Genomic DNA, 60,948 nt, shown 5'->3' on the forward strand with positions numbered 1-60,948 from the left:
TCGGGGGGGGGGGGGGCTCAAGCCCCCCGATCCCCCCCCCTTGGGTGCACCACTGACCCCCCCCCCCCCCCCCCCCCCCCCCCCATTTTAAAAGAATCCCGATGGCCTGGAGCTTTTAAAGGTTTCGATTCTTGGCCTTGCAATTATTATAGTACACTGGAAAAACAAGCCCTCGAAGGCCAAGGGTGCAATTCGATTTATTTGACTTGTTCAGACTCGTCAGTCAGGATCGCCATCTCAATCCACTTTAATACCGATTTTGTTATTCATCACTCTAACGTGAAATTTGATTTCAAGTCAAACGACAAGAAACCGGAATGCTTCAATTACGGTAATAGTGCATGTTTATTAAAAGTGAAATAAAAAATGGGCATGAGGCATAGAGTTCAGATTATCTGCTCTGACCAAATTCTCCGAGTAACCCTGGCCCTTTTCGAATCAAGTTGAAGACTCTGAATATTTCTTTCTATCCAATTTATTTCAATGGCAAGCCTTTGAGACTTTTACTGTCGTCAGTCGAATCTTCGACTTAATTCAATTCAATTCAAGTTCGATTATTTTATTCATCACTCAAGAGGTGGAATTAATTTCATTTCTTTTTTAAAGGAACGTGGTACTGTGTCAATAGTAGAACCAATGTTACGGGGGTGAGTAATGAGAAGACGGGATCTCGTCACCTTATTTCATTCGTTTGTTCATTCGTTCTTGGCTACTTCATTCGTCTTGTTTATTTGTTCCTTCTTTTATTGATATGTTTATCCGTTTAGTTGTTGGTTTTTTTGGTATGACTATATTGGATTTAGGGATTTTATTTTTCTTGACTGGCTATCGCATAAGTCGTTTGGTTATGCCCGAATCGTGTTCGCACTGTGTTACCAATGTCGGACCATAACTAGCCCGTAAGTAGTATACAAGGATAGGACCTCGCTATCAACGTGCAATTGTTGAATGATTAATTTTCTGTAATAACATTGGAGAATGAAATGTTATCCCACCACGACAAAATGGCAGCCCGACATGATCAAGTCTTTAAAAATACTAACGGGAACCCTGAACCTAACCCCCCAAAACCCCAAGACTAAAACCATTCTTTTGCAGAAGTTTCTTAAGAAAGCACAACCTTTGGAAGTTAAATGTATTTCTCTCGGTGAACCACGGTGACATTTACAACGCAAATATACGCCGGCTCAATCACATGGGCTCAATTTATTGCTTAGCCCCGTACAAAAAGGGGGCGTATCAGACCGCGCGTTGCCATGGAAATATTCACCGATACCTAGTCTCCTGCTGAACTCCGTCTCTATGTCCTGCTTCCGAATCCGCTTCATATGTATCGAGTACACCGACTGCGCATTCCTACTGCCTTCTCAAAAAAGTATTCCGATTGAAGCCATCGCACAGTTTTATGAAGTTCGTTAGCGAAGGCATTTGGTGAGCCCACACACGAATCCTGATTGTTGTGTCCGTGCGGTGGTTGTCGAAGCATTGCTTGCCTCGGAGACGAACTGTTCCGCAAAGTTTTACCAACGTTACCGCTGTCATGGAGGCGACTACAGTTGGAAATCAGGAGTCTGCGGGCAGCACGGGCGAGACGGCGAATTTCTATGTGTACATCGTATTGAGTACACTGGGGCTAATTGGTAACGCCTTCGTTTGTCTGGTGATGCTGCGATATCGCAAGGTTTTCAACTCCTCAACCAACAAGCTCATCCTCCATCAATCCTTTGTGGATTTCTTGGCGTCGTTTGTATTTATTCTCAACCGATTTCTGAGGGTAACGACACCGATTCCCGCTAATGCGATTGGTGCGCTCTACTGCAAGCTCTGGTGGTCTGAATGGCCACTATGGGCGCTGTATGTCACCTCTACCTACAACTTGGTGGCCATATCCATGGAGCGATACTTCGCAACATGTCATTCGATTGCTCATCGTAACATGTTGACATCCAAGCGTCTCAAACTCATCATGGTGGCTGCTTGGCTGTGTGGCTGGATACCAGAGGCTCATCTTGTACCCATCTCCTACCAGCTCGATGATTCCTGTGAAGGATTCTGGCCAAGCCGTATCATACAAGCCATCGGTGGAGTTTCCATCGCTATCTGGGAATTCGTCATCCCGCTTTCCATCATGATCTTTGCTTACACCAGAATCATCATGGAGCTTCACAAGCGCTCCAAAAACAGAGTCGGCAACAACAGCAACAACAACGATGCCCAGAACATGCTGTCCAAAGCCAACAAGAACGTCACCAAGACTCTGTTCGTGGTCGCCATCTTCTTTGCCATTTGCTGGGCGCCGACTGATGTCAACTACATCTTGTACCACAGCGGACTGAACGAGAACTCACTAGACAGCGTTTTCTACCAAGTTGCGGGCGCGATTGTCCTGATTAACATGTGCATCAATCCTATCATCTACTGCTTCACCTATGATCGCTTTCAGAAGCAAGCTTGGAAGATGGTGTCTGATGTCTGCAAGCGGCCTCAGAATCGGGTGGATATCATTGAGTAATCAGCGACGATGCGAGGTAAACAAGAAACTTTCAAGTAGCCATAATATTGGTTGGTCATTCTCGGGCACATTTTAAATTATGATTACTGTGGTAATGATAAAGTACAGGGTCTCGGAATTGTTGCAGTCATTCCACTAATATTAAAAATACTAACACTCTCTTTTTGCAGAAAGTATATCTATAGATCCTGAAGGTTTAGTAGATACTCTACACAATGGTCTTTATCCCATCTCATTTGGACACCCCAGTCTAGAGATACATCTCATTAAATGAAATGACTTAATTGGGCCACTTGGTATTTAATAAAGGACATTCACTTAAGAGGGTGAAGAAAGTGGCCCACACAGATTTTGACAGTCCGCACAAGCTTTGCAAAAGGTTAATTCATTAATCACACAGAACAAACATCCAGTCGAGAGTAACGAAACATGGTAATTTTTTTTAACAAAACCGATTTAGTTTCCTCCGAAAAACATGTTGTTTGAGTGGTTCATTTTGATGTTTCGATCTAAATCGAACGAAGTTTCAAGTTTCATTGAAAGGTGCGAAAAAATAACCGTTTAGCTGCCCTAAAGGCTAATGAAATCCAAGGCAAATAACGAGTAATTTTGCCACTTTAAATAAGTTATGAAGAACGAAACTAAAATTTACACTCGAAATAACCTCATATGCACTCCCAATTGTTGGACTTAAAATGTCCACGAAAATATGGGCAGGGGAGAATTGTGTAGTCAAATTACTGAAGTACAATGTAGTACTTCCGATCAGTTGTCCGGGAACTGAGAAGAAGGTGGTGGCTTAAAAAGCTATGTAACTGTTGCATTGAACAGTCTCATGCAATTTCATTTCCTCTCAGCATTATAGTTTGCCCGATTTTTGGCTTAATTTCCTAAATCAGAAATTTTCAACAATTTCATTTATTAACAAGAATCCATCAGCGCAAGAATTTGTAGGGCAAGGATGCAATATTACATTGGTTTCATCTATTGGTACAAAAAATCAGTCGTGCAATTCTGCCATATAGGAACATCATTGTGAAGCCATGCGTATAGTGTGCATTTTACCGGGTCTTAATGTGCCGTGCTGGTAGAACATTGAGGTTCCTGGCTGATGGCCCCTATCTCACGCGGATCTGGGGTTTGCTTGACAGACAAGCAATGCTGGCCCTGATGGAGTGATGCATTACGCACGAACAGTCCATACGGAACAGCCAAATATAGATGGCGCTATGCCCACTCATGAACGCCATAACATGACCGAAGAGATGAAATAATTGACAAGCCTACAATACGCGCCGGCGGCCTTGTCTAAAAGTTAGTGCAAGTCATGCGCTGAGAACGTCACGTTTTTTCTAAACCGCCACTTATTCCACGACTTGTGCGTTCATATGGGCTCCGTCATTGATCTCCATTAGAACGACTCAAATGGAGATCATTGATCTCCATTTGTAAAGCCCGGTTCATACTTCATGCGAATGCGAAGCGAATTTCACGTCTTGAAACATTCGCTGCGAACTTTGCCGGGGTTGGAATGTGTTCAACTTTTTTTACGAATTCGCAGCGCGAATACTATAGGCCTATGTAATAGACCATGGTCTATGATTATGTGAGCAGATTCGCTGATTAATTAGGCAAGACAACCGCCTCGGATAAGTAAGTTGTTCTACTTTGCGCGCGAACCCGTCCAAGGCCGCCCTCCATTGATCTTTATTAGGAAGACTAATGGAGATCAATGGGGCTCTCAAAAGTGGTAACAATAAATTACGCGCTCACTTTTGTTGGCGCACGCAGCCCATTCGCTGAGGCCGTCCAAAGCACGTCACCTATGACGTTAGCCAACTCTCGACTTTATTAATTACAGGGAAAACATTTCTGATCTATGTTTTTAATTTCGTAACGACGTATGAGACAGACCATATACATGTATATTTAAAAAATAAAATAACTAGATTGGAAACCCATGCATAATGACAGCATGAAGTGGCTACGCATGAATCCGCATGATGTAATAGAATACCCGCTGCGTCATTGTCTGCGCACATGCCCCCCCCCCCCCCCCCTCATCAAGTCCCCTCTCTCACTTTCACCGATGAGGGGGTACTTGCGCACGGAACATCTTTCCTGAATAAACCGGGGTACTTTATCCATATTCCCATCATCGAAGATGAACAAGAACAAGTCAAGTAGTCATATCTGATATTTTGGCAAAACATTTAACAACAAAAAGTCACTTTGTTGGCGTTGCCTTGCCTCCACCATATTACATCAGTGTTTTTTTTAGCGGCTTCTTTGTTTATTCTGCGCCGAGGCCAAATCGACTTGTTTTAACTATAGGGACAATTTGAATGTAGATGATTATTTTGTTCGAGACTTGCGCCTTGCAACCTGCCACGTCCCTAGCCACCACACGGAGCGTATATACATGTACTCCATCTAATATACTGAAGCGTAACTTCTGACGTCACTTTCACTGATGAAATTACCGAGCTCTGCAAACATTTATGTATAAAAGAAGGTTCGACAGTAAAACTCTAAAGGAAGTATAGGGGTAAGCTATGAGGCAATTGAATTTGTAAAAGGGGCCCTGAGGCTTGTACATTTTGAAGGCAAACAACGGCATAACTATCGTGTCGATCTTGTAATATGTGAGTTTGATTTGGGCCACTTCGCACAGACGAGGTTTGGAGGTTCAACTGATTGGGCCGATCGACGGTTAACTGAGCGAAGGTAAATTCTCAACCGGCCATGGAGGCATCTACCATTGAAAATCAAGGCCCCGAGATGACAGCCGAAGATTCCGGCAGAAAATCTTATTTCTATGTGTACATCGTATTGAGTACACTGGGGCTAATTGGCAATGCCTTCGTCTGCCTGGTGATGCTGCGATATCGCAAAGTTTTCAAGTCCTCAACCAACAAGCTCATCCTCCATCAATCCTTTGTGGATTTCTTGGCGTCGTTCGTGTTTATTCTTCGTCGCCTACTTGTGGTATCATCGGCAGTACCTGACAATGCAATCGGTCTGATGTACTGCAAGCTCTGGTGGTCCGAGTGGCCTCAATACAGCATGTTCGTTACCTCTACCTACAACCTGGCTGCAATATCCATGGAGCGATACTTTGCGACTTGTCACTCCGTCAGCCATCGTAACATGTTCTCTTCTTATCGTCTCAAGTTCGTCATGGCTGCTGCTTGGTTGTGTGGTTGGGTGCCTGAGGCTCACCTTGTACCCATCTCACCAAATCAACGACGCCTGTGCTGCGTTATGGCCTAATCCTACAATTCAGGCCGTCGGAGGAGTCTTCATTTTCCTCTGGGAACTTTTCATTCCGCTCTCCATCATGATCTTTGCTTACATCAGAATCATCTTGGAGCTCCACAAGCGCTCCAAAGCCAGGGAGGGCGACAATAGCCAGGTTGCTCAGAGCATGCTGTCTAAAGCCAACAAGAACGTCACCAAAACCCTACTGGTTGTCACCATCTTTTTCACAGTCTGCTGGGTGCCAGCCGACGTCAACTACATCTCGTACAATCTCGGATTAAATGACAACTCTTTTGACAGCATTTGGTATCAGGCCGCAGGCTCCATAGTCCTTGTCAACATGTGCATCAATCCGTTTATTTACTGTTTCACTTACGATCGCTTTCAGAAGCAAGCTAGGAAGATGGTATGTGGTAGGTGTAGGCCTCGTAATAACCAGGTTGATACCTCGTACGATGCAACAACGCGTACCGCAACGATACAGACAATACATGTAGACGAATAACATGCACGGCATGGGTGCACGATAGAGAGGAAACAGGTACGTGCATTTAGAAGGATTGGAACGGGTACATTCGTCAGTGAAAGAAATCTGTAAATAATAATCTCAAGTAATAAGCTATACCAACATTATTGTTGCACCTCCTTACAAACGACTAGTACATACTTAGTTTTAGCCATTGTGCGTGTCTAATTCCCCATAAAGATGGTGTACTATTAGTGTACTATCGAAATCCCACATATAATTTGGTTGTTCACCATCATTTGTTTTTTTACCGATACGCATTGACATATACCTATGTATTACAATGAACCATATTCCTAGTCCATAAATTAATGAAAACGTCCAAAGGAAAACAGACAAAAATCGCCAACAGCCTTTCAGAAAAAAGACTTGATTTGCTCCCCAAACACAAAAACTTACAGAAAAAAAACAATGCTTCAGACTTGACTCAAATTATTGAAATTTTATTTGTATGTGAATCCAAGCTCCTAATCTCTGGCTCTCAGCTGAAGAGCTTCAAAGCATTTAGCATTTCATGGACGGATGTACAAATGGCTTCTTTTAGTAAAACATGCGTAACATCTGATTACATGGATCAATTTCAATAATTCTCTTTCTCACATGAGTGGAAGAAAATGCTAAATTATATGCTTCATTGATGTATCAAATTTAATTGTTTTTTTAAGGGAAACCAAATAATGACTCACCTTGTGTTTGGACGTGGACTTAAATTAAATCATCAGTGATACCTATTGTTTTACGTCTTTTCTAGAAGTCACAATGAACAAACGAACTTGACAGGTAATGTTAACTTCATGAGGATTTTTTTATCAAATGGTCTGAACTATAGACGGTCTTGCGTCATGTCAAACACTTTTAGTTGATTGCAGAATACACATAGAAAATAAAACGATTTTATAAGTCTACAAAAAACATAGAAATATGACTACCAAGTGAAGTATATAAATGTATTGATATTGATTTAAATCAGCATTATTTAAAACCTTGATATAATTGTGAGATGTGGTAGTCTAGGCCTACGTTATGCAATTAATCATACTTTCAGTGTCTATCACAACGTCGGTCCTAAAAGTAGACAATCTGATGGACACTTGTTTCCCGCCATGCCTGTACACCGATTCACTCTTTTCAACCATTTGTTGGCTGCAAAAGAATACTGCTGAGTTTAAGAATTTCTATCTTCTAAAAGCAAAACACTCACCGAATTTGAAAAATGAGATCACAAAATTCGTGTTGCCATGTATTAAAATGCCCTGCCATTCACTTCAGCCTGCGCTACTCGCGAAAATGCATTAATTTTAATTTATTAGTAAAAACAAATTGTATATCCCATTTCTACAAGGAACCGACTGTGTTCCAAGTTTAGAATAGGCCTAATTCACCCAAACAGTCTACTTTGCATGAACTGCCATCTCCCGTCAAAATTGATCACGCGAGGGCGGTGTTTGGAAAATCGGCTGAGTAGCTTAGCCTGAGTGGCAGTCAATTGTCGTCCATTTAAGTCTTGAACAGAGACTACTTGAACGCCTATACAGTGTACGTGGGACAAACAAAGAAGACGTCGTAGAAGAAAACGTCAGTTCTGAACGTTTTCAATGCGATGGCTGAAACTATCCTCCAATCACATTTTACAACGGAATTAGTCACCGACGTGATGTAGGCTTTACACTCGACATCCGCACGGGACCTTACAATACCAGAGGTAAGGAAATTATCTGACAATAAAAAGTAATGTGCAATTTAATAAATAAAACAAGACTGCTATAATTGAAGGAAAATATGACTGCATCACGCTATACATGCCTTGCATCCTGTCCGCACATAAGATTGAAGCTATACGTGGTACGCACCAGGCTTATTTATCTTGTCAGTCTGAACCTTGTCGATGTCGAAGCAACTTCTTTATCTACAATGGAGGCATCTACAGTTGAAAATCAAAGCACTGATATATCAGTTGACGATTCCGGCAGAAAATCCGATTTCTACGTGTACATCGTATTGAGTGTACTGGGGCTAATTGGTAACGCCTTCGTCTGTCTGGTGATGCTGCGATATCGCAAAGTTTTCAACTCCTCAACCAACAAGCTCATCCTCCATCAATCCTTTGTGGATTTCTTGGCGTCGTTCGTGTTTATTCTTCGTCGCCTACTTGTGGTATCATCGGCAGTACCCGACAATGCAATCGGTCTGATCTACTGCAAGCTCTGGTGGTCTGAGTGGCCTCAATACGGCATGTTCGTTACCTCTACCTACAACCTGGCGGCAATATCCATGGAGCGATACTTTGCGACTTGTCACTCCGTCAGACATCGTAACATGTTCTCTTCTTATCGTCTCAAGTTCGTCATGGCTGCTGCTTGGTTGTGTGGTTGGTTGACTGAGGCTCACCTTGTACCCATCTCGCATCAAATCAACGACGCCTGTGCTGTGTTATGGTCTACTCCTACAATTCAGGCCGTCGGAGGAGTCTTCATTTTCCTCTGGGAACTTGTTATTCCGCTCTCCATAATGATCTTTGCTTACATCAGAATCATCTTGGAGCTTCACAAGCGCTCCAAAGCCAGGGAGGGCGACAATAACCAGGTTGCTCAGAGCATGCTGTCTAAAGCCAACAAGAACGTCACCAAGACCCTACTGGTTGTCACCATCTTTTTCGCAGTCTGCTGGATACCAACTGACGTCAACTACATCTTGTTCAATCTGGGACTAAATGACAACTCTTTTGACAGCATTTGGTATCAGGCCACAGGCTCCATAGTCCTTGTCAACGTGTGCATCAATCCGTTTATTTACTGTTTCACTTACGACCGCTTTCAGAAGCAAGCTAGGAAGATGGTATGTGGTAGGTGTAGGCCTCGTAATAACCAGGTTGATACCTCGTACGATGCAACAACGCGTACCGCAACGATACAGACAATACATGTAGACGAATAACATGCACGACATGGGTGCACGATAGAGTGGAAACAGGTACGTGCATTTAGAAGGATTCTCAAGTAATAAGTTATACCAACATTATTGTTGCACCGCCTTACAAACGACTAGTACATACTTAGTTTTAGCCATTGTGCGTGTCTAATAATTCCCCATAAAGATGGTGTTTATTGTGATGGAAAGCCCACATTATTTGGCTGTTCACCATCATTTGTTTTTTTTACCGATACTCATTGACAATTACCTTTTAATTACAATGAACCATATTCCTAGTCCATAAATGAATGAAAACGTCCAAAGGAAAACAGACAAAATCGCCAACAGCCTCTCGGAAAAAAACCTTAATTTGCTCCCCAAACACAAAAACTTACAGAAAAAAAACCAATGCTTCAGACTTGACTCAAATTATTGAAATGTTATTTGTATGTGAATCCAAGCTCCTAATCTCTGGCTCTCAGCTGAAGAGCTTCAAAGCATTTAGCATTCCATGGACAGATGTACAAATGACTTCTTTTAGTAAAACATGCGGAACATCTGATAACATGGATCAATTTCAATCATTCTCTTTCTCACATGAGTGGAAGAAAATGCTAAATTATATGCTTCATTGATGTATCAAATTTAATTGTTTTTTAAGGAAAACAAAATAATGACTCACCCTGTGTTTGGACGTGGGCTTAAATTGAATCATCAGTGATACCTATTGTTTTACGTCTTTTCTATAAGTCACAATGAACAAACGAACTTTGACAGGAAATGTTAACTTCATGAGGAATTCTTTTTTCAAATGGTCTGAACTATAGACGGTCTTGCGTCATGTCAAACACTTTTCAGTTGAAAGCAGAATTCACATAGAAAATAAAGCGATTTTATAAGTCTACAGAAAACATAAAAATATGACTACCACGCGAAGTATATAAATGTATTGATATTGATTTAAATCAGCATTATTTAAAACCTTGATATAATTATGAGATGTGGTTATCTAGGCCTACGTTATGCAATTAATTATGCTTTCAGGGTCTATCACAACATCGGTCCTAAAAGTAAACAATCTGATGGACACTTGTTTCCCGCCATACCTGTTCACCGATTCACTCTTTTCAACCATTATTTTGTTGGCTGCAAAAGAATACTGCTGAGTCTAAGAATTTCTATCTTCTAAAAGCAAAACACTCACCAAATTTGAAAAATGAGATCATTCATTTCAGCCTGCGCTACGCGCGTAAATGCATGAATTATAATTTTTTAATAAAATCAAATTGTATATCCCATTTCTACAAGGAACCGAATGTGTTTTAAGTTTAGAATAGGCCTAATTCACCCAAACAGTCTACTTTGCATGAACTGCCATCTCCCGTCAAAATTGATCACGCGAGGGCAGTGTTTGGAAAATCGGCTGAGTAGCTTAACCTGAGTGGCAGTCAATTATCGTTCATTTACGTCTTGAACCAAGACTACTTGAACGCCTACAGTGTACGTGGGACAAACAAAGAAGACGTCGTAGAAGAAAACGTCAGTTCTGAACGTTTTCAATGCGATGGCTGAAAGTATCCTCCAATCACATTTTACAACGGAAGTCACCGACGTGATGTAGGCTTTACACTCGACATCCGCACACGACCTTACAATACCAGAGGTAAGGAAAATATCTGACAATAAAAAGTAATGTGCAATTTAATAAATAAAACAAGACTGCTATAATTGAAGGAAAATATGACTGCATCACGCTATACATGCCTTGCATCCTGTCCGCACATATTAAGATTGAAGCTATACGTGGTACACACCAGGCTTATTTATCTTGTCAGTCTGAAACTTGTCGATGTCGAAGCGACTTCTTTATCTACAATGGAGGCATCTACAGTTGAATATCAAAGCACTGATGTATCAGTTGACGATTCCGGCAGAAAAACCGATTTCTATGTGTACATGGTATTGAGTGTACTGGGGCTAATTGGTAATGCCTTCGTCTGTCTAGTGATGCTGCGATATCGCAAAGTTTTCAAGTCCTCTACCAACAAGCTCATCCTCCATCAATCCTTTGTGGATTTCTTGGCGTCGTTCGTGTTTATTCTTCGTCGCCTACTTTTGGTATCATCGGCAGTACCTGACAATACGATCGGTCTGATCTACTGCAAGCTCTGGTGGTCCGAGTGGCCTCAATACGGCATGTTCGTTACCTCTACCTACAACCTGGCGGCAATATCCATGGAGCGATACTTTGCGACTTGTCACTCCGTCAGCCATCGTAACATGTTCTCTTCTTATCGTCTCAAGTTCGTCATGGCTGCTGCTTGGTTGTGTGGTTGGGTGCCTGAGGCTCACATGGTACCCATCTCGCATCAAATCAACGACGCCTGTGATGTGTTATGGTCTACTCCTACAATTCAGGCCGTCGGAGGAGTCTTCATTTTCCTCTGGGAACTTGTTATTCCGCTCTCCATCATGATCTTTGCTTACATCAGAATCATCTTGGAGCTTCACAAGCGCTCCAAAGCCAGGGAGGGCGACAATAACCAGGTTGCTCAGAGCATGCTGTCTAAAGCCAACAAGAACGTCACCAAGACCCTACTGGTTGTCACCATCTTTTTCACAGTCTGCTGGGTGCCAGCCGACGTCAACTACATCTTGTTCAATCTGGGACTAAATGACAACTCTTTTGACAGCATTTGGTATCAGGCCGCAGGCTCCATAGTCGTTGTCAACATGTGCATCAATCCGTTTATTTACTGTTTCACTTACGATCGCTTTCAGAGGCAAGCTAGGAAGATGGTATGTGGTAGGTGTAGGCCTCGTAATAACCAGGTTGATACCTCGTACGATGCAACAACGCGTACCGCAACGATACAGACAATACATGTAGACGAATAACATGCACGGCATGGGTGCACGATAGAGAAGAAACAGGTACGTGCATTTAAATGGTTGGAACGGACACATTCGTCAATGCGAGATAAATCTGTAAATAGGCTAATAATCTCAAGTTATAAGTTATATCAACATTATTGTTGCACCACCGTACAAACGGCTATAGCTATATGCATGATGTCATACTTAGTTTTAGCCATGGCACCAGATCGAAAATATAAATGCAGCGAAGATGATTTTTAAAAGATGAATTTATTAAATTAGAAAAATACTGCTTAATGAGTTGTGTACGGTATTCAACCAATTAGTATAGTAAAATCTGTCACCAACCAATGTGGCCCATCAGGCCGGCCTTTATCTCCGGTTTCAGTGGCAGAAACGACTGAGAATATTCCCCCTAGCTTACCCCAAGCTAATGCCGGTACCCATTTATACTCCTGGGCGGAGAGAGGCAAGTTGGTGTAAAGTAGCTTGGCAAAGGACACAACATTACGGCAAGCAGCTGGACGACCCCTCCCCTGTTTAACCATAATAGTAAAAATAAAACCAAATTGTTCGTATTATAAATCTCAGCCCTTTGGAATTATACTGCTCATTTAAGTCTGCGAGACAAAATGTTTAAATATTGTCTTAGTTTTCTGGTCTTAGTTTTCATCATTTATTCAGAGGTTTCACAGATTTATCGATGTGTTAATTTTGATGACAATAATTATTACAAAACACTAGATTAGCCAACAATTGCAGGTAACTCGAATTAGGCACAAATTATTTGAATTTGATGGGAATGGGAATCGACATTGAAGGACTCTTTTCGACGACTAAATGCCAATACAAGTGATCATACTTTGTTCAAATGGAATTTAATGGGCTGGTATTAAAATTAACGATGTTTTTGTTTTTGAAATTTTTCTGGGCAAAAATCCTTTATTTCACATACTTATATTTGAACAAGATGAGAAATCTTTCATCTAGGCCTATAACACAAAAGTTTCCCGTGTGTTCAAAAAAAATAGAAAAAAAACTATATTTTCAATCGTCCGTGCCCATCCCTGCCTTTGTGATTGGTCGATCTAATTTGATTCGCTATGCATGCGGCATGACAAAATGGCACGCAGATCGATTTTCTATTCGGCGAAAACGTTCTCATTGTGTTTGACAAAAAGCTACACAAGAAACACAAATTAAATAAACCTGGCTCAAACGAAATCCAAACAAGTCAAAAGGACCTTGGATTTTTTTTAATCACTGTTTCTACAATTGGTCGGAAGGAAACACAGAAATTTGTACGGCACAGTCCAAATTATACCAAAATAAATAGTAATAAAAAAAGACGCTAACTTGGAAAAATGGAACAAAGCAACCTGCGTCATTCAACTGTATTTCAATAATTCACCCAAAGGTACGATTGTTATTGTAATTGTTCGCCATTGTCCTTGAAAATTGGAATCGCGTCTTCGACTCTGAGAAGGTAAAAAAAAACACCCGGATGTTTCAGGTTTAAATTCTTCTATGCTGGAGTGACGTCAGTGACTTCAGACCCTGCACTTTACTTTTTGGAAAACTCGCCATCGTTTTGTGTATCCAAGCGAAGTCCACTAATAATATAATTTTAAATATGGTCCCTGAAAACATTCTGTTGTCATTGCTTTGTGTTATCTTGAGGAAAAGGGCCAAAAGATAACAAAAACAAGCATCCTAGGGACGGAGCACCCGCAAATATATTTCTTCCATTTCCACGACTGTACTTGAACAAACACTGGTTGGAGCGATTTTCTTTATTTTGTCCTTTTGACGGTTGTGTTCTGTGCAAGAAAAACAGAGGCTAGCTTTCTTCGACAAAACAATAGTTGCTCAGACGCAACTCAAGGACAACATCAACACTCGACGACTTTTCCCTATACACAAGACATTGTTACCATAATTATTGCATATTTTTTTTATATTACATCTTACTAAAAATCACTTTGAACAAATGAAATAAGCTGTTCCCTTCGATTGAGTACTCATGTGGAATGTTTCTAAAGATCGGAGCTTTACAGTGTCGAGCAAAATAAAGTCATGCTTTCTTTGTGGTTTACATGCCTACTTTCTATTAATCTTCAAGTTTAATTCCCACCATCTTATTTGCAATAATTGTGCATTCAAATCATCACACTTCATTTTTTTTTCTAACTTAATTTATGCCAATTTCAACTTTTATCCGACCTGCCGTGTACAGTCCGTTGGGTGAGGTGCCGGTATGTGTGTCTATTGGGGGTCCAGGCTATAGGCCACAACCTCGTGCCACTCGCTACCGTACGTCGTACCGAGAGTAAGATGCGAAACAATTTACTACAACAATTTACTTAATTAATTGTTTTCTTTACAACGAGTCGGAAAACAAAGAACACAGCAACAAATTTGAAAATAATTAAATTCGCCAATTGGTGAAATCAAATCACCATCTTGCTTATGGCCGCCTCGACAAAACTAAATGAACGTACCGATCATTTGAATCTGATGGAACTGCCAACTGACATTGAATGACTCTTTTCGACAAGAGATAATCCTAGTTTGCCGAGGCAAGACGTCATACTTTGTTCCAACTTAATTAATGAACCGGTATTGTATTTGAAGGACTTTTGGGTTGATTTTTTTTCCGAAAAACACCGTTATTTCACATATATTCGAACAATTTAACCCTATGAAAATGATAGCAATACGTCGACAACGCCACGGTAATAAAAATAATATAATAATGTCAAGACAAAAAAAAAGATGGACTATCAAAATGTGTAAGCCCCTCGAGACTACCTTACCGTACGAGAACGTACGAGATCAAAAATCTTTCATCTATAACACAAAAAAAGCGACGAGTGACCACCGATAAAAATGGCTGAAAACAGCTGAAAAAATGGTGTAAAAAATGTTGAACTTTAGAAATCTCCTATACTTTTGTACACAGCAAACAAGGAAAAAACTGAAATCCCTAAAAAAAGGTGAAATCAGATTTAAATCTGATATTTCACACCCCTGCATAACACACAAAAAAATATATCCCGTGTTTGTCCCAGAAAATATTCTAAAATTTAATAGTTTTCTGCACGCCTCCGTTTCAATCGTCCATGCGCACCCTCGGTTTCTTGACTTGCAATAATTGTCAATTTTATACAGTTCGTTATGCACGGCGGCATGACAAACACGTCACGCGTGTCTATTCATTTCAGAGAAAACCTGTCAATGTATTGTTTGACAATTTCAAATAAACATAATACCTGGTTCAACAGAAATCCAAACAACTCACTTTCACCTTAGAAACATTTTAACACTTTTTCTATAATTTGTCGGCAGGAAAGTGAACACTTTCTATCCAAATTCGACCTCAGGCGCAGTCAAAATTATGTAGAATTTTAAAGCATCTTTTGCGTTGGACCTTTAGTAAACTGCGGAAACCAAGACCGCATTCGAACCCCAAAACAAGACGCAAACTTGCAAAAAAATGAAACAAAGCAACCTGCATCATTCAACTGTATTTTAATAATTCATCCTTGACATAATGATCACATCCATCCTCATGTATATGATTATTTGTACATTTATTTGTACATTTCTTTTTCTTGTCTGTGCGTGTCTAATTTCTCATTAAGATTGACCGTTAATATACAAAAGATCATTTTACTGTAATTTCCTTTATATTCTTTTTGCACACAGATATAGCTTGATGTACTAATTAGCCTAGTAAGCTAATTAGTGAGCCTTACACTGGCCTCCCTTTCAACCACGCAGATTTTGTTTTGGATAAACATTTGGCAAAACAAGGATTTAATTGTCTTAGGCTCATGTATTAAAACTCTGTTTTCAACAAGATTACCTCAAGAATGCATTTATACCACTTGAATAAATTAAAACGTAGAAGCACCAATATTCAATCCCATGCCTTCCATAGAACTGCATGCACCGCATTAATTAAAACCGATCACTCAAAAGTATTTAAGTCAAAAGTAAAGTCAAATAACTTCACACACAATCCATAAAAATGGGCCTGATTTTTTGCCATTTTTTAATTTACATGCAGTCATTATCACCTCACGAACCAAAAAAACCCACCCTAAAATTATCTAGCCACTGCAGATTTTAATTTCAACAGGAATGGAACTTTATGCTCATTCTTTGAAAGGAAAACATATAAATATTAAACTGCGCACTCAAAGTGACTGGAGCGGAACCTACATTTGCGATTTCCGGTGTCATATGAAATGTTGACTCCCATGAAATATGGTCTCGTTTACCTCATATGGACTCTAACCCTCATGTGTAATATCTCTGTCCTAATTATATTCACCAAGGCATGTGCAATACAATCAATGAATTGGTATTTCATAAGTCCAAATTTCATACAACACCGAAAGATTGTTGTACCTTACGGTGGATAATTTGCCAAAACAATGAATTAGATTTAGTGTCTGTGAACCCGACAAGCGTTCCTTCCATTATTGCGTAGTGACCGGTGAAAGCAAAGGCATTAAAACGCAGTATGTATACCGAATGGTTCTAAAACATAGGGAAATGAAAGACCAAAAACTCTGAGGCGCTTTCTTACGATGCCACGCTCTTTTCTTCACAACATGCGAAATTCCGTCAAAACGTTGACTCGATCTAATTTACAGCAGTAAAAATCTTAATATACTGACGATTCTATTAACAAACTTTTCCAAAACAAAAACCTTTTTCAGCCTACCTTTATCTTTAAGTGAATTTTCAATGTTATATTTCACTGCAATTTATGTATAACAATAACGACAAGCTTGTAAATCGCCCTTGTAAAATTATAGGGTACATTGTTGTTATGCACTCACGTTAAATTTGCCGATCTTGTTTTTCTCAATTGGTGGAAAAGAAATACAGATTGAAATAAAGATGAACATTTAGACCTGGTTAAATAAACATTCCAATGGAGCATACATTTATTCCTGGAGTGTTGGGTTTTGGTGTACATTTAAGTCAGTCTGGTAATTGTAATATAGCTTTAACAATTAACTTTAATTGTACAATGTATTTAGCTTTAATTTATGAATGTTACTCAAATTTTATCTGGACGTAATGAATGTTTAAGTGCTTTTTCCCCTGTTAATTATTCCTTCTTAATTATTTTTAATGTTTGTATATCTCATGTTTTTGAAGATGGCCAATTGAAAATCATCCTAGAGGTGACAATGTGACATCGCTACCATCAGTAAATAAAGTTAATATTATGATCTGTATACATGTAGTTGTGAAAAAAGACCGACACTTAAAATGTTAGAGTACAAATGTAAGTCCAGTATTGTACGTTATTTCAAACTCTGCGAACAATTTAAAGGTGTAGGACTGTTCAGCCTAGTTGAACTGTGAATGTCTACTGAGGTTCTCTCCGTACAAAACAAAAAAAATCAGAAGTGCCTGTCCAAAAAGTAGCAAAAAGACAAAATCTTCATTTCTTTTTCACAAAACAGGCCTGCCATTTTATTCAAACTATCCAGTAGCAAAATGTACAATAACCATTGCACCTACATTTCAAATTGAAGAAAGATTCGAGCTATCAATCACCCATACTTATACTTGGAAATTGTTATATATCTAACTTAAAAAGCCCAATGCAAAAAACAAACATCTTCAAGGGTTGGTAAAAACTTTGTAGCAAACCCACACTTTAATGTCTGTTGAAGTATTAACTAGGTTTTTTCCCCTTCAAACAGCCCTTCTAAGCCTACACCATCTTACCATGTAAACCTTGCATTCTTAATTAAAACCACACCAAATGCCTCATCCTGGGTACAAACTTTGTCCCACAAATTTCTAAGGTAACATCAACAGAATGTGTAGTGAATGGTTAAATGAAATACCCAGTCACATGGTGTTTTTTGTAAATAAGTGGCTATCACTTCAAACAAAAATGTGACTGCTTAATTTTTATCGTCTAGTATTTAAAATATTGTATTAGTTTATATACACCACATGAAGTGGAAGCCTGACTGTTTTCTCTCTTTTCTGTAGTGAAGCCTCCTATCTTTGTAAAGATGTTGTGATGATGGTTTTCAAGTAATTTAGTTCATAATTTATACAGATAACAATATGATAAATTACTAACACAAAAAATGAGTAGCCGAGTGCTCCACAGTAGAACTAGACATGTATAATCTATACGTTTAATTGCATTGGTACTCATATTCAGATCTTGTTTATTGTTGTACTGTGATTTTCACTTAGACAGTGACACAATTTCGATATTTTGCAAGGTTTGCATAAATAATTTCTTTTCACATCCTACCGTAAATGTATATATGCACTGGATTTATCGTTGGAGTTATCCAATACAAAACATACCAATAGGCGGATATGAAACTAGCTGCTGTAGTGGTGACCTTGTGGTCACATGACTTCATGGTCACATGACTTCACAGTCACATGACTTTATGGTCACATGATTTACATGTGTACAGGGTGGTCGTGCAGGCAGCTGATGAGATCAGTGGCGGGCAGACCTTTGTAGCAGATGTTGTAGATGGCTGTGAACAATGGGTAACTGTGAGAAAAGAAAGCAAGGGGATCAGGTGTGAATAAAATCTCAACCAAAAGAGGGGAAGCCATTATTTTCACACATTTTTGAACTTTGATGGACTCCGCCACCAGTAGATGGTACCTGGTAAACACTAAAAAAAACTGGGTGGGGGAAGACACAATGCATTCGTGCACTCTCATGTGGTGTGGAGTACGTACATTTAATTTTACTCTACATGTGTACAAGTGTAGAGTATTCACATGAGCGTCAAGCATCATCGATGATGCTTGCACTGGTGCCCCCCCCTCAACTCTCTCTTTGTAACCATTGAGGGGGTACTTTATCACATTTATTTGAATACCTTGTGAATTGACTTGAGAATGGAGGACTGATTGATCTATGACTTGAGAGGATTTGTAAGGACTTGTGATGGACTCAACTACATCACTGATATTTGCACAAAATCATTCTCAGAGTAAAAATTCATGTCTTTGTTCATCTTACTTGGCCGTCAAATTTTTGCTGGTCAGCATGATATTGATCTCCTCAGCAGTTTGAGGTCCTTGCAGTTTCTGACCGTTCAACATCTCCTTCTCAAGCTCTTCAATACTCTAGCAATCAGGTGGAAAAAAAACAGGAGAATTTAAAAGACTATTTTTTATTGCAGGAATGTATTTGATCATACAGGAATATTCAATTGATAGAGCAATATGATGCTTTGGTGATTGGTGAAATGAATTCATGCTAAGCACTCATTGAGGATGAGAGGTTGGACAATTTTGTTTTGAATTTTTGTAATTTTTGCCTCTTCAATTCTATATTTTGCTGCAATATATCGTATTGCAAAATAGGCCCAACTCATTTTGTTAATTTATCAAAATGTCATTTTGTAGATTTGTCACAATGCTGGAGTCATGCATTTATCAGTTTTTATAGCTACACTGTTCACGTGTTAAGTCCATGGTCAACAGTGGATGTTACTATATATGTAATTTAAACAAATAGTGTATCCTGTTCTTAATGTTATGCATGTTTAGTTACAATATTAAAATGTCAACAGTATCATAGTTCACTGAACTTCTACAGCTTATGTATGATTGTGTTAGTTTGTAGTCATTTAATTTTAATGCAAATGCAAGGCCCTAATTAAGAGAAGAAAAAAATTATAGAGTAAAAAGATTACTTACGTTGGCCTGAACTGGGTCATGAAAATAGCAGGGAAACACAATGCAGGGTAGGAATTACCAGATGAGGTAAAGAACAAGAGGTATGAATTGTAGGGTTGGCCATGGAGACAAAGTTCTGGTGAACCCGATGGCAAAGCATTTTTTCACTGACAGACTGACTGACTGACTGACTCCCCGACCGAGTCACTTAGTATACATAATGTAATAATACAAATAATAATAGAAATAACAATAATAACACCGTGGTGCTTATATAGCGCCTTAGGCCAACGGTCTCAAAATGCTTTACAATTATTTCTCCTGGTCATCAGGCCTTGCATGAAACTATTTCTTTCTTGCAGCAGCAACAGCTTGAGATCAGAGCAATCTGATCTCTACCTTCACAGGTACCCATTTATACTCCTGGGTGAGGAAAAGCAATTAAACTGAAGTGTCTTGCCCAGGAGTGTGATGGCCTAGCGGTTAAGAACACCGGACTCACGTTCTGGTGTTTCAGAGGCAACAGTGACGTGGGTTCGAGCCCGCCGGCGGACACTTGTGCTCTTAAGCAAGGCACTTAACCATTATTGCTTCGTCCTTCGGATGGGACGTTAAGCCGTAGGTCCCGTGTGTTGTATAAATGCATGTAAAAGAACCCAGTAAACACTTATCGCTAAGAGAAGGGGTTTGCCCCGGTGTTTCTGGCCTCCTGTATAAACTCCCACGTGGAGTATGTAGGAGAAGAACCAACCAAGAACCAAGAACACAAGCACCATGTGCCCCCTCAGGGTTCAAACCTAGGTACCATGGTACATGAGTCAAACACCGTAACCATTGAACCATGGTGCTCTTAGTCCTAAACTAAGAATTTCAGGCCCACTTCCACAAGGCCAGCCTCGTCTTACATTACCTTTCCTGTCCTAACAAAGGCCTCAGCTACGCGTCGATTTCTTCCCCCGTAGCACGTAGTGATGAGATCAGCAACCCCGCAGCTCTCAAGGAAGGTAGCAGTCTCAGTGTTGTGATAGAATGCCTGAGAGAATGCTACCATCTCCATCAGTCCAAGTCGAATGATGGCTGCTTTGGTGTTATCACCCAAGCCCAGGCCATCTATGATTCCGGCACCCACTGCCACTATATTCTGAGTCAATCAAACAAACAAAAAACTTTCTGTGAAATCAAAATTCAGTACAATGTATATTATTTTCACATCAGACTTTCCCATGTGTATGATTTGAAGTGTTAATTATATGTTGAGTCTTGTACCTGGAGTACAGTGAAGCACGGCAGACCAATGCTTTAAGACGTTTAAGTCCACTATTAAAGAAGAGTTTTTGAAGGATTTTGCAAGGTTAAGGGAGGTATGACCCAGCCACTATAGGGCTTGTTGCCTTATGAAAGAAAGCTAAATACAAATAACTTGCCATTGGGTTCCTACAGTGGTAGATATTGTAAAAATTCTGAAAATGATTCAGGATTCCATGCAAACATGGTTTAAGGGGTTGAGTATTAAGACCATACAAGTGTCTATTTAGTGTGTGCATCTAGCTTACCGAAAGAGGAAATAATTGTAGCAATCTGTTATTGCATGTTGAACCCATAAACAATGGATAATGTGGGGTTTTCTAAAAGTAACAAAGATCTCTTCATTTGAAAAAAAAGAAAAGAAGAGAAATCATTGAATCAGCTATTGTACAAAGCAACTGCCCATGATGGATTATCTGAACAATAGCTAGCACAACGCTGCCACCATTGATGGGGGCCTTTGTGATACAACTGACAGCATTTCCGGATTGGTGTATATCCAAGTATTGAGAATCCCTGCAATAGCGCCCTCTGAGATCAATGTGTGAGAAGCATGACTCACCTTTAGTGCTCCACATAACTCCACTGTTGTGGCATCCTCAACGACTACGATGCGAAAGTACTGTGCTTCAAACAATTTCTTCATTATCTTCCCAGCCTCTGCATTCCTGCAACCTGCCAAAAAAAAGACACTACATTGATCAGATATTTATATTCTACTTTTAACAATGGAAACTTGGCATCAGGGAGATAGACATATTTTAATGTTGGGTTTTGTCCTCTAATGATATAATTCTATTTTTTGTGTGAGCATTGCATTCTCAGTGCTGACTGAGAGCTTGCTAAATAAATTCCCACGTTTCCTCGGGTGGAAGCTTGCCAACTGACCAACTGACAGATGGACTGACAAATGAACAGATTGATGAACTAATTTGCTTATTGATTGATAAACGGATGGACAGACTGACACATCTGATGGACCTTAAGGACCAGACCACCTGACAGACTGACCAACCAACCAACCAGCTGCCCATCCAACCAACCAACTGACCGACTGACCAATTGACTAACTGACTGACATATCGTACCAATTGTAGTTTCACAGAAGTAGCCTGCAGCAACCTCAGGAGCCAGATTAGCACCCATCAAACAGTTCACTTCAATGTTCAGGTGTTCCTTGATGACTTCTGTAATCAGCTGAAGTCCTTTGTCTTTAATGATCATACCCTGTCAACACAACACGGAAACATCCGTCAGCAACACATATTACATAAAAATTATTTAATTGTCAATGTCACTAAATTGATAGACAACGATGTTGATTAATACCACAAATTCAATACCAAAAAGAGAATGTCATTTAGTATAGAAAGGACATTGTGTAAATGTCTTGGAATCTAATGCTTTATTTTATTCACTTTTATTATGGAATTTTGTGTCAGATTTAATCTGAGATTGTTCTCTTCTTTAACATGAATCACATTGCTGAAGGGCACAACCCAACATTAATACTTAGATTATTACCCACCCCCAAATAACTTGAATTTTGTCTAACATAAATTTAAAAAGGTCACAAAATTTTCAGTTACTGGAACTGTCTTAAGAATGGGCTGTATTTTCAGGGTGGAGATGGGAATACATTTCATCCACACACTGCTAAGATTACATCTAAAATCCTGCACTTATTTGATTCCAAATGCAACTTGAAAAAAAACTGCAATGAAGTGGACTTTTACCTTAATCAGAGAAATAGCCATTGCATCCTTCTCAATGGTATCCTTGATACCTAAGCAGATTCTTTCGACAAACTGATGAGGTAACACAAAGATGAGGATGTGTGCCCCTTTAACTGCTTCCTTCGCTTCTGGGACTGCTACCTGCAGTAAGACATGAAAGAGGAATATAATTGATCTCAAATACTTCAAGGAATCTTGAATCTTCCGTGGTAATTAGTAGCAACACAGGCAGGCAAATGCTGCACAGGCTTGTGCAGATGAAATCAATGGACCAGTTTGGACAGTCAAGTGACTGCACAGCTTCTGTAAAGTACACCATGATCTTAAGTCCATTGATTGTACCGCACTTTGTTATTTTGAGACTAGTATGAAATGCAACACGTGTGAGTACCAACAGTCTTTACAAGTACATGCATGGGATACATGTAGTTGTAGAAAGCTCATGAAATATAGAAAATATAGCACATCAATACATCATCAGCTTATTAACATGGGTCACTGAACATTTGTGTTTCCTGTGATGCGCTAGTTATGCTCACATGATACAAGTTGCATATGATCTACATGTACATTGTATGATGCTACATGTTTACAAATGTACATGTACATTAATGTACAGAGGCTAATCTGAGAGGGGTATACATATACTTTACTTAGATATACATGTGCATGTACATGTGTATCATCCGTCTACTTAACCCATTAGTATATCTGTCCCAAACTGCCCCAAGATGCCCAAAACACGATGATTGTATGGACTCATCAGGAAGAAAATAAAGTACATGTACAGGTATAGTACAATGTAATAAAAATGCTGATGGATTATCCTGAAATACCAGAGTCTGGCTTTTCAGAATGGGTCAAATGTCAATTTAATCCGAGTTGAATATTAAATAGGCAAGGGGGGGGGGGCTTCAAAGAAACAGGTATAGTCGAGGTAATTATCAAGCATCTATAGAACTACAGAACAATGCAGTCGATCAACTGCATGTGAAGGAAAAAGGGGAAAAAAGTAAGGTGTGTTGTCATAACTTGCTTCCCCATCTCGATCTAGATTGTAATTCATAACCAAATATGACCACATTGTTAGCCACCACAGATAACATTCACAGGCTTTAGAAAAAGAAATCTCAAAATAAACATGTACCAAAGTCCAAGCTTATGGAGTTTCACGAATACAAGTGCTAGCAGGCTAGGTCATGTGCACTTTTGTTCTGAAGATCTGAACAAGATAATGAATTACTTATACATATGTACATTCATCTATAAATTTCACATTTGGCATATTTTCGGTGATTATATTGGGGATTCCCATATTTTGGTAGTCTATGGAAATTGGAACAGTCGCTTGCACACAAGCGTCTGATACTCCAGCAGATTCGGCAATTAATTATGCAAAACTAGACTGTGTCTTGACCTACAGATTATGACCATTCAGCGGGTGCCTTCTATTGAGTCTTCCATAGAACACTGTTGCATTACAAAAACATGGCAACCAAATTGACCAATCAAAAGCTTAGTCCACATCTCTGATCGAAATGACATCACAGTTTTGAAAGTTGTCATATCATGCCTAACTTAGTATAGTTTGAGGAGTTTACTTACGACATTTTCTGGGATCTTGTAACCTTTCAGGTATTTGACATTTTCATGAGTTTCGTTGATGATCTCGGTGAGTTTCTTGCCGTCAATCATCTCCTCAAACACCCACATGTTGACGACAGTGTCAAAGGCATCATGTTCCTGTGCATTCTTACCGACTATCCTCGCAATGGCAGAACCCCTGCACAAAAGAAAACAAAATTACATTTTTCAACCGTTAAATCACAAACAAGAAGTCAGACATGAGTTCTAGGTTTGGGCATTTTTTATTTACAACTTTTTATAGAAAGACATGAATCACTTAGAGAGAAGACAATGAGAAGAAATGACAGTTTTAGAGGTGGGAGGAAAAGTCCAGAAAATATTCTGAGGCAAACCCACGCAATCGGACCCGGGTCATAGCGGTGGAAGGCGAGGAAAATACTGCTACGCCAACCGGACTGCCCGTGGTTGTGTCCAAAGTCTATAGTTGAGGGCATTTCCAAAGTTTTTTTTCTATCAAAATTGGAAGTGTTTCTCAATCCCAAATTCATGTCTTTTCAACATTTTTGCAAGGACTGACCTTCATCACATGTTATCATGTTCATTTAGTTAATAATTATGATGAAAAAAAAGAGGCGTCAGGATGCAACATTCAAATAGGGCGTTGTACAATCTAACCGATTTGAATCTTTGATTTAGAAAGCCGGCTAAATCTAGCTGTCTATACTCTATTAAATTAGGCTAGTACACTTCCAAATTCTTCCGCGCTCGGCAGCTCTAGCCTAGGCCTATCGTCAGGGCATGAAGGAATAAAAACACACCGGTCCTATTTCTACGCACTCACCTTCAATGTGTGTGTGACAACGCGCGCGGGTATGCGGGTACGGTTACCGGTTGCAAGCGTAAGTACTCGTATGTACCTGAGCTGCGCAGATTATTTGGAGGGTCGAGCTCGAATCGAGGATATCATTTCGCTGAACATAAAACAACACGGATATCTTACCAGTTGCCTGAGCCAAGAATGCACACCTTCTTAGGACCCGCAGTAGACATATCTGAACAACGATCAGTGCTTCAGCAGCAAATATAGGAACAAGAAACAATTCAGAACTTGCAAAGTCGTGCAGCGAAGGCAGTACCGGCGGCCGGTTATATGACCTTGACCTGTGAAATGTACCAACAGAGGGCGCTGGACTGCAGCGCATGCATAGCGCGCGCATGCACCTTGCAGCAGTCTAGTCGTCATGCACGCGTACCCAGTTCGACTCTGTGGGTTTGGCTAGAATTTGTAGGCGTAATATCATGAAAATAGGCCTATATAGTATCACCATGACATTTTTTGCAAGAGAGGACTGTGTTTACACAAACTGCTATTGGTATGTCAGATCATGGAGGTAGAATTAGAACAAAAGGTTCAGTTATGACGTTCGCAGAACCAGAACAGAAGTTCGCACTGTCATGCAACTGTCCTGACGGTATCAGGTCAACTCGGACCCAAACCAAGTCGGACCCATGCCAAGTCGGAACCATGCCAACTCGGACCCACGCCAACTCGGACCCACTACCAACTCGGACCCACGACCAACTCGGACCCACGACCAACTCGGACCCACTACCAACTCGGACCCAAGCACGACCAACTCGGACCCAACAGTTTTAGTTTCAGAGATTATAGTTATAGGTGATCTTAATGTTAGTGCTTATAAAGTGAAGATATTCTGTAATTACATTGGGCAGAATGGGGTTTTTAGTTTTGTTGTTTTCTTGTATTGCCGCTGTGTGGAGTTTTTCTTGCAGTGTATGCAATGGTGTTTATGTGGGTTTTTTTTAAATAGAGATTAGAATAGACTTCGTTTTTATATCTTATTTATTTTATTTAGTGACTTATGTTTACTTATATTTATTGAGTTAATAATGTTATGTTTGAAAGTGTTTATGTTTTAATGCCATACTTTCCAATTTTATTTTTCTATGAAGATCTGTTCTTAATTTGTATACTTGTTACGTTGAAGTTTGGATTAAAAATGAAATAAATTGCTGTTAAATTTAGCAAGATGGTGTGAACGATGTCAATTAATATGTTTTAATGAAAATAAACAATTGGTTAAACTTTTAAAGCGCAATATGTTTTAATGGAAAACAAATGAAAATAATAAATAATTAATTACACTTCAAGTTAAAGTGCATTTCAAAATAGCATTTTAATGCGCTTAAAAATGTTATACTGCTGCAATACAGATATGAGATAATTTACCTTACAATTACAATGAAAATTTATACTAAACAGCATCACTGTAAATAATAACAGATGAGAAGTGGACAAACTTTTTGAAATGAATGATTGAAAACGATTTCGAATGATTGAAAACCATGGGTCCGAGTTGGTCATGCATGGGTCCGAGTTGGTAGTGGGTCCGAGTTGGTCGTGGGTCCGAGTTGGTAGTGGGTCCGAGTTGGCATGGGTCCGAGTTGGTAGTGGATCCGAGTTGGCATGGGTCCGAGTTGGCATGGGTCCGAGTTGGCTTGGGTCCGAGTTGGTTTGGGTCCGAGTTGGATCGAAACCGTCCTGACTGACTTGACTTAAGCATGGACTTAAGCTGAAGACATCAAATTAATGTAATTCACTGAAATTAATGGGGAAAAATTATTATGAACCGGCATGATTACCTTACCGGAAAATAAAATTGGCACTCCATTAAATGTTTAACGATATGAACGTAGTTTCTGTCTAGGCCTAATTGATTTCCCGAGGAAATTTTGAGATAGACCCGTGACGCGTGACGTGAACATGTCCTCGATCCTCCTATTTCTAATTCTGCGCAGATAAGGCTTTGCAACCAAGTAGCTTAAAGACAGCAAAGCAACCACTCTTTTTCCTCAACAAAACTCATATTATTGGCTTACGATCATCCACCATACGGATTAACAAAGTTAAAAGTTTATTTGACAATTGACTGGTCATGCTGGTTTTAATAATTGCCATGTGAGTGAAACAATAACACTGTCCTAAAACAATTCCTACAGTGAAGAAAATGTGTGGAAATTATGTGAGTATGCACAAGAACACCACCAAGACCAGCTTGAACATTTCTTGGCCGTGTTCATCTCCAACTCTGCAAAAACTGTAAGTCCCAGTACTAGGCCTACATGTATTTGGTAAATTTAAGCTAGAAGATTTTCAACATATAAAAGTTGAATGAATGAATTAATAAAATGTCAAAGCTGTTAATGATGTCCTTACAACTGACAAGGCATCACACTTGTTAATTATAACTACAAGTCTTTGCTGCTATGCTACGAATTCCAAATCAATTTTATGATACTTATTGATAGGGGCATTTCTTTGTCATAGTTAGCACTTTTACCTGAGACCTATTTCACTTGCAGAGATGATCTTGTATATTTCCAAAGATATTATTAGGCCGCACTAAAATATAGAACATAAAAATCTTGTTTTCACCATTCGAAAACCTGCAGTATGTGTTGAAGTTATACATCAAAGTGTATAATGTTGTATTTAAATACTGATTTAGCATGAAATCCTTTCATTTTTGTGTCTCCTTCAGATACCTATTTGGCATCAGAAAGCAGGAAATGGCCCAGATCAACCAGTTGTATGGGTAAGAAAAATCTCGGATCAGCTATTGTTTTCGTTTACCATGCAAATGTTATGTTAGTGGCTAAATTATCTCTGTTTCTGTTTTTTTCCCTTCTTTTTTTCAGGACTACCATGTGATTTGTATTCATTGTCCAGAGGTCAGTGACCCCCAGGTCTATGACCTTGACTCCTTGCTGCCCTTTCCATGCCCCTTGGTTCAATATCTACAGTCTGCTATACAGTCAGATGCTTCGCTGAAAGTTCAGTACCATAGGTAAATAGATTATAGGTTTTTTGCTTGAACCGAAGGGCCTGTCTTCCGATTGACTTCCAATTGACTTATTCACTTACTGATTGACTGACTGACTGACTCCCCGATGGATAAACTGAGCCACTCGGTATAAATGTTTTCCTGTTTCAGTTCAGCTTGACTTGGCCAGCCTCATCTTATTTTACATGAGACATCACTACTAATTGAAATAGAATTGAGATAGAGCTTAAGGAACAGGAAAACAGGAGAAATAAATAGACCAAGGCGATGGCATAGCCATGTCTCACCGAAGTGAGCAAACCACCCATCTTTTCTTTGTTCAGGAAATTCCGAGTTGTACCAGCCGAGTTGTTCTTGAAGACCTTTGCCTCAGATCGATCTCACATGAGGACTGCAGATGGCACATGGATGAAGCCACCACCGCCATATCACTGTATTGCAACCACAGGTAAACCTCCTCCTTTCCCAAATCTCTTATAATAGTTATTTTCAATGGCTGGCTGCACATACTTGTAGATATTCTGTAGATATACCCTTTTTGGCATAATGAATACAAGCAGATAAATTAACTTTGTTTCTAATAATTAAACAAATGGTTTTTTACTCTCATTGATTTGAATTTTCCATTCATTTCAGAAAGTACGATGAACTTGGATGATTTCATATGCATGGATCCATCTGTTGGTGTTGGTCAAGTTATGGATTTAGCAACGTTCACCAAGCAATTCACATGACATCTTGCCACTGTTAATACCTCAAGGTGGCGAGTTAAACTTGTACAGTGTGGTCAGTCTGTCAAACTATGTATGAATCTAGTTTGCTGTCCACATTCCACAGTGGAGTACTTGTGTATGAAATGTAAATACTTATATGACTATTTTATATACAAATTCTTGTCAAGAAGACAAATTAGTTTTATAAGTTGTCAGGAAAACAATTTTAACGCAACTCCGAGAAAAAAATGCACTACATGATAAAATAAACATATTTGCTATTTTTCTGCCTACAAAAATTTATTGGTCAATTTCTAATCTGCGTATTAACAAGTACAAGACCACATAGTAATTACACTGTCATAAAACTCTCTACATTACAGACATGCAAATTGATATCAGTATTGTATGTTTACATTCTCCCTCAACCAATTATACTTTACCTCTAAAATCAGTGAAACTGAGAAATTAATTCATTCAACCTTACAACCTGTGGACAATTTTGGAAACCAATTCACCGTATAAAAAGATTACTTTGAATCTGATAAGTTTTTATTAAAAAACAATTGTAGTTATTTGATCAGTGAATTTACCAAGTGCATGCTACTAAATGTAATGTCTGTAACATTTATGTTTACAATGTTGTAATAAATATGAGTAATATGACATGCAAACAACTATGTGTGCTATTAATTTAATTGTTATACCTGTCAGGACAAGCTGGCTGCTTAAAAAAGAAAAAAATACTGACAGGCGAACAAAAGATCCGGTGTAATAAACTCACATAACCCCAAATGACTAAATAAAATCAACATCTATTCCACTGCCACTGTAATAAGATGCAAAATGCCAATCCATTCGTTGTGTAACAGATTCAAGTACATTATACAAAACTACTAACATCTACCGTTTGATTTCATGGTAGAATTCAACTTTGAAAAATAAAAAGTTGTAGTACATACATTTAAAATGCTTGAGTGGTATTTGACATAAGAAGGATACAAGGAATACGACACGACATAACAGTTTTCTTGTTCATAAAATGCACGCGACATACTTGTGCAAGAAAAATATTTTCTCTGTCATTCCATAAGAGTCGCCTAGCCTATAAAAATAAATGAGCGCCATGTACGAATCTTTAATTTGCAGTGTTATTAGGTGCAATATATATTTGTATATACCTTTTATTTTCTGTCCAGTGCTCCCTAGAAAGTCGTTCAGTAAAAACCAAGGCCAGTAAATTTCCTGAAAGGGCAGGAACCAGCCTACAGACCTAAAAAGCATTTTCCCTACACAGCAATTAGCATTGGACTGTCCGGGCACAAGACGGCTTCAACAATAAACATAAGCACTATTAAAGGAAACAATACTCTGATGAATTGGCACAGCATGTGGACAATTTTATAAACTGCTCGGAAGAACTTTTGAAACTAAAAAAAAAAAGATCTAAAGACTGTAGCCTGTCAACAAAATGATAATTTTTAAATATTGAGTCCTTCACCGTATACATGCAATTACTATTTTTTTTGGGGGGGGTGTTGAAATGAACACTTCAATTGCTTGTTTTATAAACATCACAAGAAATTTTTGACTTTGAGAAATTTTCAGCAAACTGTTATACATTTAAGCAGTTTTCTTACATACTATATTCATTTCCAAGGATAATTATTTTAAATTCTATTAAAAACTATTTGTTGTTTTTGTACATTTTGTTCGAGAAGTCCCTGCACCAAACAGTTTTATTTTAACATTAACTAAGTACTGAACTACCACAATAATGGAGTAACTCTGGAGTAAATAGTATTTCTAAGGCTGTGCTGGTATTAGTAAGTGAAGGGGTGGAAGGGTCGGGGAGGCAACATTTAGGTGATTTTTAATGGATGAGAAGGGTGACTGCAGTTTGGCATGTGACTGCTGAGTTTAAATACATGCAGTTATTGAACAGGTGTACACACCATGCTATGTGGGTCTTGGAGTTGAGTCTGGCAACAAGACCAAATCTTTGGTGATACATTGGCGCTGGACAATGCAGACAAGTATGCCTGTTTGGTTACCAGGAGGGGCACCAGGGGAGGGGCTGGCTGGAGACTCCGCCCATCACAGTTGTTTCTCCTCCCCGTCTAGTCATGTGGCATCCTTAGGCATCTTGGTCTCAATATCGACCCGGCAGATTGGACATCGCTTGTTGGTACTCAGCCACTGGTCCACGCACTCAACATGAAACAGGTGCATGCAGGGCAGACGACTACAAAACCAAGGGAAAATCAAAAAGACCAATGGTAACAATAAAGCAATTGGGTATGCATAGTGGTGTTTATTATTTTGCCTTCCAATTCTATGAGCCCCTAGTTTGAATCCCACTTGGAGCACTGTTGGTGACATAAAAGAAATACTTGTTTCCAAGTAACTGAAAAAGCCAAAAGACCTACATGGAGAACACTGTCATGTATGAGATTTGAACACACCATATCTGAGAACTTCTGATCACATTCCACAAAAACAGGTCATGAATGCATACATCCCCAAATCACCTCTCCCACCCAACCGACCCCCCCCCCATAAAAACCCGCACACACACACCCCAAGAAACACACATTCCAGCTTTTTTTTGTTTCCAAACTTGGAAGATTCTGACTCACCGAACGTCTTCGTTCTCATCAAAGTACGACAGACAGATGGTGCATTTCTCTTCATCATCGTCATCATCAGTGATTTTAGGTTTTGAGCAGTTGGTCTCAGATGATGCTCCTTCCGTGGCATTCTCTGATGAATTCTCTGCCTCGGCGCAAGAGCTCTCCTCTGCAGGACGCTTTCTCTGTGAGTAAGATGACAACATGGAAACTCAAACAACTTTGCTGGAGTATGACTGAATGGGAAGATTGACAGACTGTTCTGATGTACTAAAAACAAGATTTTGCTTGCCGTTTGGGAGCTTGACAAGCAGCAACTCAAGGTTGAACCCCGATGAACTCAGTCAAACCTTGTCAGTGACTCAGTCAGAGGACAGTAGGTTGGCCTTCTCGAACCAGTAATAAGTTGTTTTATTGTGTCAGGGTCTGAGAATGACTCGGTCAAAAGGTTTACCTTGTGATATTTATGAGGGAAGGTATTTCTCTCAATAGTGATGCGACTAGCTCCACGGTTCACTTGGCCCATTCGCTCACTCAACTGAACCAATTCCTAAAAAGGGAAAAAAATATATATATTCAAATGCGCTGTACAACAATAAAACAATAACTGGGTATAAAAGCTAGTGTTGATTAAAATTCATTAAAACCACCAGATACATTACAATAAGAATCAGGACCAGAAGTACATCGTTAAAAAAAATAGTATTAGGCCTACATACAAGTTAAGTTCAATAAGAATACTTCTAACGGATTAAAACACGAGAATCATTAACATTACCACAAATTCATTAAAAATACTTACTATAAAACCCATTACAAATCAAAAGCATTTTGGAAAAGATGCGTTTTCAGCAGCGTCTTAAAACGGCTTAAGCTTGTGGCATTTCTGACATGAACCAGTAATTTATTCTACAGAGAAGGGGCAGCATTTTAAAAGGCCTGATCACCTAAGGAAGTGCTGCTACGAGTGGTTGGGTGTTTAAGAAGAATGCAGTTGTTCGGATTAAAACTACGAAGACCATAACGAGACAGAGGTCGAACAGTGATAAGCTGAGTCAAATATTCAGGACAGTCACCATGTAGAATTTTAAAAACAAGCAACAAGATATTAAAAACAATTCTCGACTTAATTGGAAGCCAGTGAAGATCAATAAAAACAGGTGTGATATGACAGAACTTGTACAAGACTTCAAGTCTCACTCCTACAATAATTCAGAATGGCAAAGTGAAAAACTGACCACTGTCTTGTTCAGTCAAAGCATTAGACTGGCGCCTGCAGGATATAAATGTGCCTGCAGGCACACTCTTTTTAAAGCTACCTTCAAGTATTATTTTCTTCTGAAGGATACCATTTCAGGGGGATAAATTCACAGGGTATTTGGTGCCAGCTTTATCTACCAATAGTCCAACATGCCTTTAAATCATTAGACTGGTCTGATAGTCCAGTCAGTCATAAATCTATAGGTACATACCTCATACATGGGACCACGTCCCATCCTACGCATCAGCGGCACCCGATAGGCACGGTAAAATGGATGAGCCGTCAGAGGAGGTAAATCAGCCATGCTGGGCTGCAAACAAAATTGTCAAATACTTTGGTAAAACTGCACATATGGTAAGAATTCCTGCACATATCGATCAGGAATAGACGAAAAAAAATATACCTCATTGATCACTGACAGCAGTTTTGAGTTTTCCTCGAATTATCTACATTTTAAAAATTGCACTGTTCTGATTTCATTAAACTCTTTGTGTTTGCAGGGCGTATCTGTTCTGACTTTAATTAACTCTCTGTGTTTGCACTCCTAATATCCATCAACTCAAAATAGCGCCCCTAGAGACAAGTTGACATAACAGCTTGAGTGTCATAGCACACTGTTTTAATTCCGACAATTTCATACTTAAGAGTGTGAAGGTTTAGACAATGTTTTGAACACTTTGTTCAGTGATAGAGGCGGCATCCGAATTACATGGCTACAGCTTGCAATCATACATGCGGCTATGGATGTGGCTGAAGCCAATTCCCATAGACATGTATGTTACTGCCAGTCATAGCCAAGTGATTCACAGACACAGCTTTAGCCATCACTGGATATGGATGTTGGCAGGCATAGTCAGTGGTTACTCACATAGTTGCCATAGAATGCAGGATGGAAGCCTCCTGTACTACGCTGTTGGGGTGGTGCCGGTGGGGCAGTGTGGTGATAATGGTGAAGGTGGTGATGTAAATGACGATGTTGAGGAGAGAAGTTACTGTCCAGGAAAGGTGGTGGTATGGTGAGCGGCTCGCTGCTGTCACTGTAGAGATAAGAGATCAAAAATATGTAATAAACTGCTGACTGCAATTTGAAGCGATTGAGGTGGAACCAGGATCTATGACATTTAAGGTGTAAAGAATCATTTTATTTTTTTTGGAAGCAACAAAAATGCTCAAAGTCTTAAATAGAGCAGATAACAACTAACCTGTTGAAATTTTGTCTCAGTGGATGCTAAACATTTGAAGAAAACAGAACACCTATGCCAATATTTATGGTCTCAGAAGTGGATTCCTTGCCCACGGGACCACTTTTTTTATCTGCCTTCAATGAACATTTTCTTCCGAACAGGAAGAAGTGAAACTTTCTTCACTTTGAGCAGGACTTTTCTCAGTAAATAAGAAGAATTATTTCCCGGTAATTACCAATATTCCTATGACAATGCAATCAATGAGATTTGACTGTTAGGGTTGGCAAAACTTACATACACGCCTCAAATTTCAGAACGTGCGCGTGCAAGGTACCACCAAATGTCTTCACCAAGATGTCAAAGTGGTTTACTGAAAATAGTCGTATTTAAGAAAGAAAATCCCACTAAAAAGAGCAAGGTTAAACGCGGATACTTACATGTTAGGAGCAGGACCGACCACAGGCTCAATGTGTTCCACTTCCATTTGCTGGGGTTGTGGTTGGACCGGCTGCAATGCTGGCAGTGTAGGGTGAAGATGAGCTTGGGGCAAGGCATGGGCTAAGGGGTGTGAGTGGGGCTGGGTGTATGGGCTAGGGTGATGGAGTAGAGGGTGACCGGGTGGGTAGGTCGTGTGGGCCTGCGGAGGCTGAGCATTGTGCATTATACGCTGGCAACTTTCAGACTGCTGTTGTTGCTGCTGCTGCTGTTGTTGTTGCTGTTGCTGCTGCTGCTGCTGCTGCTGCTGCTGCTGCTGCTGTCGGTGATGGTGCGGTGCAGAGTAGAAATGCTCCAATTGTTCCAGAGGGTTTTCCTGCTGCTGCTGGTGCTGCTGATGTTGCTGCTGCTGCTGCTGCTGTTGGTGGTGGTAGAGACGCAGCATCTGTGCCGAATATGGCGTCACGGCGTCAAAATGGGAATCTCTCATCCTGGACGGAAAGATTAAAGAAAAAGCCAAATGTGAGAAAATGTCTGATGTGACATCTTCTAAATTATCCTAAATGTGTATGTGCGAGATAACACACTATTGGGACTATGTTGTCACACAGCCTTTTCACACTTTGGACAATAGAGGGCACTTTTAGTTACCTGGACATGTGCAGTCTCTGTAACTCCCTCATTCGATTCTGTTGCTGATACAGCTGCTGGTGACGTAAGGGAACCGAGGACCCTTGCTGAGGGAGTCTGATCTCAGCGATGGGTTGCTGGCGCTGAGTAGGGTGGTGATGGTGGGCAGGTGGAGGCTGGGGCTGGGCTTGGCCATGGGTTGGGACCTGGGGTGTGGTCTGGGTGGGGCCCTGCTGGACAGAGTCACTGGTTGGTGGGCGTCGGTGGTTGTGGGAATGATGGACATGAAGCTGGAAGGAGGATGGTCTTGATCCACCTGATTATTAAAGAGAAACAAATGTTCATTTACATTGAAGTTTCAAACTATACAAGCAATTCAATTAAATTTTAAACACATATTTCTATGACTTCATAAGACAAAGTAAGAGTGACAAAAGTTATTCCACTTCTTCTAAATATTCAACATTGACAAATATTTCACACCGCTTCCCTCAACCATAATCAATCTACCAACTATTTAAAACCCAGACTAAAGCCAATAAAAATCTCTGTCCAGATTTAACCTTTGTTATTGCTGGTGAAATTGTAGTACAAAGCAATGTAAATTATACAGGTCTGATTGTCCAAAGCTGTTTGTGCACAATTATGTAATTTTGTTTGAAGTGATATAAAACAAAGTTGTACAGAAATTTCCAAAACCAACAATTATGTCAGGCCCGTCCTGGAGGTTGTATGTCACAATGCTTGAGTTGACCAACTTGGAAACAAGCTCCAGGTTTAATCATGTCCAAAATTGAGAAAAACAAAAATTGTAGGAAGTAAAAACACAAAACCAATCAGACAGTGCCTTACTTTGTTGGACTCGAACAGAGCAGCCAGACTGATGAACATGTGCATGATGATTGTGTGCACGGCATTCCTCACTGTGACCTCGCCGACCGAGTTGCCCCTGATAGCTGTGAAGATCACTGACCTGTGATGACCTCTGGGGGTCAGGGGTCACATCAGCAGATGGGGGAAGGGTCTCTTTCTTCTCCTTGGATTTGGGTCTTGGAAGTTGTTTTCCGAGGGATACAGGTTTCTTGGTCTGCAGAAAAGTGTTAGATTTTAGTTTAAATGTTTTGAGGGATCTCAGATGGGGTTCAAAGCTGTAATGTATGGTATGCACAGAGTAACGTTTATTTAAAGTCAGTGAAGAAATGGAACAACTTGCATATGGCAGCTCAAGATTTATTTTGTTAGTTAATTTGTCCAGTTTTTGTGTCAACTTTTCAATATGTGAAATGCTGAGTGGGAAATTGATGGGATGCCACACAATGCATTCTATAATCATACTCACCCCTGCAGAAGACTTCTGTTCCCTCGCTGGCACATCCTGATCTCTCTCACGGGCTCCGGTGTGATTGTGCTCTCCGACAGAAGGGCTCCCCCTCTGGAGCTGAGTTCTTGGTGAGTGGCAGGCACAGGCAGCTCGGCCACCAGAGTAGATGCAGCCAACATGGTGCAGCAGTGGAGCACCAGGAACAGCGCCCTCGTGCATGCAAGCGCGGCGAGGGTGAAGGTGTTGGTGATGGTGATGGTGGTGACGAGGTAAGTGGTAAGGTGGAGGAGGAGTCGTCGTCACTGGGGATGAGATTACAGGCTGGGGACTTAACTGACGACAGCTGGTGCACGGGGGAAGCGGCTTAGCTTGGGATGGAGGCGGTGGCGGTTGGATGCTGGCTTCATCAGACAATGCTTCTTGGTTTGTATCAGGAACTGGCTCTAGCTCAGGAATGCTGGACGATGGGTCTTCTGTTAAAATAATTGACAATAACTGATAAGCAACAAAATAGATCTGAAAAGATTGCAATAAAAACTATGAATATAACGTCCGCAAAGGTGCCAAGTAAATTACATGTACATGTCACTGAAGTTAGCAAAGTGAGAAAGTACATGTATTGATTGAGAAATTCAACATGATCTCTCAAATAGTATGTTACCATTGTTAAAATCTTCAATAATGAAGTAAGTTAGTCAGCATCAGTGAACTCAATTTTCATGTGGTTGGGGTTCCTACACAGCTTGGGTATTTTCTCTCAAAAGCACTCAGCATTGAGAATGCTGAGTCTTTTAATGTTTAAAAGGTTTTTTTTAATTGTAAAAATTGATGCAATTTAGCCATTTGCTACAAGTTCAATTTGAAATAAACCAACAATAATAAAATGCAGAGCTTGGAAAATGACACTGGTAAAGGACAAAACAAAACATTCAAAATTACATCTCCAAGAACAAAATTCCAAACTGGTCTGCAGACAATAATTTTTATTGGAGAAAAGGGGCCATTCATGTGTCCTTTTAAACTAATATACATGTACATGTAATTACGACTCATCACAAGAATATGATTCAATATGTCCTTCACATATGTGTCCTTCAAACAGCTGCATACATGTACTTACCACCATCGGATTCAGTCAAATCCACAATGAGGGGTGATAGAGGGCGCTTCTTCCTTTGACCTTTGACCAACGGATGCTTAAGGCCACCACTCATCTTCCTAGGGCAAGCATTATTCGACTGAACTCCCCAGCTGATTAAAACAAAACAAAAAACTGAATTGTGCATTCAAAATGAAGTAAAGGTCTTCTTTGTAGACAATTTTCAAGAAAAGATCCAAAAAAGATTCAGAAAAGGACAACCCAGAAATATACTTTATGTACCACTAGTTTTCTACAATGTGTTAGATTTAATTAAATGTTTTTGAGCACAAATGGCTAATGATCTGCATTACTCAGCAAAAACATTCAATCACTGATTGTAGCTGGACATGCTGGAGGGATATGTCTGAAAGTCTTCTGCATGTTTTCAACTTCAATTTACAAGCAAAGTTGGCAAGATTGGTACACAAGTAGAAAGCTCTATTGATAATCTAAACTTCAAGAAGCCTTCACAGACATCATTCTGTCTTCAATAAAAATGCACAAGTTTATCATCATTGAGGGAGTAAGATGTCTTGCAGACAAACGGGGAAGACAGTTATGAATAAGACATAGACTTTGTTGACTCACCGGTCATTATTGGAACCCATGTCCACTGACACCACTTCAATGTCATCATCTGCTTCATCGTGACTCTCCTCCAGATTGAGATCGTCGTCACTCTCATCGCTATTCTCTGAATCGGAAGACTCTACCAAGTCCACCGTCTCATTGTTAGAGGGTCTCATGATGCCACTAGGGCCTGGCAAGGGTTCATCATAGGGTGGGATGAAATCTAGAGCTCCTGATAACGGTAGTAGAGGATCGTCCCATGCCACATCTCTACTGATGGAAGGATTATTACCGTGGCCAGATACATCAAATTCATCCACGCTAACCACATCGATGTCGGAGTCTGAGTAGTCTGCACAGCTAGGGGCGGGGCCAGTGTCAGTGCTGGAGAAGGTAGGCGTGGCTGAACCGTGAGCAACTGAGAGACTGGTACCTGGACTGGCCCATGGATCCTCTTGATCCTCCAGATCTAATGAATCTCTGTCTCTGACAGTAAGGTCAATGTCTACTAGCTCAGGTTCAGCAGGATCATAGGGTAAGGCATGGTGGTCGCTGGATAACCTGCGGTGTGCTTCGGTGTCCTCCTTGGTGTTTGGAAAGAGGTGACTGCGGGCCTCGAAGGCCGAGTTCTCACTCACGCTGAAGGAAGAGGAGCTGGGGCCCGAGTTGCTGTGAAGTCGTGGTTTCTTGTTAGAGAGGACGATTGGATGTTGCCTGCGGTATGGTTGGAATCCCTGTCCTTCTGAGGGTCCGGGATGCGCATCTGTGCCTTGAGGTAGCCAGGCTCCTGATGGACTGATGGAGTGACTGCTTAACCTGTCAAGATCGGAATCTCCGCTTGCTGAACTCAGCATTCCGTCACCACTACTGTTTAGTATCTTGGGTTTGAATGGCTTATAATGTCGCATGGAGACCAAACCTGGGATGGGCTCGTCAGAGTAATCACTGTAGCTCTCGCTCTCCAGAGGAGGCACCGGTGAGTTGCCCACTGACATCATGTTGTAATCACCACTGTCTGATATGACCACAGGTGAATCTGAAGCAGCAGCAGCTGTGGCACCAAGACAAACAACCTCACTAGGCTTGGGCTGACCTTCCCTGTAACGAAGACGGCTGGAGCCCGGGTCAGAGAATATCTGGCATGCCACGGCACTCTCAGCAACCTGCTCAATTTCTCTCAGGTGTCCCTCTATGAGATGGGATGGCACAGACTGGGGCGGGTGGACTAAAGGTTCTGACATGACAGGAGAAATGTCTAGCCCTTCATCTTCATTATGAGGACTACATAGATCTAGACTATCGTCCGTTTCAAGAACACCTGTAATAGAGCAAATCATTTACGTTTATTATTGTTAATTATATTTTGAGAACAAATACATTATTCTCCACATTTTTCTCCAAAAAAAAAGATACACTGTACACTTACACATTTAGACATGAAAAGTCTTTTCGCACTTTTACATGTAACATTCTCATACCCCTACTGTGTGAAAATAGGGGACAAGCATATAATATGCATGTATATTTTTTTATCACAAAAAATGGACAATTTTTAAGTACATGCACGTATGCATGGGCATTGTAAATAACATGTATGTGATGTATTCCCACGTAGGCAAGTGCCCGATTCCATGCCTCTGCTTACTTAACCTACGCAAGAATACCTGCATTCAATTTTGTGCCAACAGCATTTCAGGCTTGCAACTGGGAATTTAGAAAAAAACGAGGAAACTCCAAACCACACATTTTGTACACTGTTTTTCAATTTGCAATGGCATTCATGAGAAGTAAAAAACGAGGAAATCAGCGGATCCGAGGAAAAGTTGGATGCCTGGCATTTAGGTTAGCAAGGAATTTTGGCTTGTGCACATGTGTACGGAAAGAATGTAGTATCCAGACGCCACTTCGGCGGTTGTGCACAAAGTCTATAGAAAGTCAAGGAAACTATCTTACTATTTCGTAGCAAAATTGGAAATGTTTCTCAGTCCCAGATTCATGTCTTTTCGACAATTTTGCAATGACTGACCTTTATTGAATTAAAATGGAGAAAACATTGGCATCAAGTTGCGACATTCCTTCCCATGTGAACATCCAGTTATTAACGATTCTGTGCTTACGGGTCAGTACAGAATGGTGATGGTAGGTGCAGAATAACATTTGGCTCGTGCAAGGTAAGAGCATTCTAAGTGATTCAATATGTGAAGCGCTTCTTAAACCTTGATGAAAGATGACAAGAATGTGTTCTCACCTGCTTCAGACTCCATAACAGCGCCCTCTCTTGTCTCGCTAGTAGAGCATGGGCCCGACTGACTGCCTCGGTCTAGTACCTGGGCTTCAACGCCTCCACTATCTGGCAGACACGATGCCACTGCCATGACTGGGTTGCTAGAGTAAAACTCCATGGCGACGTCAAGATGCGTTGCTAAGGAAACTTGAAAAGTTAGCTGCAATGACGCAGAATCAAATGTTGATCATCTGCAGGTTACTAAAAATAAATTGTGGATATCTTGTTTTTATTTGGCTAAACTTTGATATTTCTTTTGATTTGTTTACTAAATTCATTTAAGTTTTCTCCTAACATGGTGTTAGTTTTAATCAATCAAAGAATATTTTTAAACACATACCTATATTTATCTGATAATCAGAGATATCTTTCAAGCAGAATACCTCAACTGTTCTGTTTGTTAAATCCCAGTTGTACGTGTGTCACCCCACGACTGAACACCAATTTTAAAACAGTGACACGCTTCCAAATCCAAGTCCTAGGACCTTGTCGCTGTCTTTTTTTTCCTATACGTGTACATGTAGAATCTTCTCAAGATTTTGTAATCCATGTAATCATTGTCATTTTCCCCCCATTTTTCACCTTAAAATTACTTATCCTATCCGCTTCCAAAACATTAGCATCATTAGCCTTATTTGAGAAGCTTGGAAGAGGCAGTGCAGTTACATTGACGCAGTGCTTTAATAAAAATAAATAGGAGTCAACATTCCTCTTTATATCAGGACATTTGTTTTATTTTGAGAGCCATGCTGATACAGTGATTCTTAAATAGTATCACTTCCCACATCCAACTAATTTTGCGTGATGGACTCCCTTCATAATCAGGATAATGGCCTACAACTACATGACAATACAAATGAATACTGCCAGACTGCCGAGTGCTGATGTACGTACACGTACAAAAACATGTTGAATGTTAATTTTAAAAGGACAAAATGTCACATACAATATGCCTATTTCCCCCAAAGAAATAACACAGTCCAAACGTACCCTTGTAGAATGAAGAATAATCACATTTCTTCCCAAAACTCAACGGTCCAACATTGGGAAATGGTCGTAATTTGTGACGAATTCTTCCGTCATCGTTGGTTGAATCACAAAATACTATGGCGCATATTTCCTGTAGTCTGGTGACCGGAACCAAATGTTGTGCACGAAAAACGTACAGCGGTACGTGTACGGATATTTCAGAGGCAGGAACCATATCGTAGTTGCGAGGAATTATTATTGCCCACGCAAGTAAAAGAGGGCGCTGCGCACGAGAGGCGATCGGTACTTCATGTACTTTTCATCCGCCTAGCTCAGCTCCGCGGATCGGAGTTGAGCTCCACTTCGGCTATTTTACAACAAGCTGCTTTTAAATCAACTGAAAAACAACAAATGCTAAACACGCTACTGCAGCAGCGCCACTTTTCTACTAGTTCAGTGAATTTGCAGTTTCTTCTCGTTATCCTTTCGAGTGTGTGTGTTGATTGGAAAAACAATACCCAGTAGGCGGGTTCTGAATATCATCACTCCTAACAGTCCATTTTTAACCATGAATCACGTTATTCCAATTATATACGGGTTCCGTTTTAGCAGTTATAATCAGAGATTCAAGGATATCTTGGGAGGCCAGTCTCAAATTCATGCATAATTACTGGAACTCAGACACTTTTGTCCTTTTTTTTTTTAAATGAAAACGCCAGCACTGACCTCAACCGCGATATAGCGCGCGGCGCGCGGCCTCCTCGCTTTGGATCATTTTCTTTTTACAAGCGACCAAAAGAAAATATTCGGTCCAAACCCCCCCCCCCCCAAAAAAAACACCACCAACAAAAACTTATCAGGCGGATCCCATTTTTGCCCAGATATTGTCAAATAGAGTCCCGGCGCCCCAAGGACGAAAAGTGGTTAGCGTTTCGTGGGAGGCCCCCCCCCCCCCCCGGTACAGAAGACTTCGCCAATTAATATTCTTGATTTTAATTCGGCATAAAAATCAGCTGCTTTTATTTTGACAATGAGGCCCGAAAAGAAGTATGAAAAACAAACGGGCGGCAGAAAAACAGTGAATTTTATCGGAGAAAGGAGCCGCCGGCCGATGTAGCTTAAAACTTTTTCAGTCACTTTTTCTTTGCGTTCACGTAGAACTTTAAAAACATTCACAACCATTTTAGGAAACGTAATTATAGGGAAAGTAAAATTATCGAGCTAGTGCTCTCAACTTTGATCCCGACTTTCATATCATGAAGGCCGGCCTAGCCTACGACTCAATGGAACAAACAAACAGCGCCAATGAGTGAACTGACTAAACAAAATACATACATTTATTCAGTTTAGTAATTTGACAAAAATTTACAAACTATTTAAGTATATTCTAGCTTAAGTAGATATAGCCATTAACTTTGCATGTACTGTATATAACGCCTCAACTATATAACACGATACCCACAAAGTACTGCAACAAGGTAAATAGCCATTTTAAAAAGTACATGTTGGAACATGTTAAAGTTAATGAGTGTTTCAACAGGTGGTAGTGTAAGGGGACCTATTTGTTCAGTCTATTAATTGTTACAATTAAATTAAGCAGGTGGTGGGATAAGTCACAGACTTTGAATTTACAGAAAAGGCACATTATGTATGATTCATTACTGATTACCTATTAATTTAAAATTGTTTTAGTTGGTGAATCTGAACTCTTTGCTAAGCAGTGGCCTTTGATGAAATTAGTCCTGAAAATTTGCAAGTTGCCATTGCTAGCGGACACAGTGGCTCACTATTGGCAAAGAGTTGTATTGGTTGTATTACACATCACAGATGTGAACTACATAACATCCATTCACTATATTCTTGTGATTTCATATTAAAAATACCAAACTGTTATAATAATTTCAGATATAATTCTTTGGTCACAACTGACAGCCCTGTCTGAAACTGTTGAATACTTGTCTCTCTTTAACTATAAAATTCAAAGACATATTAATGAAAGTTAATTTAAGTCTCTGATTGTTACTAAGCAAATACACATCTCTGCAAGCTAAGTAGACAATTCAAATCAATTGGGCTATATTGGTTTTGTGTTTGGACCAAGGTGGAATGTTTTCATATACATTTGTATTTTCATAGAATTTTTGTTGTACTTTACCACTGCGTTTTTGTATTATTTTTGGGTTTTTTTTGTGGCATTTCCCGTTCTTGGCAATTGGATGTTGTGTATTGCTTCTTCCCTAAAATATGTTTGTTGAGCTGACACACCCTTCTTATTTACTTAAACACCTACGAATAAGCAGCCGATCAATATCTCCAATAACTGCATACTGTATGCATTCAACAAATAAATAAATCTAACTGGAACTTAAACACAGATGTCATAAGTATCCTTTAATTTACCACCGGGCTATAAACCTTCCTGTTGTCTAAAATAAACTTAACAAAAATGTGTACAGAACTCAAAATTCAAATTGAGAGAAAAAATCCATTATTTTCTAATGAATCCATTGAGAAATAAATGAATTACAGGATAATTGCTCTGATTTGTACAATGGGAGACTTTTAAGGTGCTTGGTGCCAGCAAACAAACTCCTTTTCAATTGTTATGTCATGTTTAAGGCAGCTAATGCGAGCATGTTTTTAAAATGAAGTAAACAATTGAAAAGGACCAGTGTGTTTGCTGCCGGCCACCAAGCGTCTCCCATTCTAACAATTGCAATTATTTTACCATTTTCCAGTGCAATCTGAATCTCCAATGACAGCTTTCTGTAACGCGAGTCCCTTGGATTACCCTGATGAAGCTTTCATTATAATGGACTATATGATAGTGGCAGGTTTAAAGGGAAGATACCACATTTGCAAACATCAAAAAATGAAGTGGTCAAATTATCACGAAATACCTTACTGGATTGTTAGGGAATGACAGTCTAAAGCATCCTGTAAAATCGTGGCTCCTGGTGTGCTGACATTTTCGAGAAAAACTGTATTTTTCCAACGCTGGTCGGCCGACCAGCATTGGAGAAAACTGGCATTTTTTTTTGGAAAATTGCTCCTAAATTTTCATATTTAGTTATTCCACATTTTCTTTGCGATTGATTACACAACAGTAAGGGGTACAAGCCTGCTAGACTGATTCTCTGACCTTACAATTCCCCAAAGTTTATAAATTGCTCCGCTTCATCTTAAGTGGGGTCAGGGAACCAGACTACAAGAAAATGATTGGTTTTCTTGGTTTTTCCACCATCTACAAGCCCAAAACGTGAAACAAGTCAGTTTAACAATAGCTGCTATAACATACTAATCTTCCAAATCCATTTATTTCTGAAAATTGCACCAAAAGCAAATGTTCTACATTCCCATTTAAAAGACTATGAAATGACATTGTTAAACCTGATTGGCAGCTGTGTTCTAGTTGAGACCATTACAAGTCCAATCACAAGTCCAGCACAAGTAACGGAATAAAAAATTACAACGGAAGGCTCTTGTCACAGATCATTTAAACAACTCGTGACTTGACTCAACACAAGATGACTTGAGATGGACTTGAGAGGACTTGGCTATCCGGTTCGTTTGTGAGACGTCACTGCAGTTTAAACCACGCCCACTGCCATTAAGTAGCGTTGGAACCATTGGTACCGGAAGTTAACGCAACTGGAGTGTTTATCCAATGGGCGCTAGTATCAGTGGTGCGCGCACGTGTATGACGTTTTTACTAACGAACCGGATAACACTGTGTCAAGGGGAGACTTGTTGTATTCGAGTCCATCACAAGAAATCACAAGTTATCATAGTCATCACAAGCCATCACAAGTCCGTCACAATTCTGATCACAAGTAACAGGGGATGAACAATAACAAAGTCATGTGCTTGTGAGGATGACATGCGATGGACATGTGATTGACTTGTGATGGACTTGTGACTGATTTGTGATTGACATGTGATTGACATGTGAAGAACATGTGATGGACTTGTAAAGACTTGAGATGGATTTGATTACAACAATAGCACGCAATGCTCTGAGCTGTGTCATACATCGTTTCTAGTCATCAGGTTCATATGTTCTTAGTCGTGACCGGAGTTCTTTGATCTGATCATTCTTCTTTGACAACATGGACTTGAGGTTCTTGTAGGCTCCTGTCTGACTAAACTTCTTCTCCAATTCCTAGAAGTAAAAAAAGCCATTTTGAGATTAAAATACACAAAAATTCAACAATACACAAAATACAACAAAATGAAGAAACACGCAAGAACAAATATCAAAATACAGCAGCACAAATGACAGAAGCCTTCAAGGGCAACCTAAGTAAATCAATGGTGAATTTCAGTTTTGAAAGAAAATTCACCAAAAACAAATTTCACAAAACAAAAAACACAACAAAGCATGAAGACTGGGAGACAGACATGTGCACTATCAAGTTGTGGCTACTCTGGCCAAGTTCGGGCAAGGACCATTAGTCGACTAGTGGTTGATTTGTGACGTACCTTACGCCTGCGCACTGATAGCAACGTGCGAACGTCTCTAGTCAAACGCTGGTCAAAATGTCATCGTAAAATTTCTGGATCCTGGCTCTCTGCTAGCGTTATGAATGCACGCGGCTATTGGTTACCAGCGAAGCAACCAACCCCAGTAGGCTGGTTCCAAATAGTGGACTAGCGTAGTCAACCACCGTCGACTAGACAGAGTTCGGGCAAACGTTAGTTAACCATTGGTCAACTATAGTCCTTGCGCGAACTTGGCCTAAGCTGCATTGAAACATCCCCAAGTGTGAACATTATGTCGTCATTGGCACTCACGAGTTGGCTAAAAAGCGCCCTCTATGTTCCTGGGAGGAGTCCATAGAGCAAATGTAACTTAAGCCGCATCCGTATTACTTTTGTTTGGCTCTTGCTAGCAGTTTTACACAGGTCTATGGGAAGCCGCTTCAGCTGCTTTCATAGACGCGTGTAATTGCCAGCCGCAGCCAAGTAATTAACCAACAGGAGTAACACATGCATCTATGAGCAGTGGCTTTAGCCGCTTCCATAGACATATAAGCCAACTAGTTGAGACGCAGCCATACCTTCTCAGTCATCTCCAGCTGTTCTTGCATCTCCAATAGCTTGTGTTTAGTTTGAACCAAGTCACCTTCAAGAGTATCGGCCTTCTGGGAACTCAGCTGCAGATTCTACAAAGCAAGCAATGAAATGTCCTTTGGTTTTAAACCTACATTTGAAGCCCCTGGAGGGTTTAGGGTTAGCAAAGAATTCTGTAAAGGCTAAGACAAACGAGTCTACAACTACAGGGTAACTGCCTGATGCTGGTGTGTCATTATAGCTATTACACACTGTGAGTACTCTGAGTAGGATGGCCTTTTCAAAAGATTTATGAGCCATAAAATCATTGGGCAATTAAACTGCAGCTTTGTTCAGATTTGTATAGAGAGATCTGTTTTTCTTAAAACTTTTCTTAATGTTTGGTCTTGGAATGTTTGCTACAAGAGAGTTGTAATAATCGAGTCATCACTAGTCAATTGAAAGTCAGTCACAACTCAATCACAAGTCAATCAAGTGACATGCTAGTTAAATGAACTACAATGTCATTACTTCTCCCCTGTTTCTTGTAACTGACTTGTTATTTGACTTGTGATTGCCTTGTGCTTTACATGATTACAACTCTGCCTCATCAACAGTCTGGAGTTGTCTTACCTTCTCCATTTGAGACTTGACAGCCGACATCTGATTCTCCAGCTCAGACAAATCTCCCGAGTCCTTGACTGGCTTGCGTGATCTGAGATTGCCCAACTCATCCTGAGTACTGTGTAGATCAGCCGCCATGCGAGAACGTTCTTCTAGTGCACCGGTGGCCTTAACAGTGGAAACAAATTGCTAATACATTAATGTGTTACATACAACATCAAATTTCAACTGATTATGCAAGGTTTTTTTCTGGCACATAAACATTAGGTGCACCTTGAAATGTACATTACTTATTCCAGATTAATCAATTTGTCTTCAAGACTTTAAACTGATCATTCCCTTTGCAATGCAAAACATCATCACAATATACTCATTTATATCACAGTCTGATTTTCAGTAATAGTAGCCAGTTAATGTAGACAATTTGTATTTTTGGGGCCGAGGGGAAAAAGGAGGAAAAAAAACAGAATCAAGTTTGGAATGCCACCAAAACCTCTATCTCATTAATAAAATTTTGTCAGTCTTAACAAACTACCCCAAATTACCCTCCTGGCATGTTATGTCAATCAGATGATGATTATTTTAACAAATGTTTGTTGTGGTGAGTATTTAGTAGACTGAATTATTGCTTCTCTGACACTCACCCTGGCTTCAACTTGCTTGAGGCGCTCCTTCATCTTCTTATTTTCCTCACTCAACCTCGCTATCTCAGCATGCAGGAGTTGTTCTCCCTCCCCGGCCATTGGGTCAAGACGTTTCATCTCAAATGTGGGCTTCCCTGTCATCTATATCATCATTTAAAAAAAAGGCTAATTTGATAAAGGTTTACATATAAAATTGCTAATCTTGCTTTCTGACTCTTGTTTCATTGTCTTGATTTATGAAAAAAAAATACAATTGAAATACATAATCAATAAAAAATAACCTATTTAAGCACACTAACAAGATTCCAATAATAAAAACCTATCAGAATATTTAAACTTTACATACTGATTCAATCATTTTTTTTTTTTTTTCCCAGTGGAAGTAATATTTTAAACTTAGACACTGTGTAAAAAAGCAGTACAAGTGTATACAGCCTTTGATGTAAGAGATAAATATATTATTAGCGGAGAGTACTAGTCTCCAATTAAAATGTTTACTAAATAAAAAGCAAGCGTACTCACAGCTTTTCCAGAGAATTGGCTTTCCTCAAAATCTGCGATCATTTCTATGAGCTCTCTGGAACAAAAAATATGATTTTTGTTAACAGGGGAATAAAGTATGACACTCGATGAAAAAAGGTAATTTGTTAAAGCACTAGATGTTGCAAACCACTACATTGAGTCACTTGTTTGTTTCAATTTAGTTGTGATTTTTATGTTAGCCAAAAAACAAGAGCAATTTTAGAAACATCTAACATTTGATCATTGTCAAAAAGTGTCAGTGCCAACATTCAGTGCAAGTGAGATGTTCACTTTCAAAAATCTGTTTCCAAACAAGAACTGCAGCAAATTATTTTTCACTTTCAAAAATCTGTTTCCAAACAAGAACTGCAGCAAATTATTTTTGCACTTATAATGTAATAGCATATTTCAAAATGTAACAAGAAGTTTAACCCACAGATTATTAAAGCACAAACACAGTAAGGCAAGCACAGAATACTACGGTTAGTGGAGCCATGAAATAAGGTCCTGCCTTTCTAACTCTGCAATACCTGTTTTCAAGTTCAGATATGTCAGCTATCAGTTTGAGGTGCCATTTCTCAGCTTGCTGGAAGAGCTGCCGCAGCAGCAGGACGTTAGTGTGAGCAGTGTTGATTAATTCAGACTCGACCTCTCCCCTGACTACAGCCTCTAAGCCGTCCAGCATGTCAGTGACTTCATCCGCAGTGAATGTATCCTCAGTCAATCTATAATGAGACAAGAATCCTATCAAAAAGGTGATGCTGTATGTGAGTTGTGGTTAGCTTATATGAGAATGAATGACTGTTTTCGACTGCTAAGTCAACAAAATAAAGGTCAGCATTGAAGTCCTTTTTCAAAGACTGTCAAAGTTTACTAACAAGGTGTTGCAGTATGAAGTACATGTAAGCCTAGAAAACTAGACAGCATTGTCTAAATACGCAGGTTTTTGTATGCGCCTTTGGATACAAAAGCATCAGCAGAAGAGTTGAGAAAATCCAAGAAGCCATCCACCTTCTTGGAAAATCCACCCTTGGGGGAAAAGGACTTCCTTCCTTTTAAAAAAAAAAGCCAGGCTAGAAATATATTTTTTTTTACTTGGTTTTACACTTCAGGTCTGTTTCACAATGCTTGGGATTTACCTGCTATCCTTCAGGTCTTGGAAACATCCCTCAACTCCACGGAGATTCTGACTGCGTTTATAGCGACTGAATCGCATATAATTGACCAATGACTCCTGATGATGGTCGTTCACTCCTAACTGACTGGCCTGGTTATATGAAGACAAAACACAAAGAAGCATTTCAGATCCAGATATATAATGCTGATGCCAATACACTGGTTAATGGTTAAAGGTGCCATCTTGGCCAGGGGATAGTGACGCAAAGTGCAGCGCTAGCGCTTGTGAGTACGAGTGTGGTCATGGCTCGTCAGCTCAAGTGGCTCAATTCGCTATGCACCATAAATTGCGCCAAGATTGTGCCAATTAAACTGTGAACGGGTTCCATTATTAAACGAACAAAATGAAGCCAACCCCCCCCCCCCCCCACACAAACACACACAAAATAACAAAGAAAACAACAAAGAAAACTAAAAAAAACAAACAAAACCAGCCAACATCCTCCCCCCCCCCCCCTTGCGCGCCTGAGCGACAAAATCAATTTGCATAACTAAGCGCAATGTCACAGCTTTGGGGTCATCGCTTCTTACATTCAAAATGGCTGCCAATTGCCATCAACAGACGATTTTCGTGCACATGATATGGCAGTGTATGGGCTCCAGAAAGATTCAAAAATTTCTCCGAAAATTGGATATTATTATTACTATAAAAAATAATATTACACCTAAGCATCCCAGAAGTGAACAGCTGAGACATCATAGAAACAACCAATTGTAAGAAACTTTGCGTAATTTTTTGAGAAACTCCTCAGTAGTCATGGTAGTGGGCTAGCTTGAGTAACTCCAGCTGACATGCTCCATATTCATTCACATGAATGAATATGGAGCATGTCAGCTGGAGTTACTCAAGCTAGTAAGTGGGTGAGAACCTGGCGTGTGGCCAGAGATACAGCGCAGCAATATCGCGGCCACAGTCATGACAGTGGGCTACACATCATGATTGAATGTTCCCAAATGACATTTGACATGAATAAACTGATTTAATTCACTGATTTATTTTAAGCAATCCACAACGTCAAAAATGCATAATACATTTTAATCAACCATTTGTCAACGCTAACAAATGCGACACTACTGACATACCATGATTGGAAATAGTGTTTTTCTAGCTTCGAATTCAGCCAACGAATCAGCAAGAAATCCGCCAAATGGTTTACACTGCAACTATGCCTACGGTACGAGAAGTTTGGCTCCTAGACGTTGTTGTATTCTTTCACGCATCAGGTGGTCAACGTACCCATGCTAATCAAACGTGACTAATCGATAGAGGGCGCTGTATCATAAAAGCGGTCTGTTTTTTCGAGTTCACCTCAAAAAAATAATGATCTCCAATTATTTCCAATTCGAATACAACCGCCCAAACATATCGGATTGAGAAGATATGTAAAGAAAAAAAGATGATATGCTTCTTCCCGAAGACTAAGACAAAAATTGAAAATGAATAAAATATGAAAACCCTTTTGCTAAATTACCTCAAGAATTGGTGAAGACTTGCTCTGCAAGCAGGTCATCGGTCCTTCCGTCGGTCCTCCTCCCTGCTTCCGGTTCCTTGGGATTCAAAAGTGATCGTATCTTCGTCCAGAATGGCACCTCATCCTGCAGACCGTCATCTCTGCTAGAAGATTAGAAGGAACACAATGTAAGAATGGGTGCTGGACAATTATTATGCGCCTGTTGCTCATTTTTTTTTATTTGTGGATTTGTGAAGTTGTTACAGTGATTATCATTTCACATTAAATTATTTTCCTCTAGATTTATCGGTTTTTTTTTCCCAAATAAGCTATCATTAATTAATCGCAGACACAACAAGCAGAACAACTTGAAACATCCTAAGACATTTTTTGAAAGGAAAATAACGGTTTTTTAACCTGAGAAATCAGTAATGGGTTGCCCGACAAGCAGGGTCGTCAGTCATCCGTTGTTCCTCCTCCCTGCTTCCGGCTCCTCCGTGTCATCAGCTCCTGACATGAGCACTCTAGCTTGCTGGTCCTTCTTATCAAATTGCAAGTTGCTGAAAAGAAAAGAAGTATTCCTAGCGGAGCTAGGTTATGTTACAACAATGTACAGTGGTTTGTGACCGTTGCTGTGTTATAAAGAGAAGGAAAACGTATATTAATGGTCCTTACCTGACCACTATAAAGACACAATCATAGAAAAAGGAAATTTAATTTAGGTCTACACTACTTAGATCTCTAGGCCCCATGGGGTCCATGGGAGACCAGTGGATTCCACTGAAATGGGCTACCCAGTTGAAATAAGAAATAAATACAAACGGTGAAGATAATCAAATTAGTGGCCCTTACCTGACCGCTGTAAAGGATTCAACCGTTGAGAAAAAAAAAAGTTTAGTTTATTTATTATAAACAGATAATTTGGTCTACTGGCGCGAAGATGATAATTCCAGTAGGGACACAGCAACGCGCATCGGTTCAAAGGGAAACAACATTCACATCAGAGATTTTCATGTCGCAAAATAATCGTGGAATCGTTGAAGCCACCATTCTGATTACATTACATGTTTCAAGGAACCTGTAAAATCTGCGCATGCATATGGCCCTATACACGTAGAGCATTTTTAAACAATAGATCTCGAAGATCTACGACAAGTAAAGTAGATTTTTAAACATGGTCCTAGAGTATTTCACTTCATGAACCACGGTGAAGTTACAACAGGTGAGGAATACACAGAGTATATACAACAAAAACTGAGATCCAACACAAAAAGTTACAGCTTTTTAAGCTTTAAAATAGTTATTGATATTTAACACATATCACTAGAGTGTTCTTACACAATGATTCGCACTCAAGACAGGATGAATGCACATTGAGCAGTTTTTAAGAAAATACGCATTCGGCTATTGGAGAAATTTACACCGAACGGAGAGTATAAGATCTCTACACTGCACCACATGGCCCTACAATTATTTTGCATAATAATTAAGAAGGATTTTGTTTACAAAAACAAAGTAAGACATGTTCACATGGCCCTGGAATCCTGTAAATAATCCGTCATACAAGAACAGAAAATAACGCAAGAAAAATTGGGTTTGGGGCAGAATCCTCTACAAAACGGCGATAAAAGTTTTACACACATGGCCCTAGGATTTGCTTTACAATGAGAATCAATGTAGAACGACGAGAAAATGCATAGACGCGACTGGAATTTTAAAAAGTTTGATTCGTACACATGGCCCTAAATATCTAACACGAATTGTTATAAACGGAACAGAAATATTCCGTACAAACATGACACAATACATCTCACAATCATTGTCTTTAAAATATCAAGCAGGAGACATTATTGCGCAAGATTAAACCAAACTGTGCAGATGTTGCGAACTTGGAGGAGGCAGAACGATTTACTACACATGGCCCCACCATGATTTCGAAATCAAAATCCTTCCGAGATAACAGGTGCTACGTTGTTTTAAGTACTTGTACTCGTGTACATAATCGTCTACCAACAACTTGTACTAATTAATTTTTTTCGCACTCGAACTCTAAACGAAGTCGTAATCTTTCTTGCAGTCCGAACTCGAACTGTGAATAAATTTATTCACATTTCAGCCCGAACACGAACACTGTTATATCTGCACATGGCCCTATATACACGTAGAGCATTTTTTAAACAATAGATCTCCAAGAAAAAAAATTGTCACATTGACAAATAAAGTCGATTTTTAAACATGGCCCTATAGAGTATTTCACTTCATGAACCACATCGAAGTTACAACTGGTGAAGAATACACAAAGTATAAGCCTATATGAAAGATTACTTAGATTGAACACAAAGATTCGCACTCAAAACGGGATGAATGTACACACAGGTTTCAAGAAAATACACGTGCAGCTACTGGAGAAATTTATACAGAACGGAGGAATATTATAAGATCTCTACATTGCACCATGGCCCTAAAACAATTTTGCATAATAATCACGAACGATTTTTACAAAAACAAAGTAAGTAAGACATGTTCACATGGCCCTGGGAATCCTGTAAATAATCTGTCATATAAGTACAGAATATAACTCAAGTTCGGCAGAAATCTCTACAAAAACAGCGATAAAAGTTTTACACACATGGCCTTATAGGATTTGTTTCACAATGAGAATCAATGTAAGGACGAGAAAATGCAAAATAGACGCGACTTGAATTTCAAAACGTTTGATTCGTACACATGGCCCTAAATATCTAACACGAATTGTTATAAACGGAAAGAAATATTCCGTACAAACATGACACAGTTCATCTCACAATCATTGTCTTGAAAATGTCAAGCAGGATACATTATTGTGCAAGATTAAACCAAAAGACATTGCAAATTGGAAGAGAAGCAGAACGATTTACTACACATAAAATACTTCCTATATATAGCAGGTGCTACGTGGTTTAGCAGTTTTAAGTACTTGATTGACACCAACTTTGTTTGCACTCGAACTCAACACGAACTCGCAATCGTGAACGAACGATACATTTATTGTTTTAATCCATACCCGTACAACCATCGTCTTATTATCTTCCTATACACAAATCGGACAAATGCTTGACGAAATTTAATGATTGACACCAACTTTGTTTGCACTCGAACTCAACCCGAACTCGTAATCGATAACGAACGATACATTTCCTGTTTTAATATACCCGCAAGTCGATATCCATCATCTTATCGAACAAAACGTTTTTTTTTCGATTTCACGGTTCCGCTCCTAGAATTTCTCCTCAATGATTTATTTTACCGTGGCAGATTTTTGCCTTTTAATTCATACATGTTATCTTTTTTTCAAAGTCATTTTTAATCGAACCGAGAGCGCGCTAGTACTCATTTCGAAATCACAAACAATAATGTCCATAAGACACATTTATGTCACAAACAATAATGTCCATAAGACACATTTCGACAAGGATCAGAGACTATTTCATGTCGCAAAATAATCGCGGAATCGTTGAAACCATATCATGTTTCTAGGAATCTGTCAGATCTGCACATGGCCCTATGTACATGTAGAGCATTAGATCTCCAAGACAATTGTTGTCACACATACAAATAAAATAGATTTTTAACAAGGCCCTTTGGGGTATTTCACTTCATGAACCACAGTCAAGTTACAACAGGGAGGAATATGTACACATACAAAAAAACTTAGATCCAACATTAGTGCTTTTTTAAGCTTCAAAATATCTATTGATACTTAATAATTATTTGTCCCTTGAGTATTTTACACACTGATTCGCACTCAAGACGGGATGATCTGAGTGCTCAAACAGTTTTCAAAAAATAAACATTCGGCTATTGGAGAAATGTATTAAGAACCGAGGAATATAAGATCTTTACACTGCATCACATGGCCCTTAAAATCATTTTGCATAATAATTTACTACTTCATGTCGCAAAATAATCGCGGAATCGTTGAAACTATCATACTGATTACGTTTCACGACCGTTACAGTTTTCAAAAAATAAACATTCGGCTATTGGAGAAATGTATTAAGAACCGAGGAATATAAGATCTGTACACTGCACCACATGGCCCTAAAATCATTTTGCATAATAATTTACTATTTCATGTCGCAAAATAATCGCGGAATCGTTGAAACCATCATTCTGATTACGTTTCACGACCGTTACATGTTTCTAGGGACCTGTTAGATCTGCATATGGCCCTATATACATGTAGAGCATTAGATCTCCAAGACAATTGTTGTCACACTTACAAATAAAGTAGATTTTTAACAAGGCCCTTTGGGGCATTTCACTTCATGAACCACAGTCAAGTTACAACAGGGAGGAATATGTACACAGTATATATATACAAGAAAACTTAGATCCAACATTAGTGCTTTTCTAAGCTTCAAAATATCTATTTAATACTTAATAATTATATGTCCCTTGAGTATTTGACACAATGATTCGCACTCAAGACGGGATGATCTGAATGTACAAACAGTTTTCAAAAAATAAACATTCGGCTATTGGAGAAATGTATTAAGAACCGAGGAATATAAGATCTTTACACTGCATCACATGGCCCTAAAATCATTTTGCATAATAATTTACTACTTCATGTCGCAAAATAATCGCGGAATCGTTGAAACTATCATACTGATTACGTTTCACGACCGTTACAGTTTTCAAAAAATAAACATTCGGCTATTGGAGAAATGTATTAAGAACCGAGGAATATAAGATCTGTACACTGTACCACATGGCCCTAAAATCATTTTGCATAATAATTTACTATTTCATGTCGCAAAATAATCGCGGAATCGTTACGTTTCACGACCGTTACATGTTTCTAGGAATCTGTCAGATCTGCACATGGCCCTATGTACATGTAGAATATTAGATCTCCAAGAAAATTGTTGTCACACATACAAATAAAGTAGATTTTTAAACATGACCCTATAGGGTATTTCACTTCATGAACCACAGTGAAGTTACAAAAGGGAGGAATATGTACACAGTATATACAAGAAAACTTATAATAGATCCAACATAAGTGCTTGAAAACAAGCATTCTGAGCCATGTTATTTCTTGGGTCAATATTGGTCAAGACATCCATTGGTTTGTTAACAGTATGCCAGGAGGTGAGGAAGGAAATTTTGACCATTTGTGACCTCTTAAATAGCAGGAGGGTCAAGCTTCAAAACATCTATTGATACTTAATACATGTCCCTAGAGTATTTTACACACTGATTCGCACTCAAGACGGGATGATCTGAATGCGCAAACAGTTTTCAAAAAATAAACATTCGGCTATTGGAGAAATTTATTCAGAACGGAGGAATATAAGATCTCTACACTGCACCACATGGCCCTAAAATTATTTTGCATAATAATTTAGAATTTTTTTTTTACAAAAACAAAGTAAGACATGTTCACATGGCCCTGGAATCCTGTAAATAATATGTCACATTAAACTACACAAAATAACGAAAGAAAAATTGGGCTTGGGGCAGAAACGAAATGATTGACAAAATGTAATGATTGACACCAACTTAGTTCGCACTCGAACTCAACGCGAACTCGTAATCGTTAACTAACGATACATTTCCCGTTTTAATATACCCGCAGGTCGATATCCATCACCTTATCGAACAAAACGTGGGTTTTTTTTCGATTTCACGGTTCCGCTCCTAGAATTTCTCAAGGATTTATTTTACCGTGGAAGATTTTTGCCTTTGAAAAAAAAGATAATTTCAAAGTCATTTTCAATTGAGCCGAGAGCGCGCTAGTGCTCATTTCGAAATAACAAACAATAATGTAATGTCCTTAGGACACATAACGACAAGGATCAGAGACTATTTCATGTCGCAAAATTATCGCAGAATCGTTGAAACCATATCATTCTGATTATACATTTCACGACCGTTACATGTTTCTAGGAATCTGTAAGATATGGCCCTATATACATGTAGAGCATTTTTTTTAACAATAGATCTCAAAGAAAATTATTGTCACACAGACAAATAAAGTATATTTTTAAACATTGCCCTATATATAGGGCATTTGACTTCATGAACCACAGTGAAGTTACAACAGATGAGGAATACACAGAGTTTATACAAAAATCGTAGAGCCAACAATAAAGCTTTTTCAAGCTTCAAAATAGCTTTTGATATTTTTATACATGTCCCTAATTTAGCACAATGATTCGCACTCAAGACAGGATGAATGCACAAGCAGTTTTCAAGAAAATACACACTCGGCTATTGGAGAAATTTATACAGAACCGAGGAATATAAGATCTCTACACTGCATGGCCCTAAAAATTATTTTGCACAATAATTTAGAAAGATATTTTTTTTCAAAAACAAAGTAAGACATGTTCACATGGCCCTGGAATCCTGTAAATAATCTGTCATTTTCAATTGAACGGAGATCAATTTAAAGATTACTACACATGGCCCAATCGCAATTTCGCGTAATAATTCTTTCGTAGTTTGAGTGCTCGTACTCGAGTAAATATCTCGTCTGCTAACGTTACGTGTACCCGTTTAACTTTGTTAGCACTCGAACTCAACACAAACTCGTAATCGTGTACAGTAATTTGTTTTAATCTATACCCGCAGGTCCATCGTCTTATTTTCTTCCTATACACTAATTGACAAATGATTGACAAAATTTAATGATTGACACTAACTTTGTTCGCACTCGAACTCAACACGAACTCTCACATCGTGAACGAACGATACATTTCCTGTTTTAATATACCCGGGCAGGTCGATATCCATCGCCTTATCGAATGGTTTTTTTTTTTCGATTTCACGGCTCCGCTCCAAGAATTTCTCCTGAATGATTTATTTTACCCTTGCGGATTTTTGCCTTTTATTTTATACATATTATCTCGCTAGTACTCATTTCGAAATCACAAACAATAATGTAATGTCCATAAGACACATTTCGACAAGGATCAGAGACTATTTTATGTCGCAAAATAATCGCAGAATCATTCAAACCATATCATTTTGATTATACGTTTCACGATCGTCACATGTTTCTAGTAATCTGTAAGATATGGCCCTATATACATGTAAAACATTTTTTAAAGCAATTTCGAACCGAGGAATATAAGATCTCTACACTGCATGGCCCTAAAATTATTTTGCACAATAATTTAGAAAGATATTTTTTTCAAAAACAAAGTAAGACATGTTCACATGGCCCTGGAATCCTGTAAATAATCTGTCATTTTCAATCGAACGGAGATCAATTTAAAAGATTACTATACATGGCCCAATCGTAATTTCGCGTAATAATTCTTCCGCAGTTTAAGTACTCGTTTTACTTTGTTCGCACTCGAACTCATAATCGTGAACGAACTATAATACAGTAATTTGTTTTAATCCATACCCACAGGTCCATCTTCTTATTTTCTTCCTATACACTAATTGACAAATGATTGACAAAATTTAATGATTGATACTAACTTAGTTCGCACTCGAACTCAACACGAACTAAATGTTAACGAACGATACATTTCCTGTTTTAATATACCCGCAGGTCGATATCCATCGTCTTATCGAACAAAACGTGTTTTTTTTTTCGATTTCACGGTTCCGCTCCTACAGTTTCTCCTAAATGATTTATTCTACCCTTGCGGATTTTTGCCTTTTATTTTATACGTGTTATCTTTTTCAAAGTCATTTTCAATCAAAACGAAAGCGCGCTAGTGCTCATTTCGAATGCATAATTATTTACGGAATTGTGCATTACTGACATTTATTTTGCTCATCCAAACGGCGGGATTTTTTTTTATTCCTTTCCCATCTGGTGCTTGGTATTGTGTCTTAATTAAGAATCGTGCGGAGAGGTTCCTTGGAAAAAATATTATCTTTAACTCTCTTTGTCTTCTTTACAAAACATTGTCTCTTGCTGGTTTAACAACTTTATACATCAGTAATTCTATATTATATCCATTAACAGTATCGTCTTTCTCAATAGAAGCACCCATCAAGGGTGTCGCATTTCTCAATAGTAGCACCCATCAAGGGTGTGTTGTTTCTCAATAGTAGCACCCATCAAGGGTGTCGTTCTTCTCAATAGTAGCACCCATCAAGGGTGTCGTTCTTCTCAATAGTAGCACCCATCAAGGGTGAGGTCTTTCTCAATAGTAGCACCCATCAAGGGTGAGGTCTTTTTCGATAGTATCGCCCATCAAGGGTGTCGTGTTAATCAACAACTGAGTAGTAGCACCCATCAAGGGTGTCGTTCTACACCCATCAAGGATGTCGTCCTTCTCAATAGTAGCACTAAGGATGTCGTATTTCTCAATGGTAGCACCCATCAAGGGTCAGATTATTCTCAAAAGTAGCACCCATCAAGGGTGTCGTGTTAATTAATCAATCGTAGCACCCATCAAGGGTGTCGTGTTATTCATTAGAGTACATGTAGTAGCACCCATCAAGGGTCAGGTTCTTCTCAATAGTAGCACCCATCAAGGGTGTCGGCGTGTTTACACCCATCAAGGGTGTCGTTCTTCTCACTAGTAGCACCCATCAAGGGTGTCATCATTCTAAAATGTAGCACCCATCAAGGGTCTCAGTCATAATACTTTAACGGCATTCCAATGGACATTATCCAACAACAGTTTACATAATTATTTCGCAATTTGTTTTAAAGGAATGTATAATGAACATCTTTACACCATTAATTCTTCAAGGTAGTTTTTTTGTCTTATACAAAAATAATCAGCAAACTTATGGTTGTGATGTGGCAAAGCTCAAAGCAATGCCATTGATTTATGTTGATATAACATCTCTGAGAGTCCGTCTTCATCGCTGATTCTTCAGTTTGTATTGTTCAAATAAAACCCAAAACATTAAAACATGCATTGTTAGGAAGACGTTGGTAAAAATTAATAACGTTCGTTCCCTCCCCAATTCCCAAAGTTCCTAATTGTCTTGCAAGCTGCTATTTGCTCGCGTTTTGCAGCACGCTAAAGCTCCCTAAACTTTATTTATTTATTATTATTATTATTATTTAATTATCACCTGCTGTTTGTACGCTTTTATGTTTATAGTTTATTTTACTACATATAGCTTTGCCTTAATCTTTTTCTTGAAAAAGGAAAACCTCATCGAGCTTTTCTGAACTTCTGATACACATTTTCATATAACTTTCCAGTTAATGTATTATTAAAAAAACTGTTTTATGTTTTTTTATTCAGTAAGAGATATTTGTTTTTACAAAAATAATATTTTAAAGAGCTCCGTATGTGTTGATAAAATCCATTCATTTTTTTTTACCACGGAGGGTAGACATCTATCATCCGTTTTTAATGAAATAATTAACTGATTTGGAATCGGGAAAGATAAACATAAAGATATCGTCAACCAGTGAATAATCATCTCTGGATGACGATATCCTACATGATATCATCAACCCGAGAAATATTTTACTTTCTCGAGAAGATAACATCTCACCCAAAAGATATAGTCAACCCGAGAAATATTATTTTTACTCGAGGACGACATCTCACCTAAAAGATATCACCAATCCGTGATGAAATAGTATCTCGGAAAGACGATATCTAACCTACAAGACATCATCCATCCGAGATATACTTTTTCTCGAGAAGATGACATCTGACCAACACGATATCTTCAACCCGAGAAATGTTTTCTTTCTTGGGAAGAGGATATTTCGCCTACAAGATATCATCGACCAGAGATTTTTTTTTCTCTAGAAGACAACATCTCACCCTACAAACAAGATATCACCAACCCGTGATGACACAATATCTCGGGAAGACGATATCTTATTTACGAGATGTCATCAACCCGGGAAATATATTGTTCTCGGGAAGACGGCATCTCACCTACAAGATATCACCAACCCGTGAACACTTTCTCGGGAAAAGGATATCTTACCTTCAAGTATAATTTCGCGAAAACTACCCAAATGATGTCCTCCTATTTTATAAAATGACAGATGTTCATCAACCCATGTAATCCTAGAGCTCAGTAACGTGTGTCTACCTATTTAAAAAAAAAAATGCATAAGAATGCA

General features: G+C 39.2%; 6 protein-coding genes and 1 pseudogene across 11 annotated transcripts; 4 read left to right on the forward strand and 3 right to left on the reverse strand.

Annotated features, from left to right (window-relative positions):
• The first annotated feature begins 1,600 nt into the window (after positions 1 to 1,600).
• Positions 1,601 to 2,512, forward strand: LOC119744979 (galanin receptor type 1-like). Its single transcript, XM_038221202.1, has one exon. The coding sequence runs from the start codon at positions 1,664 to 1,666 to the stop codon at positions 2,510 to 2,512; it is 849 nt and encodes a 282-aa protein (XP_038077130.1). The 5' UTR covers positions 1,601 to 1,663.
• A 2,877-nt stretch (positions 2,513 to 5,389) lies between these two features.
• Positions 5,390 to 6,316, forward strand: LOC119745540 (annotated as a pseudogene).
• A 2,026-nt stretch (positions 6,317 to 8,342) lies between these two features.
• On the forward strand, positions 8,343 to 12,107 carry LOC119744980. The gene is made up of 2 exons (XM_038221203.1): positions 8,343 to 9,178; positions 11,027 to 12,107. Exons 1-2 carry the CDS (start codon positions 8,343 to 8,345, stop codon positions 12,105 to 12,107), a joined length of 1,917 nt encoding a protein of 638 aa, XP_038077131.1.
• A 4,013-nt stretch (positions 12,108 to 16,120) lies between these two features.
• On the reverse strand, positions 16,121 to 25,567 carry LOC119746351 (glycerol-3-phosphate dehydrogenase 1-like protein). Its single transcript, XM_038223244.1, has 8 exons — positions 25,416 to 25,567; positions 24,434 to 24,611; positions 22,829 to 22,969; positions 22,181 to 22,319; positions 21,655 to 21,767; positions 20,698 to 20,928; positions 19,126 to 19,232; positions 16,121 to 18,645 (listed from the first exon to the last, which is right to left on the reverse strand). Exons 1-8 carry the CDS (start codon positions 25,463 to 25,465, stop codon positions 18,549 to 18,551), a joined length of 1,056 nt encoding a protein of 351 aa, XP_038079172.1. The 5' UTR covers positions 25,466 to 25,567; the 3' UTR covers positions 16,121 to 18,548.
• Positions 25,568 to 25,588: 21 nt separating this feature from the next.
• Positions 25,589 to 29,660, forward strand: LOC119746352 (protein N-terminal glutamine amidohydrolase-like). Of its 2 annotated transcripts, none has more exons than XM_038223245.1 (6): positions 25,589 to 25,806; positions 27,437 to 27,536; positions 27,979 to 28,032; positions 28,136 to 28,284; positions 28,605 to 28,729; positions 28,918 to 29,660. In XM_038223245.1, exons 1-6 carry the CDS (start codon positions 25,715 to 25,717, stop codon positions 29,013 to 29,015), a joined length of 618 nt encoding a protein of 205 aa, XP_038079173.1. In that variant the 5' UTR covers positions 25,589 to 25,714; the 3' UTR covers positions 29,016 to 29,660. The 2 variants fall into 2 exon arrangements, with proteins under 2 accessions (XP_038079173.1, XP_038079174.1); XM_038223246.1 differs by having other exon boundaries at positions 25,589 to 25,788.
• LOC119746350 lies at positions 29,274 to 41,598 on the reverse strand. 2 transcript variants are annotated; one of them, XM_038223243.1, is made up of 13 exons: positions 41,441 to 41,598; positions 40,415 to 40,610; positions 38,185 to 39,484; positions 37,576 to 37,706; positions 36,474 to 36,928; positions 35,987 to 36,221; positions 35,156 to 35,450; positions 34,507 to 34,995; positions 33,754 to 33,922; positions 33,097 to 33,195; positions 32,079 to 32,174; positions 31,634 to 31,809; positions 29,274 to 31,239 (listed from the first exon to the last, which is right to left on the reverse strand). In XM_038223243.1, exons 2-13 carry the CDS (start codon positions 40,566 to 40,568, stop codon positions 31,119 to 31,121), a joined length of 3,720 nt encoding a protein of 1,239 aa, XP_038079171.1. In that variant the 5' UTR covers positions 40,569 to 40,610; positions 41,441 to 41,598; the 3' UTR covers positions 29,274 to 31,118. The 2 variants fall into 2 exon arrangements, with proteins under 2 accessions (XP_038079171.1, XP_038079170.1); XM_038223242.1 differs by having other exon boundaries at positions 40,415 to 40,651.
• Positions 41,599 to 44,690: 3,092 nt separating this feature from the next.
• Positions 44,691 to 52,357, reverse strand: LOC119745979 (leucine zipper transcription factor-like protein 1). Of its 4 annotated transcripts, XR_005273678.1 has the most exons (10): positions 51,306 to 52,357; positions 50,910 to 51,052; positions 49,401 to 49,528; positions 48,792 to 48,986; positions 48,262 to 48,316; positions 47,740 to 47,880; positions 47,105 to 47,263; positions 46,480 to 46,584; positions 45,388 to 45,581; positions 44,691 to 45,331 (listed from the first exon to the last, which is right to left on the reverse strand). XR_005273678.1 is itself a non-coding variant. In XM_038222716.1 (9 exons), the coding sequence occupies exons 2-9, from the start codon at positions 50,946 to 50,948 to the stop codon at positions 45,459 to 45,461; spliced, it is 945 nt and encodes a 314-aa protein (XP_038078644.1). In that variant the 5' UTR covers positions 50,949 to 51,049; positions 51,306 to 52,357; the 3' UTR covers positions 45,340 to 45,458. The 4 variants fall into 4 exon arrangements, 3 of the variants coding, with proteins under 3 accessions (XP_038078644.1, XP_038078643.1, XP_038078645.1); XM_038222716.1 differs by lacking the exon at positions 44,691 to 45,331 and having other exon boundaries at positions 45,340 to 45,581; positions 50,910 to 51,049; XM_038222715.1 differs by lacking the exon at positions 44,691 to 45,331 and having other exon boundaries at positions 45,340 to 45,581.
• Positions 52,358 to 60,948: the final 8,591 nt, after the last annotated feature.

The sequence above is a fragment of the Patiria miniata genome, unplaced genomic scaffold (genome assembly GCF_015706575.1).
Source record: "Patiria miniata isolate m_02_andy unplaced genomic scaffold, ASM1570657v1 HiC_scaffold_7, whole genome shotgun sequence".
NCBI lineage: Eukaryota > Metazoa > Echinodermata > Asteroidea > Valvatida > Asterinidae > Patiria > Patiria miniata.

Excerpts from the sequence above, each read along its gene's own strand:
- LOC119744979 (XM_038221202.1), top strand. The coding sequence starts at position 1,664 with ATGCTGCGATATCGCAAGGTTTTCAACTCCTCAACCAACAAGCTCATC.
- LOC119745979 (XM_038222716.1), bottom strand. The coding sequence starts at position 50,948 with ATGACCTGCTTGCAGAGCAAGTCTTCACCAATTCTTGAG. Across the intron at positions 48,987-49,400 it reads CAAGACCTGAAGGATAGCAG|ATTGACTGAGGATACATTCA; the intron begins GTAAATCCCAAG and ends GTCTCATTATAG. Across the intron at positions 45,582-46,479 it reads AGCTGGAGATGACTGAGAAG|GAATTGGAGAAGAAGTTTAG; the intron begins GTATGGCTGCGT and ends TTTTACTTCTAG.
- LOC119744980 (XM_038221203.1), top strand. The coding sequence starts at position 8,343 with ATGCTGCGATATCGCAAAGTTTTCAACTCCTCAACCAACAAGCTCATC. Across the intron at positions 9,179-11,026 it reads AATAACCAGGTTGATACCTC|GCTTATTTATCTTGTCAGTC; the intron begins GTACGATGCAAC and ends GGTACACACCAG.
- LOC119746351 (XM_038223244.1), bottom strand. The coding sequence starts at position 25,465 with ATGTCTACTGCGGGTCCTAAGAAGGTGTGCATTCTTGGCTCAGGCAAC. Across the intron at positions 24,612-25,415 it reads ATTCTTGGCTCAGGCAACTG|GGGTTCTGCCATTGCGAGGA; the intron begins GTAAGATATCCG and ends TCTTTTGTGCAG. Across the intron at positions 19,233-20,697 it reads CCTTTGTTAGGACAGGAAAG|AGTATTGAAGAGCTTGAGAA; the intron begins GTAATGTAAGAC and ends CCTGATTGCTAG.
- LOC119746350 (XM_038223243.1), bottom strand. The coding sequence starts at position 40,568 with ATGGAGTTTTACTCTAGCAACCCAGTCATGGCAGTGGCATCGTGTCTG. Across the intron at positions 36,222-36,473 it reads AACAGAAGTCTTCTGCAGGG|ACCAAGAAACCTGTATCCCT; the intron begins GTGAGTATGATT and ends ACTTTTCTGCAG. Across the intron at positions 33,923-34,506 it reads GTCGGTCCTGCTCCTAACAT|TGACAGCAGCGAGCCGCTCA; the intron begins GTAAGTATCCGC and ends TTATCTCTACAG.
- LOC119746352 (XM_038223245.1), top strand. The coding sequence starts at position 25,715 with ATGAAAATAGGCCTATATAGTATCACCATGACATTTTTTGCAAGAGAG. Across the intron at positions 27,537-27,978 it reads TCTCCAACTCTGCAAAAACT|ATACCTATTTGGCATCAGAA; the intron begins GTAAGTCCCAGT and ends TGTCTCCTTCAG. Across the intron at positions 28,730-28,917 it reads TCACTGTATTGCAACCACAG|AAAGTACGATGAACTTGGAT; the intron begins GTAAACCTCCTC and ends CATTCATTTCAG.